General features: G+C 47.9%; 2 protein-coding genes and 3 long non-coding RNA genes across 6 annotated transcripts in view; 2 read left to right on the forward strand and 3 right to left on the reverse strand.

Annotated features, from left to right (window-relative positions):
• The window catches only part of LOC137216581 (uncharacterized), a 5646-nt gene extending 4838 nt beyond the window's left edge, over positions 1-808 (reverse strand). Inside the window, exon 1 of the long non-coding RNA XR_010939830.1 lies at positions 163-808. This is a non-coding gene — a long non-coding RNA (uncharacterized lncRNA). The remainder of the gene's footprint in view (positions 1-162) is intronic.
• An 11436-nt stretch (positions 809-12244) lies between these two features.
• MUL1 (mitochondrial E3 ubiquitin protein ligase 1) lies at positions 12245-19983 on the reverse strand. The gene is made up of 4 exons (XM_067722685.1): positions 19637-19983; positions 15969-16056; positions 15437-15557; positions 12245-14160 (listed from the first exon to the last, which is right to left on the reverse strand). Exons 1-4 carry the CDS (start codon positions 19754-19756, stop codon positions 13431-13433), a joined length of 1059 nt encoding a protein of 352 aa, XP_067578786.1. The 5' UTR covers positions 19757-19983; the 3' UTR covers positions 12245-13430.
• On the forward strand, positions 19934-48268 carry LOC137216617 (uncharacterized). 2 transcript variants are annotated; one of them, XR_010939832.1, is made up of 4 exons: positions 19934-20132; positions 26354-26549; positions 29208-29398; positions 47865-48268. It is a non-coding gene; the product is annotated as an uncharacterized lncRNA (long non-coding RNA). The 2 variants fall into 2 exon arrangements; XR_010939833.1 differs by lacking the exons at positions 29208-29398; positions 47865-48268 and adding an exon at positions 26806-27672.
• On the reverse strand, positions 35515-55590 carry LOC137216610 (uncharacterized). The gene is made up of 3 exons (XR_010939831.1): positions 55477-55590; positions 36869-36983; positions 35515-35923 (listed from the first exon to the last, which is right to left on the reverse strand). It is a non-coding gene; the product is annotated as an uncharacterized lncRNA (long non-coding RNA).
• On the forward strand, positions 54224-57125 carry FAM43B (family with sequence similarity 43 member B). The gene is made up of 2 exons (XM_067722690.1): positions 54224-56696; positions 56816-57125. The coding sequence occupies exon 1, from the start codon at positions 55054-55056 to the stop codon at positions 56038-56040; it is 987 nt and encodes a 328-aa protein (XP_067578791.1). The 5' UTR covers positions 54224-55053; the 3' UTR covers positions 56041-56696; positions 56816-57125.
• The last annotated feature ends 4963 nt before the right edge of the window (positions 57126-62088 follow it).

The raw sequence follows: 62088 nt of genomic DNA on the forward strand, positions 1-62088 counted from the left end.
AGGGTAGAAGCTGGGGGAGCGGCCACCGCAGGGCACAGAGGCCCTCCGCGCCCTGCCCCGCCAGAAGCTGGGCTGAGCAGGGGATCCGGAAGGAGGAGAGAGCCGTCTGGGAGGGTAGGAGCCAGGTGCAGGGGAGACAGATGTGAGGAGAGACAGACTCACAGACAGCATCCAACAGAAGGAGAGAAGCTAAAACAGCCTCAGAGAGGAAGACAGATCCACACGCAGAGGAAGAAACTTTCGCACACTCAAAGGCAAGAGGCAAACAGCGGCAGATGAGAGGCAGAACTGCCAAGCAAAGCAGTTCCCGGTTCTCTTTCCTTGCCGAGAAGGGGACAGAGAAACTTGACACATAGGAGGGAGGGAGGAAGGCAAAGACAGGGCAGAGGAGAGGACAGCAAGGGAAGCGGGCCGGGCTGGGAGAAGCAGGATTTCTCCACTAAGAAAGCTTCTGGGGAGAAAATCAAAATCTATGCCGTACAATTTTTTTAAGCCTCCTTTACCAGTGTGAAGTCATCTGGGTATTTTAAGAACATGCGATGCATTATGCATGTCTCATTTTTTGTTGAAAGAAATCATGGTTAGTATATTTAAAGATGTGAATGCCTGGAAAATTATAGGGAGAGAAATGCAGGATTCTTTTCCCCTGAGTTTTCTGGGTTTCTCAGAATTTTCACATCTGCACCTGGCTTCCTGGTGTGTTGGGCAGAGAAAGGAAGGAACCAGAGAGAACGTTCCTGCTTCTCCCCTTCCCAGCCTGTGCGCGGAACCTGGGATCAGCAGCCCAGGGTCCTTCTCAGGCTCTTCTCTCAGGCCTGTGCCCCATGCCTCAGGAGAGAGAAAATTGCACCCGCCCTCGGAAGCGCCACCTCAGTTTCTCCCGCAAGGCCTCCAGCGGCCTCAACCATAGGAGTACAGCGCCACCTGGAGGTCGTGGTAGAGATTGCAGCATGAGCGGGCTCCCATCACAAGCCCTGGGGTGGGGAAGGGCAGGAAGAAATGCAGACTGTGAGCCAACTTACTGCAAGCATGAATGAAGCCCCATCCTATGAAGCACCTTAAACACCAGGGAAGACCATGGAAGGGGGAGGCTGAAGTTATGGCAATTCGGACGTTAATATTAGTATGACTTCATATGTACCCCGCTCTCCCCAGCCTAGAGACCACTCAGGTTCAAGACCCAAGGTGCCTGGTGCACTAGGTGCTTAATAAGTGCTTGTTGAGTTCAGCTGTGGCCCTCCAGGGTCACAGCCCAATCCTAGAGGAATCTGGATTTGAGGCACCTAATGTGAGGCAGTGGCTCTGGCAGGGACACAGGGTAAAGGTCGAGAGCTGAGGGCCCTCCCCCAGGCCTGGGCAGCCCCTCTGACCAGTGCCAGTGTCCCTGGCTTGGCCTCACGTGCCCCATTCTAGGGGAAGGGAAATGCCAGGTCCCTCGGCTGGCATCTGAAGAACAATAAGGCAGCAGCTGCAAGAGAAATGACTAATGAGCACCCCGGGGAGCGATTCAGGACATCGTACATGGAAACTTAGCTCATTCAAAATTGATAAGTTAACACTATCTAATTAGAGAGAAAATGTGCTGATCTCCCGGGCTTTCCGGGAACGTGGCTCTGAGTCTGCAGCAGGCAGCTCGCCTGAAGAGGGTCTTCATCTCAGGGCTTCGAAACTGCTCTCCCTCCTTCCTCATCCACTCGCTGTGTCACAGACATGCAAAATGGCAGAGCTGAGTGGAGCCTTGGGGAGCGTCTAATCCAATCTGCTCCTTTCACAAACAGAAGTGAAGCCTAGAGTGGTTACATCACTCCATTAAGATCACACAGCAACAGAGCCAGGACCCGAGAGAAAGGCAGCCTCTGGGCTCCCAGTCCGGACCATTTACCACCACGCAATGACGTTGTCCTGACTTTCCTGTGTAGAGCCCTCAAAGCTCTGGGCAGGTCATTGGACGTGATGTTTCTCTTACACAATCCATCTTGGATCTGGGCCCTCAGAGAGGCCCTTCCCTTGTTCCTTACAACCAAGCCATGGCCCTCATCTCCGGTCCAAAAACCAACTCCCACAGGCAGCCTCCCAGGATTGCTGGCCCCGCATCCACTATCTCATTCGTTGGTTTTCTCATTCATTCCATGTACTTTCAGTGGTTAAGGGCTCGGGCTCTGGAGTCAGACTGCCTGGACTTAAATCCTGTCTTTCTTGGGTGCTCGAGCAACTTGACCTCTCTGGGCCTTGACTTCTTTTTCCTTAAAGTAAGAATAATACAAACACATAGCTCACAGTGAGGATTAAATGACATTGATCGCGTCCAGTCTTTCGCCGGTACCTAGCAAAGAGCAAGCCCTTATGTTAGCTCTAACGAGTATAGAGTGATGACCTAAAAAAATTGTGCTGGAGCAGAAATAAGATACAGCTCCTGCCCGAGACATGGGTTCAGAGCAGGAACAGGACTGGATTATGGAATCTCAGGGGAGGGGCACCTAACCCCGCCTGCGTGGGGAAAGTCAGGGAAGGGTTTTCTGGAGAGGACACCTAAAGCTGAGTTTTGAAGGGTGAGGAGATGTTAGCAAGGTCAAGAAAGGACCAGAATGCCAGGGGCAGGACTCGGCAATAGCAAAGGCTAGGAGGCAGGAACAGCAACGTGTTTAAGGAAGCTCATCGGCTCGGTGTGGCTGGAGCCACAAGTGTGAGAGAGACAGATGTGGAGAGGCTTGGAGAGGTGGCCAAGGGCTGGGTCACATGCCTTCATACGCCTTGCAGGAACCAGGGCTGGACCCTGGAGGTGACAGGGAGCCAGGGGAAGGACTTCAAGCAGAAGAGGGACGTGGTCACATTGGTGTTTTAAATAGATCATTCTAGGCTCTGTGGGGTAGGTGTTCTCTGTTTGGCTCCCCTTCGGCAAGGATACCCTGCCCTTGGTTGCTTTATTTTGAATGGTCAGGGAATCTGCTCTAACCAGGCTAATCTCAAAGGCCATCCCAGCTGCGACATTCTGTGAACCACAAACACTCCAACAGCCGAGAGGCACCCATCCGACCCGTGGGGCTTAGTCGTTTTCAAACAATAAGGACACCGTAAAAGACAATTCTCAGGGCTTCCCTGGTGGCCCAGTGGTTGAGAGTGCGCCTGCCTATGCAGGGGACACGGGTTCGTGCCCCGGTCCGGGAAGATGCCACATGTCGCGGAGTGGCTGGGCCCCTGAGCCATGGCCGCTGAGCCTGCGCTTCCGGAGCCTGTGCTCCGCAACGGGAGAGGCCACAACAGCGAGAGGCCCGCGTACCGCGGAAAAAAAAAAAAAAAAATTCTGAGCGAGGGCAGGGACTGCATCATTTGTTTCCGCACCCCAGGCACAGAGCACACAGTTAGCCAATGGCTCTGAGGTGAACAATTGCCCGGCAAGGATACCAACCTGACAGCCGCTGCCTCTGAGCGTTCACGAGGCCCTGCGGGACCATCCCCATCAGATCTGTCCACACCCAGCCTAGGACCAGGGCTGCAAAGGGTGTCAGAGACTGGCCTGGTTTGTCACGTTGTTTGCTGTTTGAATTTCCCATCACCGTTCTGAATGACTTAGGATTCCAGAGAGCTGCCTCCTGGCTTCTGCTCCACCAGGATAAGCCTCAGCCTGCGGTCTACAGAACCAGGGGATGTGACTCGTGACTGTCAAGGTGCTGACTGGCTTCAGTTGTTGCTTGAACAATTTCCCCTCTTAGCCTCTCAGCTTCAATGTGACTAAAGGCAAAGGGCTTTATAGTCAGACCTTGATAGCCTTGAGCAAATCACATAAGCTGTAAAAAGGGGTGATATAGCCTCCCCTGCTTGTTCGCCCTAAATCTTAGAAACATACTTGATACCTGGAGAGTCTAACATTGCCAGGCTCATGACTATGCATGGCTGTAGGCAAAACGTAACGCTGCTGGACCTCGCTGTTCTCACTTGTAAAACAGGGGGAACAATACCCACTTTGCAGGACTGCAAGCATTCATGCTTATCAAGTGCCTCGCACAGAATTTCAAAACACCAGGAGCAATTACTCAAGACGATCTCTGCCTAATGCTGTCTGCCTACGATTAGAGGCTGAGCATAAGGGTTGAGTCAAAATTCACAACAACCCCACGGTCAGTTCCTTGTCTCCAAGTCACCTCCAACCCCCAGCCTCAGTCCCACGGATCGGTTTAAGCCCCTTCAACCCTGCTGGTGATGAGGCTCCTTAAATGGAAGGTGGGAACTGGCACGGGTGATGGAGAGCATGGGGCAGTCTCAGTCCAGCCAGGCTAGGACCGAGTGTGGACCTCAGATCCGGAATCTGGGTACGTGTGTGTTCGTGTTCCCAACCAGATGCCACTTCCTGAGGCAGAGACGGTGTGCTGCTCCTGTGTCTCCCACGATGGGTAACTCAACTCCACTTGGAGGAACACTCCACACAGAATTGGTCTGCCCAGGATTTGAGTCAGACCGGGGTAAGGGCAGGCTGCCTTTGCTGCTTTTCCATCACGTGATCAGATCTACTCATGGAATCTGTGTACGGCCCCGGGCGTCCCCGGGAGTCCCGACCAGCAGGACAAATCCTTGTGAGTCTGAGGAGGAACCTGTGGGGGTTGAAAAAAGGGGGAAGGGCAGGAGACGCGAAAGAATGGAGGCAAGACAGAATCCTGATCAAGCCTCAAACTTTTATTGCTGCGGTAGCTGTATTTATACACTGCAGAGAAAGGGGGGCGGGATTCAGAATGAGGGAAGTACTTGGCTAATCATCATTGGTGCTGCGTGCGCGGGCTTTCATTTTAGGCGCGAACTTCTATCTCATAAATCAGGAAGAGAAGCAGGGTGTCGGCCATCTTCTAATGGCGAAAACTTCTTGGCTCCCAACATTTCCTCCCTTTTTATTTCTTTTAAGGAGGTGGGCATTAACCGAGTGAGGGAGTAGTGACCTGAATCCTCCCGTGGACAAGGTATGTGTGTCCACACTCATCGGCTCTTGGTATCTTTTGGGGAGGAGAGGCAGAGCCAAAGATAATCTTAGCTACTAAAAGCCAAAAACAATGTTTAGATACCAACCTCTATCATAATTCAGGTATACTCACAGGGAATAACAGAGATTACCTTGTATATACATATATACACGTTTTCCCTTGTGCATGCTTTGCTGCCACACTCAACTCGGTACCCATACCCTCCATCAAAGAGGGGGGTAGGCATGTCTCTGTTTCATGCCGCTCCAGTGGAGGGGCAGCCAGAATCATCCTTTGGTTCTGCGTCTGTAATGGCGAGGCGATGGTAATGTATCAGGTTAAATTTTGAGGCAAGTGGGGAGTGCTTTCAGCCTGTCCAACAACCAGCAAAGATGACAGGATCAGGGTCACAACGGATAACTCATGTCGTCTCTGCCGCTCTTTCAATATTAGGAGGGTCTCCATCTTTTTCTGAAAAAGAAAAAGAAATACAATCTCAGGGAAAAGGGCCCTGGATAAAATTTATTACTTTATAGAACTTATAGGTTTAATAAGGCGCTCAGGCAACCAGCGCGCTCCACCTTCTTTGGTATTATATACACATGCGGATCCCCTCCCCCAGATGAGGAGTGGATCGGGTCCATGCCATTTAAAGGTCAAAGGGTCTTTCCACATAACTTGTGCATATTGATTTTTAGTTTCTTGATGCCAAAGGCGATCGGCGGCAGATCTACCATTATTATCTAATTGTAAAAAATTAATTACAAACAGGGCATGACTAAGAATATTTTTGGGGGAATTTTTTGTAGCAGTTAAATCATTATTTTTAAGCTTGGAAATGGTATTTTTAAGGGTTTGATGGGCTCTTTCTACTATGCCTTGACCCTGGGGATTATATGGAATTCCCGTAAGATGTTTTATTTGAAGCCGGGTGCAAAACTCTTGGAAAGCCTGGGAGGTATACCCAGGCCCATTATCTGTTTTAATTATTTGAGGCTTGCCTAAAACTGTAAAACATTGGAGCACATGTGAAATAATGTTTTTTGTGGCTTCTCCTCCCTGAAGGGAGGCATATATAAAGCCGCTAAAGGTATCAATGGACACATGAATAAATTTTAATTTTCCAAATTCAGCAAGATGGGTAACATCCATCTGCCAGATTTCATTAGGTAATAGACCTCTTGGGTTTACCCCAAGATGTGGAAGAGGTAAAAATGTAACGCACCCTGGACAATTTTTTACAATTTGTCTTGATTGTTCTCGAGTAAGCTTAAACATTAAGCGAAGAGTATGTGCATTAACATGATGTAGCTGATGAAATTGAGTAGCTTGAGAAACAGAATCAGAGGTTACGGTGCACATCAGGCGGGCATTTTTATCAGCTAAATCATTGCCCTGAGAGAGGGGTCCAGGAAGATCTGTATGAGCCCTAAGATGATCAATAAAAAAAGGCGCTTGTCTTCGAAGTATAAGACTTTGAAGTTGTTGAAAAAGGGGAACAGCATTGGAAGAGGGTTTAATATATGGAACAGTTTCTAAAAGGGGGACGGACAAAGCTATATATGAGCTGTCCGTATATAAATTAAAGGGGATATTCTGTAACATCTCAAAAACCTGAAGAATGGCAAAAAGCTCAACAAGTTGTGCTGATAAAAAGGGGGACTGTACCCTATAGGGCTGATTATTTATAACAAATACAGCAACACCGGATGATGATCCATCAGTGAATACTAGGGCAGCATCTCCCAGAGGAACAGCAGAAGTGATTTTGGGAAATATAAACAGATGTTTTCTAGCAAACTGAAGGAGCTTATCAGGTGGATAATGATTATCAATATTACCCTGAAAGGAGGATAAGGAAACAAGCCATTTATCATCAGTTTGTAATAACCAACTAAGCTCTTCTTTGGTATAGGGGAGAATCAAATGATCAGGATCTCTGCCAAAAAATTGACGGCTTTTTTCTCTGCCCAAAGTAAGAACCTGTGCTACTAAGGAAGGGTAGGTCTTAAGCACTTTATTAGGAGATACGGACAAATGTATCCACAAGAGGGGATGATCTTGCCATAGGACTCCAGTGGGTGTATGTGCGGTGGCACAAATAATCAAACTAAAGGGACGACCATAATCTAAAAAGGTAATCTGTTGACATCTAATGGCCTTTTCTATTAATTGAAGAGAATTTTTAGCCTCCTTAGTCAGCCTACGGGGTGACAAGGGATCTGATGGCCCTTGTAAAATTTCGAATAAGGGTTTTAACTCTCCCGTAGTAAGTTTAAGATACGGTCGTAGCCAATTAATATCTCCCAAAAATTTTTGAAAATCATTGAGGGTTTGCAAATGTGATACTTGTATGTGTATCTTTTGAGTGGTAATTATTTTTTTGTTTAATTCGAAACCAAGATAATAGTATGGATCTTTTAATTGTACCTTATTTGAAGCAATTTGAAGGCCAGAGGAAGCAAGATTATCTTTTAAATCTTGATAACACTTAAGGAGTTCATCAGTTGATTTTCCAGCCAAAAGAATATCATCCATATAATGAATGATATAGATACCAGGCCAACGAGCCCTAAGAGGGTCTACAGCTTGTGCAACAAATTTTTGACATAAGGTGGGGCTATTGGCCATACCCTGCGGGAGGACCTTCCATTGAAAACGTGGCATTGGGCCTTTAAAATTAATTACTGGGAGACTAAATGCAAAACGCTCTCTATCCTGAGGATGGAGAGGGATAGTAAAAAAGCAATCTTTAAGATCAATAATGATTTTAAAATAGCCAGCTGGAATGGCAATAGGAGAAGGCAAGCCAGGCTGTAAAGCTCCCATAGTAAACATTGTTTTATTAATTTCCCTAAGATCTTGGAGAAGTCGCCATGAGCCAGATCTCTTTTTTATCACAAATATAGGGGTATTCCATGGCGAAGTAGTGGCTTCTAAATGTCCAGCGGCCAATTGTTCCTGCACTAACTTTGTGGCAGCTGTAAGTTTTTCTTCTGTTAGAGGCCATTGGTCCACCCAAACGGGATCATTAGTTTTCCATCGTATTTTGTCCGCATGGGGCACAGGAAGGTCAATGGCCGCTAAGAAAAAGGCGAACTGCCTAGGCCCTGGCGATTTATGTTAGATGCCAGGGAAATAGGTCGTGTAATACCCTGATTATTTTTTCCTAAGCCTAAGCCTGGTAGAAACCCTTGGTTTAGCATTTGTTGGGTCACCACCTCATTGGGGCTGGCCATGATTAACTTTAATTGTGACGGGATGTCACGTCCCCAAAGATTCAACGGGATATGTGGCAAAATATAAGGTTGTACCTGTCCAGTATTACCTTCAGTATCTATCCATGTAAGAACTTTAGAGCTCCGTTTAGGATTGGCAGAATGTCCTATGCCTTGTAAATGAGTTATAGACACTGTACAAGGCCAAGAGGAGGGCCAATATTTTTCCGAAATAACTGTTGCATCGGCTCCTGTATCGACTAAACCCTCAAATTTCTTTCCATCTAACCACAGGGTTAGGAGTGGCCTTTCAGGAGTAATTTGTTGGACCCAATAAACATCTGAGGAGCCAAAAGCAGCATCTGCTCTAGGACAATTAGTATGGCTCTTATTTAAAGAATTTAGGGGCAACAATACTAACTGTGCTATCCTTTGACCTTTAGGGATTGATATAGGGCCTTGTAAAGCAGATGCCAAAAGGGTAATTTGACCTGAATAATCATTATCAATAACACCAGGTATAATTTGGAGGCCAGCCAAAGCGGAACTACCTCTTCCTAAAATTAAACCAAAAGTATTTGGGGGCAGGGGGCCATAAACTTCTGTGGGAATTGGTTGTACTCCTTGTTCTGGGACTAATATTGAGTCGGTGGAGGCACAGAGGTCCAATCCTGCGCTTCCGGGTGTGGCTCGACAGAGGGAGCCAACATCTGGGTGCAGGGAACTTGTCCAGATTTTTGAGGAACAAACCGAATTGCCCCTTGGTTTGGTTCCAAGGAAGGGGCCAGGGGCTGGCCCCGTGAAAAGTTTCCCTGTTTTTTGGGGAGCAATTGGCCATTTATATCCGTTTTTGAAAAACATTCTGAAGACCAATGTTTGCCTCTTTTACAACGAGGGCAAACGGTGGTGGGAGGAGCCCGGGATTGATATCGGGGTTGTTGTGGGTTAGCCTTTAATGACTGTCCTTGTCTATGTAATGAACAATCCCGGGCAAAATGTCCAGGTTGTTTGCAATTATAGCAAGTTTTTTGTTGTTTATCTAGGACAGCTTGGCAGGCCGGATTGGCATTTTCATAAGCTAAATGTTTAACAAAGGCATTATCAGTTTCACTATCACCCACTACACGCTCTGCGGCGTCCGTGAGGCGGCTAATAAACTCACAATAAGGCTCTTCTGGTCCCTGGCGAATTTTTGCCAAGGAAGTTGTGGGCGAACCCTTAGGCGGAAGACGGCGCCAGGCCTTAAGGCCAGCATTTTGTATTTGAGCCAACAAACCAGGGGGAAAAGCAGCCTGAGACTCATTGGATTCATAGGGGGGACGGCCAAGTAATTTATCTCGGGTCCATGATCGGGAAGTTCTGTTTTCAGCATTTCTTTGGGCAGTTTCTCTACAATTTTCTGCAAATTCAGTGCGCCATAAAACAAAATCTCCCCCAGAAAGGGTGGCCCGAGCCAGGGTAAGCCAATCATTTGGGGTCAGCCAGCGATCGCTTAATCCCTCCAAGATTGCCAATGTATAAGGGGCTGTGGGCCCATAATTATTGACAGCAGATTTTAAATCTTTTATATGTTTTAAATTGAGGCGGCGATATTTATGTTCAAAAGGGCCGCCCCCAGAAGAATTATGAATATCTGGTCCCTCATCAGGTTCAGGAGATTCTTCTCCCTCTTCCTCTTCCCCTTCCTCACTATCTTCAGCTTGAATTTCACCTTGAGTGGGTAAATTTTGACTGCGAGTAACAGGGAAGGCTAACTTAATGGATCCTGGTTTTTGTCGAAGCGGGGGTTTATTGGGACCGTTCGAGACATTAAAAGAAGTAAGCTCCACCTCAAGGGCCTTAAGCTCCTTTAGGAGATCCAAGCGTTCCCGTTTTTGTTGTAAAACATCTCTCAAAGAGGAAATTTCCTGGGTTAAGGCCATCTTAGCCTGTCGAAGGGGATCAATCAGGGGGGCAATGGGAGCAGGGGCGCTAAAGGCAGGCATCTGATGAGGAGTATTATAAGATGGTGGAGGCTTCAAAAGGGGGAATCCCCAGGGATCATCATTGCGATGATAACGAGCAGCCTGCTCATCGAGAGTTTCCTGATCTTGGGGGGAAAGCTGGTCATCATTGGGATCACCCTTAATAGCAGTAAGGGAAGGATAAATCTTTGGGATAACTTTATCATCTGTGGGATAATGATGACCGGTTTCTGGAATTTTGGGGAACTCTTCATTTGAACCCATATCAATGGTAACGGATGGACAAGCTGAATGGAGACGAGAGGCTGCTTTAAGAATTGTTTCCCCGGTCTCTACAACCTTTTGGACATCGGGGTCAAAAAAACGACCCATGAGAATCTCCCTAATTAAATTCCAATACGAAAATGCAGTCACAGGCACTTTAGAAGGCCCAAAGGTTTGATAATAATCATTTAAACAATTTCCTACACGATTCCAGCATTTTTTATCTATTGTCCCTTCCTGTGGGAACCATGGGCAAACATCAGACAAGAACATAAAAAATTCACGCAAATCTTTTTTTCTAGCCTTAATCTTCCGCATCTTGAGGGAATCCTCGATCCCCTGAAGAAAGAGTTCATGGGAACTCAATTCCTGTCCCATATTTATAGCTCCGCTTACCTTATCCTCAGGTCACGACTGCCGAAGGGCGGCCAGTCCTCCGGGGACCTAATCAAGCTGCACTTTCGAGTAAGTCTCGCGGCGGCTCAGTGGGTGCCTGGCCAGGCGTTCGTAAGCGTGCTACCTCCGTCAGGATCCGTTCCTCATGCCCCACGTTGGGCGCCAATTGTGTACGGCCCCGGGCGTCCCCGGGAGTCCCGACCAGCAGGACAAATCCTTGTGAGTCTAAGGAGGAACCTGTGGGGGTTGAAAAAAGGGGGAAGGGCAGGAGACGCGAAAGAATGGAGGCAAGACAGAATCCTGATCAAGCCTCAAACTTTTATTGCTGCGGTAGCTGTATTTATACACTGCAGAGAAAGGGGGGCGGGATTCAGAATGAGGGAAGTACTTGGCTAATCATCATTGGTGCTGCGTGCGCGGGCTTTCATTTTAGGCGCGAACTTCTATCTCATAAATCAGGAAGAGAAGCAGGGTGTCGGCCATCTTCTAATGGCGAAAACTTCTTGGCTCCCAACAGAATCTAATGCCAAGGGCTGAACTCTGACAGATTAGCACACAAGCCCCCCACGTCCCCACACACAGGCAGCTCATTCATCCTCTAAAACCTGGACCCTCGTTCAAAGTGTCTGCTGAAAGGACACAGGAAAACGGCAGACATTTTGACATGCTCAGAGGTCAGCCCCATCAGTCCCCCCTCTCCCTGCCTGCTCCCTGCCACCTATGTGTAAAGCCAGGGTCTTACCGCCTCCCTGGACAGGACTCACTATGGGCAAGTGGGTTCGCACGTCCGCCTCCTCCTCCAGTGTGGCCTCGTCCACTGACGTGGGGCACCAGCACCTTGTGGGGCGTTCCCGTGAGCACTGAGGGACCCGTTAGCCCCACCGCCGTGAGGAGGGTCAGGGGTCTGAAGCAGCTGGGAGTTTAAATGTGGACCCCACCCCACCCCCACCCTTACTTGCTGTGTGTCCTTGAGCCAGTGAACATCCCCCCTCGGACCTTGCTTCCTCATCTGTAGGATGAGATGCCATGAGAGCCTGCAGGGTCTTGTGAGCATCGACTTACAATGAAATTAAAGTCTGAAAGAGCATCCGGTACATATGTTAGTGTCCTCCCTGCTGTCCCCAACACCCGTCCCATTCTCCCAGCAGGTGAAATCCCACTGCCTGTGTTCAGGACGTCAGCACAGATGTCTTCAAAGACGACTCTCAGCGAGGCCAGGCGTGACCTGCGGGCACGTCTCCGGGGTGGCCCTCTCTCAGGCTGACCGGAGACCCCCCAGCACCCCCCAGCATCCCCCGCGCTTCAGCATCACCAAGCTGCACCACCTTGCAGCCAAGGAAGGATGCACAGAGGCCTCCAGGTCCCCAGCTCATTCCACCATAACAGGATTCAATGCCATCCCGGGGCAGCTTCAGCCTAGCTGCTGAACTCTCGTTCCAAGCAAGAGGCTGACACGTGGCTATAACGTCTTTTATTTGTGCCGTCCATGCTGGACGCGCAGAGAACCGACGTCAGCCCCCTGAGAGCACCCCCATCTCCCCCGCACAAAGGAGGATCGGGCATGGATATTCAAAGCCAGGGAAGCGAGAGAGGAAAGCGCCGTGCACGTGGCCTTGGACACTCAGAGGTGGTGAGAGAGGCTTCCCCACTTCTCCACACTCACAAACTCGAGCGGGACAGCTGAGGGGTGAGCAGGCCTGTGAGAAGGGCGGTGTGATTACACCCACGGGATGTGAACTTTCCAGGGATGGGCCGGGGGGCCGGGAGAGGCTCTGCGCTCAGGATGCCGGCTGCTTCTTTTCTGTGGGGCCAGCCTTGGAGTGGAGCTGGGAAAGCCCGAGGCTGGGGCAGCAGTGCCCTTACTGCTTCCTCTGGGAAAAGCAGAGCCCTCAGCCCGCTCAGGCCTCGGGAGTTCCAAGCCAGGGCGGACGCGTGCTCCGGTGGCCCTCTCGTTAGGTCCGTAGTGGCCCCAGCAGGGCTGCAGCTAAGCGGCCCCATCCGCACTGCCACGGGGATCACTGAATGGGCACCGGTCCAAGTGCCCCCGCAAATGACCTCTCTGCATTCTCTGACCAGAGTCCCGCCCTGTCAGGCAGGGGGCAGATGCAGGATTTCACTTCCTTTTGTCCTGACACACGTGTGCGCACGTGTAGGAGGCCAGCACGTGAGGGAAAGGGACTCGAGTGACGCGTCCAGCCTGACAACTTTTTTCCGGGCTGTAAGCAAGGGGGAAGGAGACTGCGCAGTCTCTTCAGAAGCGGCTCCGCAAGGCAACTTTGCCCCACCTCTGGCCGAGTCATTCAAGGCTCAAGTCCACAGGGACCGACACCTCACCAGAAAGGACGAGAAGACACCAGAACAGAAAAGCTGGAGGCCACTGACTTTGGCACTTGAGCGGTGAGCTGTCCTCAGCCACGCACGCTCAGGGCCTCCAGGGAAGGGACGCGGCGCCACGGCGCCTGCCCCGGGATGCAGCTGTGAGTCTGTGCTCAGTGCCGGAAAAGGTCCCCTGCACGTTGGAAAGGCCGCCCTCTGCTGCTGGGGCTGTGAGATGACAGCCGCCCACCACTGCTCTTCTAGAGGCCTGGAGATAAACAGCCCTGAAGCGGGGCGGGGGGTCTCACCGTGGGGCCTCGAGACCATTAGCTGTTGTACAAGGGGATCACCCGGGTGATCGCCTGCCTGCAGATGGGGCACCTCTTGGGCTCCGGCAAGGCCTGGTGGCACTCGGCGCAGGAACACACGTGCCCGCACTCCAGGAAGACGCAAGACCGGAAGTTGCTCAGGCACATGACGCAGGCGTTCTTCAGACTCTCCCGGTCCTCGGGGTTGGCTCGGCTCAGCAGCTGGGCCTCGTGCTCCCGGAACGCCTCCTCCATCTGCTGGAGGCGCAGTCGCTCTCGACGCTGCACATACTGCTTCCGGAGGATGAAGAAGAGGGTAGCGCACGTGGCAAAGCCGAACACCAGCGTCAGGACCTTCCAGAGCCTGACGCTGGACTCCTGCCTCTGCAGCAGGCTGTCGAAGTCCTGGCTGCTCAGGTAGTACTGCATGCCCTGCTTGGGGGGCTGCAGACGGATGGAGCTGCTGTCCAGGACCAGCTCGCCCACCCCCGTGAGGGCGGCCCCCACCTTCAGCATCTCCTCGGTCTCCTGGACGCCCTTGGGCTGCTCCCCACTGATGTAGTGGCCGATGACGTCCGTGAAGGACTGGACGGAGGGGTGGAACTTCTCGTACACCGTCTCCAGGCCCAGATCCAGCGAGTCCAGGGGCTTCAGCACCCGCACGGCCACATCCATGCCATCCTCGTGGGGCACCAGGTCAAAGGGCACCACGTTGGTCCTCTGGTGAATGATCTTGGAACAGTCATTCCTACAAGAGAACTCAAGATAAAACAAAGGATGGCAGATACCTCGCACCCGGGCAGGGGTGGAGAGCACCTCGATGCCAGGAGGACAGTTTGAAGTCTGAAGCAAGTGGAAGAGTACAACAGAAATCACAATTGTCCAGAGCCTCAGAAGAGGGAAGCTCGGTTTTTTAGGTTCTCAGGCGATCTCAGTGGGCAACAAATATTGTCACAGATCACCGCTAATCTTTATTTCCCTTTGCCCCTGTAAGACAGACTGATTTTTTTAATCTTAAATAAATGCCTCAAAAAAATTAAAAATAGAACTACCACACGACCCAGCAATCCCACTTCAGAGGACATATCTAAAAGAACTAAAATCAGGATCTAGAAGAGGCATCTGTGCTCCCGTGTTCACTGCAAGGTTATTCACAACAGCCAAGAAAGGGAAACAACCTAAATGTCTGTCGACAGATGAATAAAGAAAATGTGGTATATACGTAACAAGGGAATACTATTCAGCCTTTATAAAAATAAAAATTAAAAAAAAAAAAGGAAATCCTGCCGCATGTGACAACATGCATGAACCTGGAGGACATTAAGCAAAGCAAACTGAGGCAGACGGAAGGAAGGACAGGTACTGCACGATTCCATTTACATGAGGTATCTGAAGTAGCCAAACTCATGGAAACAGTAAAACAGTGGTTGCCAGGGGCTGAGGGAAAAAGAAAATGGGGAGTTGCTGTTCACCGGGTGTAAAGTTTCACTTCTACAAGATGAGTAGTTCAAAATTCCCTGTACAACCTTGTGCCTGGAGTTAACAGGACTGTACTGTTGTACTTAAAATTTGGTTAAAAGGGAAGATCTCAGGTTAAGTATTCTTACCACAATAAAAATTAAAATAAAATAGAAATCCAAAACAAAACCCTCCTACGATCAGCTGGAAAAATGGAACTCCATGTAATAGCATGAAATTATCTTAACAGGTACTTTCATTAACCCATGCCATAAATCAGTGTTTCTCAAACCTTAGTATGCATATCCACAGACTCCAGGTCCCCTATCCTGGAAATTCTGGCTCAGTAGGTCTGGAACAGAGCCCAGGAATATGCATTTGGACAGGACGCCTAGGTGACGGCAGTGGAAGAAGTGCTCAGACCACGCACAAGAATATAAGCAGCACTGAGAGACCGGTCTCCGCCCTGTCTCGGGAGAAGCTTGAAGACATGGAAACAGGGCCAGGACACCGACACCTGAACCGACCACCTGTGCGGTTTGGGCCCGTGGAGCAAGGCTACGCACCAGAGGCGAGTTGTCCGGTTCCACACCATCTTGTGCTCCTGAAGCGTCAGCCGCTGGATCACCCCCTTGCAATTTTCTACAAACTGGCTGTTAAGCGTTTCTTTAACAGACCGAACGGCTCCTGAATGGAAACAAATTATTTTATTTCTGAAGAACTGTTCCGCCCTTTCCTTTAAAGTAATTTAAATTTTGTCTTTCGTTTGAGTGAGTTTAATTAATCAACATGATGAAAACATCATCACCATAAGTTATGCTTTGGGGCACTCTGCTAAGCAGTTTACACGGATCACATCATTTCAGTTTTACAGCAACCCTGTAACGTATATTTTAGAGATGGAGCGATGATGGTTTGAAAAGGTTGCATAATTTTGCCAAGATCACACAGCAGTAACACAGGTCTTTCTGACCCCAAAGTCCAAGTTCTGAACCACTGCCCCAAGGCTACAAAAGGCCCTCAATGTCAGCCAAGAAGATCTTTACCAAACTTTCAGAAGAGGGAGTTATTCTTCATTTTACCAATAAATAAACATACCTTCAATAACAGCGTAAGGCACACATTTTCCTGGAGCTTCTGAAAGAATGCTCTTTAAGTCTTCACCCAAGTGGATTCTTTTAGCTCCCTAAATGGAAACAACACATTGAACTGACTGCTGAACACTGATATGCTCAAACAAGTGAAAAAAGAAAAAAAGACTATTTACGTTTTTCACGTTGAGAGACTAAGGACATCAGGCAGGAAGGAGACTACGGAGAATCTGATTCCGAAGCTGTGTCCCAGAACCATATAAACAGGCTTGGGGCAGCGCCTCATCTCTGCCATCTGCAGAATGGGGGTGCCACTTACACTCTTCCTCCAGTTAACCAAACATTCACTCCTTTTCATTTTAACTTTTTAAGACAAAAATATAAAAGATACTACTCAATTTGCATCCCATAGATCTGAATGTAATTTGATCTCTTCCTGACAACACAGAACCATGCAGCCAAAGGGCTTATGCGTAAAAGCACCTCAAGTAGTGACCAGTACATGGTCGGGGCTCGGGCCATGGTAGGTACAATTATCACCGGGCCCTTGTCAGTTCATGCTCTGCATGAGACATTATAATAAAGGGCTGCCTTTGCATTACAGGGCAAGGCTTCAAGAACTGGTGCCAAACACTATTCTTCTACTTTTCAGTTTGCCTCTCTTCCCTCATAATCAGGCAAGCACAGTTACCTCTGCTGCTACCCTCCTCTCACAATCCCCAGTTCTCCATCCCTTCCAATTCAGTTTCCAACCTGCCGTGCTTGGGAACCAACCAAGCCTGTTACTGCTACACCAAAAGAAAGATAAAATTAATAAAACCACTGAACATTTCCTGAGCCAGGCACTGTGCTGGGCGCTAGGGATTCAGGGATGAATGAAGGACAGTTCCTGCTTTCAGGTATTTCCATCAACAAATCTTACAGACGCCAGATGAGTAACCTCTAAAGAGGTGAGGAGGTACTGGATACATACTAAGGTCACTCTAAGTTTAAGCTGCTGCTACGCAGTAAAACACAGGAGCAAGGTCAATAAAAACTTATTAACCATGTACACTGGGAAGATAACAAAAACAATGGCAATAACAACAACTAACCCTCGGTTTATTTACTCCTTTATTATCTGTCTCTCCCTCCACTGGACTATTGAACTTAGGAGGGCTAGGACCTTGTTGGTCTTGTTCACTGCTGTCCCCCTAGTGCTGAGAGAGTGCCTGACACATAGCAGGCACTAAATACATATTTGATGAATAAATTAGCAAATAAATAAGCACTTAGATATACTACATTCCAGGCACTCTGCTAAGCACTTTAAATGCATAACCCCATTTAATGCTCATACCATCCCTATACGGCAGACATTATTATCCCCAATTACAGATAAGGAAACTGAGGCTCAGAGAAGTGAAATAATTTGCCCAAAGTCACACAGCTAGTAAAGTATCCACCATAGGACAGTTGGTTAAATTTTTTTAAAAAGGGAGGGGGAATTCAGTCAGAAAGACCTGGGATTGAATCAAGCTTCAATGCATCTACTGTGACTTTGGGCAACTTAATTCATCTGAGTCTCAGTTTCAAAACCTGTAAGAGGTGGGGGAAACAATCTCACAGGATTTTCATGTGGATTAAATGAAACTTAAGTGTGAAAGAATCCAGACCAGGGGCTGGCACATAGTAGGCATGCGATAAATATGCATTCCCGTCACTATGAGAGATGCAAAAGGATAAGACAGAAGCCCTACTCTATAAGTTTTATGATCTGATCAAGAAATTCGAACCTAAAATATAAGAAGTCCCAACTGTTTTTCCAAGAAGGGGCTATTTCTTTCATCCTCATTTAGGAACTAATCAGCAAAGCTTTTAAGGTCACCCAAAGGTGGGTCACTGCTTCAGAGGATCCCACCTCCCACCAACTTGATACCAATGTGATTTCTGATTCGGAGTCAGAAAGTAAGGTATCAGTTACAATCACAGCCAATCACTTCAGGAGTGACTTATTTAATTAAGCAAACAAGGCAGCTGGAATCTCACCAGGATGTCATTCACACCACAAATTCAATTCCTTGGTAACTAGGTGCATTCCAGGCAGATTCCAAAACTTCCTTCATGGCAGCCAATCACTTCAGGAGTGACTTATTTAATTAAGCAAACAAGAAGGCATCTCACCAGGATGTCATTCACACCACAAATTCAATTCCTTGGTAACTAGGTGCATTCCAGGCAGATTCCAAAACTTCCTTCATGGCAGCCAATCACTTCAGGAGTGACTTATTTAATTAAGCAAACAAGAAGGCATCTCACCAGGATGTCATTCACACCACAAATTCAATTCCTTGGTAACTAGGTGCATTCCAGGCAGATTCCAAAACTTCCTTCATGGCAGCCAATCACTTCAGGAGTGACTTATTTAATTAAGCAAACAAGAAGGCATCTCACCAGGATGTCATTCACACCACAAATTCAATTCCTTGGTAACTAGGTGCATTCCAGGCAGATTCCAAAACTCCCTTCATGGCAGGGATTTCGCACATTTGTTTCTAAGCTCTTAATGTAAACAATCTGATGATAATGAAGTTAGGTCTAGGAATCCGTCTTTCAAATAAATGTCAAATTAAGCCCTAACTGTTGTATTATGAAATTGCAGCTAAAACAAATCCACAAATATTTACTGAGCATCTACTCTTTGTTAAGCACTGGATTAGAACCTAGAAGGAAAGAAGAGTAAATAAGATCCTGTCTCTGACCTAATGAGGTCCATCTCTCATGAGCTGCTCACACATTCACAACTGAGCAATGTGGTCAACAAGAAAAAATCCTATACTTGGAATCAAAAGACCTAAGTTTAAGTTCCAAGCTGACTAGCTGTATAGACCTTTCCTCGGAGTCTCGATTTCTTGATCTGCAATCCGGAGGTCATTTTAACTACCCCAAGAAATTACTGTGAAGAGAAACTAAAACCAAGATGGAAACGTGTTGTGTAAGTTGTAAAGTGCAGCTCAGGAAACGGAGTGGCATTTTCTAAAGGGCTATTAATATAAAAAGGAAGTCTTTTAGAAGCAAGGAGCTGAGTGGTTATGTAGTGGGTAAATCTAGGGCTTCTGTATTTGCAGTTCCCTCTGTCTGAATTACTCTTCCCCAGGCACCTGCACTGCCCCCCTCAAGTCTTCCTGGGCTCTGCTCAAATGTCACCCTATTTAAATGTCACTTTATTTAAATGTCACCCTTTCTCCAGCACTCCATTTCCTCTCTTCCTTGCATTACTCTGTAGTATTTATCCCCATGTGTCACGCCATCTGATTGACTCGTTTATTGTCTGTCTGGTTGGACTAGAATGGAATCTCTATGAGGTCAGGGGCTTCTGTCTGTTCCACCCACGCGGTACCCTCAGCGCCTGGCGCATAGCAGGTGTTCAATAAATATTTGTCGAATAAAATAATTAAGTCAAGATTCATTCTGAATAATGAGAGGGACTTAGGAGAAAGGGGGCGGTAAAGCAGTTATCACAAGACCGGAGTTCTGATCCTAGTTCCTTCGTCTACCGGCCGGGCGACACCCTCTCAGAACCTGTTTCCTTCTCTTGGATCTTTTCCGAGGGTGGAACGGCCCACGGCGAATCGGGGGCTCACCATTACCCCGGGCAGGATGACCGGCTGAGGTCAGACGGGTGCCAGCACTGACCTTGAGCTCTTGGGCGACCTGGGCCTTCTGCCGGTACAAAGAGTACAGGACAGCGGTGACGACAGAGCTGGTGCCCAGGAGGATGAACTGGCCCAGCGAGGGCCGCCCTCCGCTCTCCATGGCTGCGCCGAGCCCTGGGCGCGGACTGGGACGCCGCCGAGGTCAGGCCCCACGACGCGCGACCCCCGCCCTCCGCCTCGCGCCACCTCCCTTCACCCGGAATCGCACCGCCAGCACTGTCTCTCCCGGAAACGCGCAACCGGTCGCCCAGCGATGACGCAAGACCTGGAACTAGAAGTGGGGCAGGGCAGAGCAGACCGGAAGGCGCTCCGTGACCCTTTCGACACTTGGTGCGTTGGCCGCAACTGTATGGCACGCATCGCCACGGTCTCAGTCCTTCAGGTTTCCTGGGGTTATCGTGTTGTTTGATGGGTCGTTTGATGACTCCGCCATTGGATTGGGAGGAAAGAAGAGAATTAATGTTTAGTAAGCACTTGTGAGTATTACACATTTAAGCTTCAGGGCAAACCTTGAGTCTTGGCTTTTATTCTTCCTTTTTACAGGTGACAAAACTGAGGCCGGAGAGGTTAGGGGGTGTGCTCCAAGTCACACTGCTAATGAGTGCTGGAGAGGAATTTACCAGACAACAGAGCTTATTACCTCCAAGAAGGCAGGTTATATCACCAAGATATTGACAACTACTTCATCTGCCGTCAAAACATAACAACATATTTTATTAACTAATAATTACAGCTACAGGGACTTCCCTGGCGGTCCAGTGGTTAAGACGCCTCGCTTCCATTGCAAGGGGCATGGGTTCAATCTCTGGTCCCGCATGCTGCGCCGCAGCGCAGCCAAAAAACAGGGAGGGAGGGAGGCAGCTCTTGAGTGCCTATTATGCGTCAGGCACTGTGACAAAAAGTTTTACGAACATCATACCACTTAATCCTCACAACACATCTATAGAGCAGATTTCAAACTGTTTTCTGATCTCCTTCATAAAATAATCAAGAGATACTTCAAAATTTTATCCAAAACATCAACCTGCAAAGCATGTGTTCATTCAGCTGTGTCCAGGTTCTGCTTTAAATTGAAAATACAGGAATGTACCCAATGGCCAAAATCAATGTATGTAAAATGCGTCTAAAAGCTGTAAATTGCTCTAAAAAAGTAAAATCTCTTTATTAAAGCAGCTGGCTATCCATGACGTTTTCCTACCCCATTCCTTAATTATGCTAGGAGTCAAATAAGAATTACACTCTATGAACATAGGGTTAGAATCTCCAGATTGTCAAGACCACCACATGCCTTTGATGATTTTCAACCCAAGGGATGATCATGAATTTGTTACACACACACACACACACACACACACACACACACACTTACAATAAGATCTAACTTTATTTTTTTTAATAAAATTTGTCAAAAGTTTGATAACACATTGTGTTGGCAAAGGTGTGGGGACAGAGACTCCTTTATGGAGAACCATTAGGCAATGCTGATCAAGATTAAAAGTGCCCACACCCACTGACTGAACATTTCCACTCTAGAAATTCTTCCTGTGTAAATACTCACACATGTGAACATAACAAATATACAGTATAAATTGCAGCATTGTTTTGGGGGGGGTTGTGGGTTTTTTTGTTTTTGTTTTTTTTGTGGTACGCGGGCCTCTCACTCTTGTGGCCTCTCCCTTACGGAGCACAGGCTCTGGACGCGCAGGCTCAGTGGCCATGGCTCACGGGCCTAGCCGCTCTGCTGCATGTGGGATCTTCCTGGACCGGGGCACGAACCCGTGTCCCCTGCATCGGCAGGCGGACTCTCAACCACTGTGCCACTGTTCTTAATAACAACAGAATGAAAACAAACTAAATATTTTCAATAGTCAGTTGGTTAAACAAAATTTTAATACATGTGTATATGAGTATAGCAAAGTGAAATAGCAAACTGTAAACTGTTTGAGCGTGATCTCATTGATTCCAGAAAGGAAGGAGAATATATACGTACAAATAAAATAATATTGGTTGTTTCCATAAGAAGGAATTAGGTGGCTAGAGAACAGAGTGACTCTTCACTCTTTTGTACTTTTTTAATGTGAATGCATGGCATGTTTCAAATTAATAAAACTTGAATTTTAAAAAGAGGAAGATGAACACACCAGTCACTCCATAACCAACGACCTCCTGCATCCAAGGCTCTGGGCTGGACACTAGGAGACACAACCGTATACAGCCAGGCTCTGCCCCTTGGCTGTTTAGGGTCTGTAGAGAAACAGACCCAGGCAGAGTTATCTATTATCCCAGGTCCAATGGAATTAGGGCAACAAAGGCCTCCGGTAGAGGGATGCAGCTTACTCTCCTCATGAGGGAAGGAATTTGAGTTCTGTAAACAGAATGGTGGGTAGAGTGACAGGATGGGAGTGGGAAAGACTTTTCATGGAGAGGGAGCAAGATGAGCAAAGTGCAAAGCTATCAAGAGTTGGCTGATACAGTCTGAGCCAAGGGCATATGACAGAGAGCATGGAGCAAGTAATTGAAAAGGAAGTTGGGACCACATCCTGTAGGTCGCTAATTGCCAAACCATTTTAACTTCATCATTTTGAGGATGGGATCTAGTAAAGCTGTTTGAGAACCCGCAGGGCATGATCTAACCTGTTTGTTTGTTTTTTAATCATCGAAATTCTTTTTTTTATATACAGCAGGTTCTTATTAGTTATCCATTTTATACATATTAGTGTACCTATGTCAGTCCCAATCTTCGAAATTCTTGTATTCTTAGATCACAGCAAAGAAAAGCGCACACACAAAAAAAGGCTGTAAAATTGAAAACCAATGGAGAGTCTCCACTGCTAGGGGTCCTTGTTTACAGGTTTCTGACTATTTGGGGACTTTTGTTATATTCTCCAGGGGGTTCCTTGGGAGCTCATTTTTTAAAAGTCATTCTTAAATGAAACATTGTTTCTTTTTTTTAATAATTGAAGTGTGGTTGATTTACAATATTATGTTAGTTTCAGGTGTACAGTATAGTGATTCAGTATTTTTGCAGATTTTACTCCATTATAGGTTATTGCAAGGGATTGCTAGGGATTAAGTATATCCATTGCAAGATAATGGTTATAATTCCCTGTGCTTACAGTATATCCTTGTTGCTTTTCTATTTCATACATAGTGGTTTGTATCAGTTAATCACATACCCCTATTTTGTCCCTCCCGACTTCCCTCTCCCCTTTGGTAACCACAAGTTTATTTTGTATGTCTGTGAGTCTGTTTCTGTTTTGTATGTACATTAATTTGTATTATTTTTTAGATTCCACATATAAATGATATCATACAGTATTTTTCTTTCTCTGACTTATTTCACTAAGAGTAATATTCTCTAGATCTATCCACCTTGCTGCAAATGGCAGTATTAATTCTTTTTTATGGCTGCATAATATTCATATATATATATATATATATATATATATATATGTATCTCAGCTTCTTAATCCAATTGTCTGTTGATAGGCACTTGGGTTGCTTCCATGTCTTGGCCATTGTAAATAGTGCTGCTATGAACACTGAGGTGCATGTATCTTTTCAAATTAGTGTTTTTGTTTTTCTGGATATATACCCAGGAGTGGAATTGCTGGATCATATGGTAAGTTTATTTTTAGTTTTCTGAAGAATTTCCATATTGTTTTCCACAGTGGCTGCACCAGTTTACATTCCCACCAACAGTGTACAAGAGTTCCCTTTTCTCCACACCCTCTCCAACATTTGTTATTTGTAGACTTTTTAATGATAGTCATTCTGACAGGTGTGAGGTGATATCTCATTGTTGTTTTGAGTTGCATTTCTCTAATAATTAGTGATGTTAAGCATCTTTTCCTGTGCCTGTTAGCCATCTGTATGTCTTCTTCAGAAAAATGCCTATGCAGGTCTTCTATTCATTTTTTTGATTGGGTTATTTGTTATTTTGATATTGTTGTATGAGCTGTTTGTATATTTTGGATATTAGCCCCTTGTCAGTCACATCATCTGAAAATATTTTTTCCTATTCCATAGTTTGTCTTTTCGTTTTGTCAGTGATTTTCTTTGTTGTGCAAAAGCTTTTAAGTTTAATTAGGTCCCATCTGTTAATTTTTGCTTTTATTTCTGTTGCCTTAGGAGACTGATCCAAGAAAATATTGCCACAATTTATGTCATAGAGTGTTCTGCCTTTGTTCTCTTCTAAGGGTTTTATGGTTCTTGTTCTTATATTTAGGTCTTTAAACCATTTTGAGTTTATTTTTGTATATGGTATTGGGGAATGTTCTAATGTAATTGTTTTATATTTGGCTGTCCAGTTTTCCCATTTGTTAAAGAGACCATCTATTCTTCATTGTATATTCTTGCCTCCTTTGTGGTAGATTAATTGACCATAGGTGCATGGGTTTATTTCTGGGCTCTCTATTCTGTTCCAATGGTCTATGTGTCTGTTTTTGTGCCAGTGCCACACTGTTTTGATTACTGTAGCTTTGTAGTATAGTCTGAAGCCTGTAAGGGCTATAACTCCAACTTTGTTTTTTTTTTCTAAAGATTGCTTTGGCAATTTGGGGTCTTTTATGGTTCTATATGAATTTTAGGATTATATGTTCTGTGAAAAATGTCATGGGTATTTTGATAGGGATTGCATTAAATCTATAGATTGTTTCGAGTAGTATGACCATTTTAACAATATTAATTCTTTCAATCCAAGAGCACAGATATCTTTCCATGTCTTTGTATCATCTTCAATTTCCTTCATCAGTGTTTCATAGTTTCCAGAGTGTAGGTCTTTCACCTCCTCTGTTAAGTTTATTCCTAGGTATTTTATTCTTTTCCATGTGATTTTAAACAGAATTTTTTTTTACTTTCTCCTTCTGATTTTCATTATTTATTAGTGTGTAGAAATGAAACATATTTCTGTATGTTAATCTTGTATCCTGAACCTTGCTTCATTTATTAGTTCTAATAGCTTTTGGGTGAAGGCTTTAGACTTATCTATATAAAGTATCATGTCATCTGCAAATAGTGACAGTTTTACCTCTTCCCCTCCAGTTTGGATACCTTTAATTTCTTTTCCTTCTCTGATTGCTGTGGCTAGGACTTCCAATACTGTGTTAAATAGAAGTGGCAAGAGTAGGCATCCTTGTCTTGTTCCTGAATTTAGCAGGAAAGCTTTCAGCTTTTCCCCATTGAGTATTGCGTTGCTGTGCGTTTGTCTTAAATGGCTTTTATTATGTTGAGATATGTTCCCTCTGTACCCACTTTGATGAGAGTTTTTATCATGAATGAACGTTGAATTTTGTCAGATGCTTTTTCTGCGTCTATTGAGATGATCATGTGATTTTTATCCTTCCTTTTGTTAATGTGGTGTATCACATTGATTGATTTGCGAATGTTGAACCATCCTTGTGACCCTAGAATAAATCCAGCTTGATCATGGTGTATGACCCTTTTTAAGTATTGTTGGATTTGTTTTGCTAAGATTCTGTTGAGGATTTCTGCATCTATATTCATCAAAGTTATTGGCCTGTAATTTTCTTTTTTGGTGGTGTCTTTGTCTGGTTTTGGTATCAGGGTGATTGTGGCCTTGTAAAATGAATTTGAGAGTGTTCCCTTCTCTTCAGTTTTTTGGAATAGTTTAAAAAGGATAGATGTTAGTTCTTTATATGTTTGGTAGAATTCCCCTGTGAAGCCATCTGGTCCTGGACTTTTGTTTGCTGGGAGTTATTAAAATTACAAATTCAATTTCACTTCTAGTGATCAGTCTGTCCAGTTGTCTATTTCTTCTTGACTCAGTCTTGGCAGGTTGTATGTTTCTAGAAATTTTTCCATTTCTTCTAGGTTGTCCAATTTGTTGGTATATAACTGTTCATAGTATTCTCTTATGATTTTTTGTATATCTGTGGTATCAGTGGTATTTCTTGTTTTATTCTTCAGACCCTTTTACAAGTTCCTTGGGAGCTCATTAAAAGACCATCATTATGATATGGGGATATATATATATGTATAGCTGATTCACTTTGTGATACAGCAAAAACTAACACAACATTATAAAGCAATTACACCCCAATAAAGATGTTTAAAAAAAAAAAGACCGGGCTTCCCTGGTGGCGCAGTGGTTGAGAGTCCGCCTGCCGATGCAGGGGACATGGGTTCGTGCCCCAGTCCGGGAAGATCCCACATGCCACAGAGCGGCTGGGCCCGTGAGCCATGGCCGCTGAGCCTGCGCGTCCGGAGCCTGTGCTCCGCAGTGGGAGAGGCCACAGCAGTGAGAGGCCCGCGTACCGCAAAAAAAAAAGACCATCATTCTTTTTGGGGGGAGGGGTTTCCAACATCAGATTTTTTAAATTGAATTGTAGTTGGTTTACAATGTTTCAGGTGTACAGCAAAGTGATTCAGTTATACATATATATCTATTCTTATATCTATTCAGTTACATATGTATCGATACTTTTTCAGATTCGTTGCCATTATAGGTTATTACAAGATATTGAATGTAGTTCCCTGGGCTATGCAGTAGGTCCTCGTTGTTTATCTATTTTATATATAGTAGTGTGTATCTGTTAATACTAAATTCCTAATTTATCCCTCCCCCTCCTTTCCCCTTTGCTAACCATAAGTTTGTTTTCCATAAAAGATTGTCATTCTTAAAGCAGTTTGGTTTTAAATAACCCTGCCTTTTTTTTTTTTTTTTTTCTGGCCAAAGGCTGAAATCCTTCATCAGCCAGGCTGAGCTTGATCCTATTGGGATATTTTGAAATTTACATCACGTGGACCTTGGTAGGAGTGATGAAAGATGGGCAATTTCGGCCACAGCCAGATATCCCTAGGGAACCATTCTCAGCTCCGAATGGCTCTCCTCACTTAATCACAAGTTAAGCCTCTGACTTAGAGAAAGTGAGGTAAGTTCCTAAGGTACCAGGCAGAGAATCTAGGGGGAGCAGTCCTGGGAGAGATGGGGTTACTAAGGACATCACCACTGGAAGCACTGAGTTCCAAACTTAGGCTGTTGGTTTCCCTATGAGTCACTGGGTAAATGCCCTCATAGGCTGTCCATTCCAGTGAGACACTTGGCAGGGTCCAGGCACCTGATAGATTTGAAAGCAGGCTGGGACTTCCCTGGTGGTCCAGTGGTAAAGAATCCGCCTTCAAATGCAGGGGATGCGGGTTCGACCCCTGGTCGCGGAACTAAGATCCCACATGCCGGGGGCAACTAAGCCCGTGCGCTGCAACTACTGAGCTCGCGTGCCTCAACGAGAGAGCCCCCAAGCTGCAATGAAAGATTCCGCATGCCTCAACGAAGACCCCGCGTGCCGCAACTAAGACTCAACACAGCCAAAAATAAATAAATAAAATGAATAAATATGAAAGCAGGCATCCTGCGCTGATGTTGTCACACAGGTGTGCCAAAGGAAATAAAAAATAGAAAAAGTGTTGACAATCACATCAGGTTATCACTCACTTTCCTTACAGAGCTTTCCCTTGGGAGAGCCCCTAACATAATAATTATTAGGAATTATCGAATGTCAGCATATTTTTAATGAGCATTTAACCCATCCAATGTACTCTCCCAGATATGGTAGGACCCAGGGATACTATGCTGGACATGCCCCCTGACATCATGCAGGGTATCAGGGAGACCTTTTTCTTTTTATAATGATTTAAACTCCACCTCATCCCCAGGTGACCACAGATCTGCTTTCTATCACTGTAAGTTAGTTTTCATTTTCTAAAAGTTCATATAAATAGAATCACATGGTATGTACTCTCTCTTCTCTGGCTTCTTTCACTCAGAATAATTATTTTGACATTTATCCATATAGTTGTGTGTATCACTAATAGTTCATTCCTTTTTTATTGCTGAGTAATGTTCCATTATATGAATGCATCACAATTTGTTTATTCATTGACCTGTTAATGGACATTTGGGTTGTTTCCAGGTTTTAACTATTACAAATAAAGCTGCTTTGAACATGCATGTTTAAGTCTTTGTATGGACAAATGCTCTCACTTCTCTTGGGTAAATTCCTAGGACAGGAATGGCTGGGCCATATGGCAGATGTGTAACTTCTTAAGAAACTGCCCAGAAGTTCCCCAAATGGTTGCACTGTTTTACGTTCCCACCAGTATATGAGAATCCCAAGCCCTTCACATCCTCAGCAACATTTGGTATAATCACTCTTTTGATTTTAAACATTTCTCTAATGACTAATGATGTCAAACATCTTTTATGTGCTTACTTGCCACCCACATATCTTTGTGAGTGAAGTATCTGCTCAAATCTTTTTCCCACTATTTTTTTTTAAAGGTTAGACTTTATTTCATTGCTCAGATTCTATTTTTATCTCCCAGGAATTTTTTTTTTTTTTTTTTTTTTTTTCGCCGTACACGGGCCTCTCACTACTGTGGCCTCTCCCACCGCGGAGTACAGGCTCCGGACGCGCAGGCTCAGCGGCCATGGCTCACGGGCCCAGCCGCTCCGCGGCACGTGGGATCTTCCCGGACCGGGGCACGAACCCGTGTCTCCTGCATCGGCAGGCGGACTCTCAACCACTGCGCCACCAGGGAAGCCCTCCCCACTTTTTAATTGAGTTGTTTTCTAATTATTGAGGGTTCTTTGTATATTTTGGATACAAGTCCTTTACAAAATATGTGATTTGCAAATATTTTCTTCAATATCGTGGCTTGACTTCTCATTCTCTTTAATTGTCTTTTGAATAGCAGAAGTTATTGATTCTTATGAAGTCCAATTTATCGGGGTTTTTCTTTTATGGATCATGCTTTTGGTGTTGCATTTAAGAAATCTTTGCTTAACCTAAAATCACAATGATTTTTCACCTATGTTTTCTCCTAAAAGTTTGATAGTTTTATGTTTTATATTTAGGTCTGTGGTCCATTTTGAGTTAAGTTTTTTCAGTTTTATTGAGAAATAATTGACATCCATCAGTGTGTAAGTTTAAGATGTACAGCATGATGATTTTATTTACATATATTGTGAAATGATTACCACAATATGTTTAGTTAACATCCATCATCTCATATAGATACTAAAAATAGAAGAAAAAAATTCTCCATGTGATGAGATCTCTTAGGATCTGGTATCTTAACCACTTTCCTATATATCACACAAGTTAATTTTTGTATATGGTGTTCCAGGCACTGTGCTTTCCATGCCATTCTCCCATCTCCCTACGAAGTAGTTAGGTATTATTTTTATCCCCATTTTACAGATGCGGAAACTGAGGTTCGGTGAGGTGAAGTGGCAGAGTTTACCCAGCTTCATCTTTCTCCAGAGCTACATGCTTACGCACTAAAACTACCGCCTTTTATCTCGTTCAGGTTGTTTGGCGCTACAAACAACTTGGTGATTGATGGGAGTCATTTCCTACCCTGAACCACACACGTTATTCCTATTCAGAGAGTTAGTCAATAACAATACATTTGGGAAACTAGTCTGGAAGGCAGGATTCCACCAAGAAAAATGGAAACAATTTGTAAAATTATCTCTAAGGGCCCTTCATCTCCACATTTCATGATCTCTCGGATTTTCCCGGGAACAGGTGCAGTCAAGGCGGCAGTGGATACTTTTAGCCACAAGGGGGCGCCAAGAGCACAGGATGTAGAAGGCAAACAGCAAGGGAGAAGGGCCCAGGGCCTAGGGAAGGGAGATGAAGGAACGGCGCGGGCTGGAGATGTAAGCGGAGCCCTGAGGCTGACTGTGGCTCCACACTGAGCTGTATCAGGGACCCAGGTAAGCCTCAAGCCCTGTGACTACCTTTACCTCCAGCCTCACCTGGGAAATGCGGGACCCCCTCCCTCCCCCTCCCCTCACTCCCACCCCTCTCCCCACCCCCATCCCCCATCCCCCACCCACCCTTAATTATTATTATTTTTTTAACATCTTTATTGGAGTATAATTGCTTTACAATGAAGTGTTAGTTTCTGCTTTATAACAAAATGAATCAGTTATACATACACATATGTTCCCATATCTGTTCCCTCTTGCGCCTCCCTCCCTCCCACCCCACCCTTAATTATTAACAGCACCTGTTGGTCAGTGGGAAGGACCAGCACGCTGTGTATTAGGAAAGGGTGAATTAGGACAGGCTTGGCAGTCAGCTGTCCTGAGTCCTACATCAGCTCTGCCATTTACTAGCCACGTGATTACTGTCAAGTCCCAGCACCTTCCTGAGTCTCAGTTTCTCATCTGTAAAGTGGGAAGAGAGAAGTAGATGATTCCCCAGGTGTCTTTTAGCAGGGATTCTATTCAAGCTGCTTGAGAACTGGAAGAAGCAGCACTCTCCTCCCCAGGTACCGGAAAACTGATATTCTAAGCCTTAGTTTTCTCAGCTGGAAGGGGGGGATAATATTCCTGCTCTCTGCACAGGACTGCTGTCGGCCCAGATAAGCTGATGTGCCGGAAAGTGCTGTAGATATATTAGGAATTCTTCTCCTTTTAATTATTATTTGTGTTCTTGGCTTGCAAAAGATAGGCAAGGAAGTGGATGAATGTGAACAATTCTTGTTTTTTAACCAGTTGAATCTGTTCAGCATCATTTAGTAGGTTAATATTATAGTTTCTGGGGGAAAAAATGTTTACTGTAGTCACCAGATAAACAAATTCAAAGTTTAATAATAAAAGTATGTCTGAATGGCAAATGAGTACCACTCAGACATAAATAATACAGAGGTTCAGAGGAGGAAACATTGCCGTAGGCTCCAAGGTTAGGGAATACCTACAGTAGTTAACACTTACTGAACACCTACTATGTGCCAGGCACTGAGCTAAGCATTATACGTAAAAATCATAAATCTTTGATTCGAAGGGACTTTGAGGGTCATCCTACAATACCTGTAACTATATTTTTATGTGTATAATTATTCACTTAAGGTCCATCTCCCCTGCTAACCCCTAAGCTCAGTGACCCCAGGAGTGTTTCTGTCTTGTTAACTGCTGCATCCTCAGTATTTAGCCCAGTACCTGGCATACAGTATGTGCTCAATAAATATTTGTTGAATAAATAAATAAATGAATGAATGAACAGACTCAATCCAAACTCACTCCCAATAGGAGAAGCTCTCTACATTGACCCAGAGAGGGTCATCCAGCCTTTGCTTGAATAGTTCCCCTGGTGGAGAAGTCATCACCTCACAGGGAGTCTACTGCCATCTTGTATCTCTGACACTCCACCTCCTCGGCCCTGGTTCTACCTTCTTGAGCCTCTGTCCATTTTGAGGAAGACGCTGAATATAGAGCCCTTCTGTACACCTCAGTAACTTCCTTTGAGTTCTGTCAACCATGAGCCCACCTAATTTTCATGGAAGTCAGGAGAGAAACATGGTGGCTAGAAAGGGTGCAAGGTCGAATGAAGAGCTTTTCCTTAAGATGGGAGGGAGTTGTCTCTGTGTGGACAGATAGGGTGGAACTCGAAAAGAAAACAGACTGTAGATGCTGGAGAGGAAGGGGTAAATGTAGGACCTGCTGTGGGACCCTGTGCTGCAGGGAGGCGAACCTTTGGCCTCAGCCCCAGCCAATCATGGTGGTCCCATTGCCCTTGCCAGGGATTGGCTTGGGAATGAGCATGTGATCCAGTTCTGACCAATGAGCTGGATGGAAGGTCTGCTGAGGGACTTCGGGGAAGTCCTCTCTTTTTTTTTTCTTTTTTTTTTTGCGGTACGCGGACCTCTCACTGTTGTGGCCTCTCCCGTTGCGAAGCACAGGCTCCGGATGCGCAGGCTCAGCGGCCATGGCTCACGGGCCCAGCCGCTCCGCGGCATGTGGGATCCTCCCGGACCGGGGCATGAACCCGTGTGCCCTGCATTGGCAGGCGGACTCTCAACCACTGCACCACCAGGGAAGCCCCCGGGGAAATCCTCTCTTAAGAAGCAAAGACATGGTCCCTTTTCTTCCTCTGACAAATACATCTGGAGGTAATGCAACTGTCAAAGCCATCTTGCTGCCACCAAGACCAATACGTGGAGAAGGGCAAGGCTAAGAGAATCATAGAGAAGTGGAGCCAGGGCTTTAATCAAACTGTGCCTGAAGGCACTCCGTCCCTGAACTTCTTGTCACTGAGATAGTAAACCTCATTGTGTAATCCCAGTGAACTGGCATTGGTAAGTACCACCACCAAGGGCATCTTAAAAACGAACAGATTTTAAAAACTAACTGCATTAATGAGGGCTCTTTCAGAGACAAGTGCAAAAGCCCAAATCTAATACAGTTAAGAAGAAATAGAATATGTTTGTTCAAATGAGTGAAAAGCTCAGGGTTGCCTGGATGCAGGGACTCAAATCACTTTAAAGATGTTGTCCCACTCCCTCTGGCCTGCAGAATTTCTGAAAGTCAGCTGATAGTCTTATGGGAGTTCCCTTGTATGTTATTCATTGCTTTTTCTTTGCTGCTTTTAATAGTCTCTCTTTATCTTTAACTTTTGTCATTTTTATTACAGTGTGTCTTGGTGTGTGCTCCTTTTGGGGTTAATCCTGTATGGAACTCTCTGTGCTTCCTGGACTTGGGTGACTGTTTCCTTTCCCAGGTTAGGGAAGTTTTCCACTGTTATATCTTCAAATATGTTCTCAGGCCCTTTCTCTCTCTCTTCTTCTGGGATCCCTATAATGCAAATATTAGTGCATTTGATGTCCCAGAGGTCTCTTAAACTGTCCTCATTTCATTCTTTTTTCTTTTTTCTGTTCAGTGACAGTGATTTCCCCAACTCTGTCTTCCAGCTCACTGACCTGTTCCTCTATATCATTTAGTCTGTCGATTCCTTCTAGTGTAATCTTCAGTTACTATATTCTTCATTTCTGGTTGTTCTGTATATTTTCTAACTCTTTGTTTAAAACTTCTAACTTCTCGCTTTGTGCATCCATTGTCCTCCCAAGTTCTTTGACCATCTTTATGATCATTACTCTGAACTCTTTCTCAGGTAGGTTGCCTATCTCCACTTCACTTAGTCCTTCTTCTGGGGTTTTATCTTGTTCCTTTGTCTGGAACATACTCCTCTGTCACCTCATTTTGTCTAAGTTGCTATTTGTATTTTTACGTATGTGGTAGGTTAGTTATGTCTCTCGACTTTGGAGAAGTGGCCCTTTGTAGGAGATGTCCTGTGTGTCCCTCTCATCACCCAAGCTACATGCTCTAGGGGTTCCCCCTGAGAGGGCTGCATGGGTCCTTCTTTTGTGGAGGGCTGACTGTGTGGACAGTCTGGTAGGCTTGGTTGGCCCGTAGCCCTGCTGGTTGCCAAGCCCTGCCTTGTACAGATGCTGCTGGCTGCCGGTTAGTGGGGCCTGGTCATGAGGAACCTGGCTGCAGGACCCTGGAGGACCCCAGGGCTAGTGCTGCCTCACCGGTGGGTGGAGTCAGGGTTCCAAAGATTCCGGGGCTGTTGCCCACACACTGGTGGGTGAAGCCAGGTCCCAGGGTTAGTGCTAAACTACTGGCAGGCAGAGCTGGGTCCTGGAGTCTGGCCGCAGGGCCCAGGGATCCCAGAGATTGTGTCAGATCACTGGCGGGAGGGGGACCAGTTCCTGACACAACTGAGTATGGGTTCCGGGGTGTCCCAAAGCTTGCGTTGGCCTGCTGGTGGGCAGGGCTGGGGCCCAACTAGTCCCAGGGTAGGTATCACGGGCTGTGGGATCATGGTTTTCTACTGTCCAGTGTCTGCCCCCTGGTGGGTGAGGCTGGTCTAGAGGCTAGTGCAGGCTTCCTGGAGGGCAGGGCCTGTGCCTGCCCACTGGTGGGTGGAGCTGGGTCTTGGCCCTCTGGGGGGCAGAGTGTCTGGCGGGCAGACTGTCTAGGGGGCGGTGTCTAGAGGTGACTGTTGGCTCAGGAGGTCTTTAGGCAGCCTGTCTGCTGATGGGAGGGACTGTGTCCCTGCCCAGTTAGTTGTTTGGCCTGAGGAGCCTCAGCATTGGTGCCCACAGGCTGTTGGGTGGGGTCAGGTCTTGGCACTAAAGAACTAGAGGGAGGATCCTAAGATGTGGGCAGCAGTGACCAAAGCTCTCAAATATGGCTGCTGCCAGTGTCTATGTCCCCAGAGTGAGCCACAGCTGCCCCCCCCATCCCACAGGGACTCAAATCAATGTAATTAGTACTCACCTTTCTCTGTCTCATTCCTCTGTTAGTTCCATTCTTTGACAGTCATTCCCCAGGTCATAAAATGGCCACTGGGATCCCCAGAACCACATCCTCATAGCTTTGCAACCCCAGTGGAAGAGGACTTTTCGTTCCCACTAGTTTCAAGAAAAGTCCAGGAATCTGAGTCTCATGGACTGCCTTGGGTCACGTATCCATCCCTGAGCTAATCACTGAAGCCAGGGGAGGAAAAACACTGACTAGCCTAGAAGTGACATACCCGCTATTAGACGTGTATGAGGAGAGACGTGTCCAGAGATCAGGTGCTGTTCAGTTCAATCCAACAAATACCAGTTGAGTGCCTTCCGTGCAACAAGCACTGTTCTAGGCACTGTTACCCGAGGAGTGAGGAATGAATTCTCAGCGTCCATTCTACCAGCCATAAGACAAGTCAGAGTGACAGGAGCTCTGAGAAGGTTACAAATGATATATGACCGAGTTATAACCAATACGATCATGTTTTCTAATTCACAGCTTCTGTTATAACCAAGCCAGTGGTTGGCAGTTGTGAAATGGGCTACAGATTACTTTCTTAGCCTAGAAATCCACTGGCTTTGACCCAGTTGTCTGTGTTCTTCAGGATATTCTCATTAATATTTAAATGTATTTGGCTAATTTGATCAACTCATACGTTGATCAAATAGAAACTAATATGTTTCTAACTTGCAATTACAAAATATAAGCAGAGTTTTTATTAGCCAAGAATTCATTCAGTTACAAGTCATTGAAACTTAACTCAGGCCAAGACTAGGCAGTGAGGAGTCTAGGGTACAAATTTAAGGACACTCATTCTCTGGAGCATACAAGCAAGCTTGCCTTGCTGTAGTCCTAGCCAGACCCAACGCAAACTAGCTTAAGCCAAAATGGAAGAATTATAGACCCAATATTCTAAGTAGGAAAAGCATAGTGGTGAAGCTGGCCTCTAGGACACATGGACCCAGGGCTCAAATTCATCAGTATTTATTCATTCTCTTCTTTTCTCCCCTTCCCCTCTCCCTCCTCCCCTCCTTTGCTTTCCTCTGCCGGTTTGCTTCAGTCTCTCCTAGCACCATTAGTCTTTCTCCTTTCAATTAGATCATAGTTGCAAGAAGTCAGGTTAAGCTCTTCATCGTGCAAAAAGAACTAGGGCAGGGTGGGGAGGCAGGTGGACGACAAGGGAAAAATCTCAGGGAAGACCTCACATTGGCTGTCTTGGGTCATATGTCTTTGCCTGGACCAATCACTGTGGCCAAGAGATAGGATAATATGGTTGCCCAATCTGGGACGTGTGCTCACCCTTGTGGTCTAGAGGCTGGAGATTGGGACTGGAAGAGAGGAGGGTCTGATGAGCAGCCAAAGACAGCTCTCAGTGTTTAAAAACTGAAACATTCTTGGGACTTCCCTGGTGGCACAGTGGTTAAGAATCCACCTGCCAATGCAGGGGACACTGGTTCAAGCCCTGGTCCAGGAAGATCCCACATGCTGCGGAGCAACTAAGCCCATGCACCACAACTACTGAGCCTGCGCTCTACAGCCTGTGAGCCACAGCTACTGAGCCCGCGTACCACAACTACTGAAGCCCACGCGCCTAGAGCCTGTGATCCACCACAAGAGAAGCCACTGCAATGAGAAGCCCGCACACCGCAATGAAGAGTAGCCCTCACTCGCTGCAACTAGAGAAGGCCCGCGCACAGCAACGAAGACCCAAAGCAGCCAATAAATTAATTAATTAACAAAAAAAAACCCCAAAACTGAAACACTCTAGCCTTTATTATTTTTCTATTGAAACAATTATTATTAAACAACACAGTTTGATAACGTGAGGTTCCTAAAAAATGCACCAGTTGAGTTACAGAAAAATAGATTCCACCAGGGTCAGGGAGAGGTAGTGGGGAAAAAGGCTGAAAAGACACATTAGAGCAAGATCATGGCGGTCCTTTCAATATTTCAATAAATTTGTATCAAAAAACTTAGGTTCCAGGAACTGTGGAGTCCGGACTCTCTTCTGTAAGCAGCACGGAGCTTTTGAGCAGAGGCATGTCAGAGTAAAAGAAACTGCTGAAAAGTCCCCAAACCGTGTGACCATCACCTGTCAGGACTGGAAGAGAGATAACAAACCCATGTGCTAGAGAGGACTGCAGATGAATTTCAGGCTCAAATCTGAGAGAGACAAGGAAAAACAGACCACTAAGGCAACCAGTCAGCTGAAAAAGCCAAGTATCTTCAGCATTTGCCCCCCCAGAAATCCCTTAATCTGTGAGCAACTTGGAACTCACTGCTCCTGTGGCCCTGAGTTTCCAACTCGCAGGTTGAAAGCCTCGCAGTAAACTGATCTTTCTGCTTTGTTGTATTCAGTGTACAGAGTTTGGTGTGTCCGGAACGGACAAACCGAAGGGTCACCAGCCCTAACAGTGTGTAGTAGGACAGCCTTGCTGATGAGGGAGCCGAGGCTCCGAGGGGGCCACACAGCTAGAAAGTGATGGAGCCTTGATGTGACGTGAACCCAGGTCGTGTGGCTCCAGAACCCACCCTCTTAAACACTAGCTAAGGTGCCGCCCAGTGCAGAGACACCCCTCGAAATGCTCCTAACTTGAACCACACCCCGTGTCTAATGGGAAAGGCTGCACTTCTTCAGAGAAGAAACGTGAAGAGTCCAAGCCCAAGGAGATCCTCTGAGGTCTCAGGCTCAGTTACTAATGAATATTGGGAATGAAGAAAAGGGAAATCTCATGTTTCTTTGATTCTAAGGCACACCATCCATTTAATTGGGATGAGGGAAAGGAACATTTCATCGAATATATACTTGATCGTAAAACACATGCTGATTTCAGAAACATAATGGGGGAAAATGTGCGTCTTCAGTTGAGGCAATGGAGTATGTAGTGAAAAATACCTTTGAGAAACCTGTTAGAGATCTTTTCTTACATCTTCCTCAAATGTATATAGTTTGGCCAGTCTTTTCTGTAAAAGAACTTAAAACAAGGCTGGGTTCTTTGTCTTCCACTCCCACCTACATCTCCGCCAGAGTTAATCGCTCCCTTCCTTTCTGTGCCTTATGTACGCCTTTTTCTTTCAAGCTTCAGAGTAATTTGTGTGTTTACTTACCTCCTCTGTAAGGTTCTGGATTGGAGAATGAGGATCACATCCTGAATCACGTCCTGTTTGCCTCAGAGGCCCCAGCACAGGGCCTGGCACGTAGTGGGCTCTTAGTGACTATTCACTGAGGGAACACATGAATGAATCAATGAGCGAATACACGCGAGAATGAGGGAAGAGTGATGCCTACACCTTTCAGATCCTCAGCCCACAGGGTTGTGCGTGTGTGTGTGTGCGTGTGTGTGTGTGTGTTACCGTGTATCTCCCTGGTAGAACCCAAGCAAGCCTCCAGAGGTTTGAACATCAAAGACAGGAGAGGCAGAAGACAGATCTCCTTTCGAGCATGGGGGGTGGGGTGGAAGGCACTGGTTATGCGACCTCGTAGAAAACAGCTGCTTTTACACTAGAGGAGGTGTCCAGCCTCTGACCCTGCTATTGCCCCAAACCTCAACGTCTCATCAATTCTGGAAGGAAACCTTGTGCTGCTAAGCTCACCTTCCCCCTCCTCAACTCAGGCAGGAAGAAGGCAAGACACATTTGCTCCCCAAAATATGCAGAATGGTGGTTGCCATGAGCACTGGGATCCGCATGTTACTTGACATCGTTTTTTTAGAAGTCTGGTTGCCATGGTAACAAAATACCATTTGCGAGACTGAAGATGAATCTCTGGCTCAAATCTGAGAGAGACGAGGTTCTTTCTAGACATCTCCTGGAGTGGCGGGGCGGGACCAAGCCTTCCACATCGGGACTCTGATAAGCATCAAAGCATTCAATCAAATTGCACTGAAGCAGCCTGAAAAAAAATGGCTGAGGGAAGGAAAATGCAGCCTCCCATCAGGCTGCCCGGATTGGGGGGCTGCCCAACGCATTCCTCAAAGCTCCCCCAGGCACTGTTGACGCCGCCTGGCACATAGGGGGTACGTGCTTTCAAACAGAGTCGCTGTTGCTGGTGGTACATATCTCAAGAACAGTCAAACACAGCCATGGCCAAAACAACAGATGTTCATTCAAAATATAGTTATTGAGCATTTACTACTAGCCATGGATAGTCCTAGGTACTGGGGATACAGACCAAAATCCTCCTTGAGGAGTCCAAACCCTCGAGGAGCTAGATGATAAACAAAGAAGTAACATATGGTTTATCAGAAGGCGGGGTAGGTGGAATAATACTGCCCTCCAAAGATGCCCACATCCTAATCTCTGTGAATTTGTGAATGTGTCACCTTACGTGGCAAAAGGGATTTTGCGTATGTGATCAAGCTACGGATCCTGAGGTGAGGGTGTTATCCTGGAGTATCCAGGTGGGCCCAAGGTGATCACAAGGGTGTTTGTGGGAGGGAGGCAGGAGGTCAGAGCGAGAAGATTCTATGCTGCTGGCTTTAAAGGTGGAGGAGGGGGCCACGAGCCTAGGAATGTGGGCAGCTCTAGAAGGTAGAAAAGGCAAAGAAATAGATTCTGCCCTAGAGCTTCCAAGAGGAACACAGCTCTGTGGACCTGTCTTGGGCTTCTCACCTCCAGAAGTGTAAGAGGGTAAATTTGTGTTGTTTTAAGCTTGCAGTCATTTGTTACAGGGACAACAGGAAACGAACGCAGATGGTGACAAGGGTCAGTGGGGAAAAATACAGCAGAGGATGAGGGCAGAGAGTGCTGGCAAAGGGTCAGGGTCAGGGAGTCACAGTTTTAAATGGAATGGTCAGCACGCTGGTCTGAGAAGGTGGCATTTGAGCAAAGATGTGAAGGCAGAGATAAGGGGATCTGTGGGTGTCTGAAAACTCCCAGGTGGAGGTGTGCCTGGCCTGTTAGAGGACCAGCAAGGAGGCCAGTGGGGAGTGATCACATCAAGGAAAAGGAGAGCAGGGGACAAGTTCAGCTAGGCTGCTCATCTGAAGCCTGGTAGCCCATGGGGAGTGCTATAGACCAAATATTTGTCTCCCGCCAAAATTCATGCGTTCAAACGTATTCTTCAATGTGATGATATTAGGAGGTGGAGCCTTTGGAAAGTGGCTAGGTCATGAGAGTGGAGCCCTCATGGATGGGATCAGTGCCCCTATGAAGGAGACCCCAGAGAGCTCCCTCACCCCTTCCACCACGTGAGGACACAACGAGATGACGTCTATGAACCAGGAAGTGGGCCCTCACCAGGCGTCGAATCTACCCGTGCCTCGACCTTGGACCTCCCAGCCTCCAGAACTGTGAGAAAAGAATTTCTGTTATTCATAAGCCACCCAATCTATGGTATTTTGTTACAGCAGCCCAAACAGACTATGACAGGGAGCCACTGAAGGGTTTTGAGTAGGGGAGGGACCTCATTGGATTTACCTTCTAGAAGGGTCCCTGCGTTGAGCATAGACTGAGTAGGGCCCAGGGCAGAGGCAGGACAGCCGTGACGAGGCTGCTGCATCTCTCTCCAGGCAGGAGGTGAAAGTGGGTGGACCCGGCTGGGAGGAGTGGAGGTGGCAGGAAGGGGTCACATCCTGGATGTACTGGGAGTGGACCTGACATGAACTGGTTCAGACTGGTTGAGGGTATGAGGGAAAGAAAAGAGTCAAGATCGATGCTAAAATTCTTGGCCTGAGTAACTAACTGAGAGGCTGGCATGGCCATCCCTGGTTTTGGTCATTTTAATTTTGAGAAGTTTATTTGACCTCCAAGTGGAGGGAAGGAAAGAGTCTGGATTCAGGAGTGGTCCAGGCTATAGATAGAATTTGGAGGTGGTTAGCTTGTAAGATGGTATTTCAAGCTAAGAGCCTGGATGAGATCACCAAGGGAGCATGGGGCACTCCAACATCTCAAGGTCAGGGAGATATGGAGAACTCAGCAGAGGAGGCTGAGACGAGTGGCCATGGAGAGCAGAGGACACCAAGTGAGGACACAAAGGCAGTATGTTCAGGAGGAAGGGGTGAGCTGTATCAAACGCTGCTGAGAGCCCAGGAAGGTCAGCACGGAGAATCCACCACTGGATCTAGCAGCTTGGCAGTTGTTGGTGACCTTGAGAAGCTCAGTGGCAGCCAAGGCTGGATGTGAGCAGATCCAAGAAAGTGAGAGGCAAGAAATTGGACCCAAGAAGCAAGAGAGCACTTTTTCTAGTTTTGCTGTAAAGAAAAGCAGAGAAATAGGCATTGGCTGGAGAGAGGATGTCAGATCGAGACAGGGTTTTATTTCGGTTTGGTTTTGTGTGATGGGAGAAATGATAGCATGCTTGTGTGCTGACGGGAAAATGATCCAAAAGAGTGGGGGTGGGTACTGATACCACAGAAGGAAGTGCAGGGGCTCTCTGGAGTGACGACCTTGAGGACATGAGCAGGGACAGCCTCCAAGCTCCAGTGGAGGGGCTGGCTTTGGGCTGTTGGTCTAAAGTGGTGAGAGGGAGGCAGGATATGAGTACAGGTGCAGGTGGGCGGGTGGATGCACTGCTGAGTCTGTTTTCTTCTTATTGCCCCAATTTTCTCGGGGAAGCAAGAGCTTCAGCTGAGAGTAGGGACAAGGGAGGAAGTGTGGGGATTTGAAGAGTGAGGAGGAGGTATGAGATTATCATGCAGGAGAGGGAGCGTGAATGGACTAGGGAAATGTAGTAGAATTGCCTGGTGGTCTAAGAGTCTACCCAAGCCCAGTGGTCATGAATGTGGAGCGAGCTGTGGTTTCTGTCTTTCTCCAGCCAGGCTGAGCTGCATGGGTACAGACATGGAATAAGTAGACAGTTGGATGAAACGAGATTTGGGATTTTGCTCAGGTTAGTAAAATAACCCTGGGGAAGGGAAAAGCATTTGAGGGGTTTGTGGGAGGCAAATTAATGGTCCCCCCCCCCAAATGCCCACATCCTCATCCTTGGAATCTCGGAATATAGCAGACTACATGGCAGAAGGGAATTAGAAATAAGGCTGCAGATAGAACTAAGGTTGCCGATCAGTTGACCATGAAATGCAGAGGTTATCCTGTGTGGTCCAGATAGGCCCAAAGTAATCGCAGGGGTCCTTATAAGCAGAAGAGGAAGGAAGGAAAGAGAGAACCAGAGAAATGGCAGCATGAGAAGGACTCAGCCCAACGTTGCTGGCTTTGAAAATTGAGGCAAGGGCAGTGAACCAAAGGATACGCATGGCCTATAGGAGCTGGAAAAGGCAAGGAAGCAGATTCTTCCCTAGAGCCTCTAGAAGGAGCGTGGCCCTAGTGACACCCTGATGTTAGCCCAGTGAGACCTACTTCAGACTTCTAACCTCTAGAACTATAAGAGAATAAATTTCTGTTGTTGTAAGCCATTAAGTTTGTGACAGCTTGTTACAGCAGCAACAGGAAACTAATACAGGGATAGGCAAGGAAGTTGTGGGATTTAAGCTGAGGGAGGAGGGAAATGAGCTATGAGAAGGATGGAAAGGTAGCAAGATTGGAGGCCCAGGTGGGGTCAAAGCAGTGCTGGAGATGAGACACTAGAAGGTAAGTTCTTATACTGTGGGATGCTTTAAACTGACATTATGTAGGGGTTGCAGTTTTTGATAATGGAAAGGTCAAGGGTATGACAGTGGGGATGAGTACTAAGATGGGAAGACAGGATCCTCAGAGGAGGGACCGGGAGGTGGGAATGTTAGAGGATCACTTTGTGGATATTGAAGTCACTAAGGATTAAACAGGAGCGGCAGAGCAGAGAACACTGAGCCAGGAGCTCAGACGTTAGGAATGAAGGCCCCCCGGGCTGGTAGATAACCGTAGCAAAGAGGAGTACTGGAGGGCATGGTCTAGTGACCTGGGAGATTTTAGGGAGGAAAAGGGGATTTTGATTTGGGAGCAACAAGGACGTCTGTCCCACTGCTGGTCCAGTGGTTAGAGGTGTGGGACAGAAGCCACCCTTCCTGGAGGGGGCTGCAGGAAAGCATCGCATGGGAGCACCATCATTTAACCCCGACTGATGTGTCCTTCTTAACCCACCTCCAAAATGCCTCCCAGTGATCCAGTTTCCCAGCACTCACCCTGATGTAGTCCCCTCCCCCACTGGATCAGGGCTGGCCCTGTGTGACCAATAGACTATGGCAGAGAAACACTCTGCAGCTTCCATTTTGGCCTCCTGGCTCATTCACTCCGGGGCAAATCAGCCACCAGGCTTTGAGGGCACACAAGCAGAGCTATGAAGAGAAACTGAGGCCTCAACCAATGGCCAACAGCATCTCGCCAGGCACACGGGTGAGCCGTGTCTGAGAGGACCCTCCAGCCCCGGTCGACCCTTTGGATGACCACAGCCCCAGCCAACATCTGACTGAAACCTCATGAGAGACCTCAACAACTGCCCTGCTGAGCTGCTCCCAAATTCCTGAGCCACAGAAACCGGGAGAGGTAATGAAATGATTCTTACTGTTGTAAGCCACTATGTTTTTGGGGTGATTTATTACCCATAGATAATGAAGACACTAATTCTTTATTACTTAATAGTCCCTCCCCCAACAACTCCTCTGTTTCTGAAGAAATGACTTCCTCAAGTAAGTGGCCTCTGATCCCCTTGACTAAGTTAGGAGCCCCTTTCAGAGCGCTCCATCCTTCTCGCCACATAACTACATCATTATTTGCATAATAGTTCATACTGTATATTCCTGTGACACACAGCCCTCTCCCAAGCAGGACTGTAAGCTCCAGAGGAGAGGGCCCACGTATTCCTTGCTCTCCTCTGTACCCTGTGCCTACATATCAAGTGGTCAGAAATCGTTTGTTGAATGGCTGATTGAGTGAATGAAGATATAACATAGATAAACAAGGACCTACTGTATAGCACAGGAAACTATATTCAGTATCTTGTAACAACCTCTAATGGAAAAGAATCTGAAATATATATATATATATATCTCTGAATCACCTGAAACTAACACAACATTGTAAATCAACTATACTTCAATTTTTAAAAATTTTAAAATTAAAAAAGAGTGACTATATGTGGTTAGAAGAGGGGGTCGAGTAGAGGGATTCACAGTGAGATCAGCATTAGTACAAAATGAAGCTGACCTCTAAATCCCCTCCTCTGACCCTGTCTTTGCTCCCATCTCGCTCAGGGCCTCTGGGGCTGCAGGAGTCTCCTCTTGCCTGCACTCCTGAGATCCAGCTGTATTCAAATACCAGCCTTTATTTAGGCTGTTCTGTTTGTTATGCAAACATGATTTTGCTTTGCACTGGACTCTAATTGGATGGATGCACGAGCTTATCTCATGAATACAGGTGCGCTGAAGGTAACATTTTCATCCATCACCTTTGCTCACCTCCTACATTCATACCACTCAGTACTGGGGCATCTGATTACAGACTAATGCTATTGTGAAGGCTCCTTTATGCTTAAAATCCTTCAGAACGAATAGTAATTTTGGTCACCTTCCTCTTTTTCTTTATTTCTTAGTAACAAATACACATGCATGATCCTTCCAAAGGGTAAGAACACGCCAAACAGATTTTAGTTACTGCTCTGTCAGTTACTAGCTGTGTGGCCTTAGGGAAGTTATTTTACCTCTCTGAGCCTCTGTTCCCTCATCTGTAAAATGGGAATTATAATAGTTCCTATCTTGCAAAAGTAATCATGAGGATTGGCTCTGATAAAGGAAAAGGTTTTGCGTAATTCTGGACACATAAGTAAATATTGGTTTGTTACTGTTAGAAATGAATACAGCTTTGAGCAAAGTCAAACAGTGACAGCTTCCAATAAATCTGCAGCAGAAGTTGGATGTTCATGAGCATTCTAGAGCAAACGCTTCTTTAAAAAGAAATATGCACACACAGATGTTTACCAATTTAGCACCAAAAGGCATGCATACACACACATACACACACACACACACACACACACACACATACATCCTTATAACTGAAATATATCCACATGGTAAATCATAGTTCATTTATATTCATCACTTATATAATCATTTACAATCACCTGGATATTAAGATAATTGTACTTTAAGAGCATTGAAAACCTTGCCCAAATCTCTCTAAATGAAATAGTTCCTGGCCTCCAAGAGAAGCACTTTACCAATTGCTATCTACCTTTTTCAGGGAGGAAAGTTAAGCAGCGCAAGGTCACAAAATGAGTCATTTTCAGAAGTGAGACTTTTTTTTTTTTTAAATAAAAGTGTATGTGCTGTCCTTTAAGAATAATGTACTGGGCTTCCCTGGTGGCACAGTGGTTGAGAGTCTGCCTGCCGATGCAGGGGACACGGGTTCGTGCCCTGGTCCGGGAGGATCCCACATGCCGCGGAGCGGCTGGGCCCGTGAGCCATGGCTGCTGGGCCTGCGTGTACAGAGCCTGGGCTCTGCAGCGGGAGAGGCCACGGCAGTGAGAGGTCCGTGTACCGCAAAAAAAAAAAAAAAAAGAATAATGTACTGACCTGCCATCAACTAGGAATTTGCTCTAAGCTGTTTTTCTCATAGTGGAGAGAATGAAAACTGAGTCAAACTCACTCAGCTATTCAGCAACTATCTTTTGAGTACCTACTATGTTCCTGATGCCATCCAGGGCAGTGTGAAGTTAGCAGTGGGAAAGACAGATGCATTCCCTGCCCTCAGAGTACCTGCAGCCTTAGGAGTAAAGGAAGGCAGTCATTAAATAGATGATGACACAAATAATGAATTGAGGGACTTCTGGTGGCACAGTGGTTAAGAATCCTCCTGCCAATGCAGGGGACACGGATTTGAGCCCTGGTCTGGGAAGATCCCACGTGCCGCGGAGCAACTAAGCCCGCGCGCCACAACTACTGAGCCTGCACTCTAGAGCCTGTGAGCCACAACGACTGAAGCCTGCGCGCCCCAGAGCCCACGCGCCACAACTACTGAAGCCCGTGCACTCTAGGGCCCACGTGCCACAACTACTGAGCCCGCGTGCTGCAGTCACTGAAGCCCGCACACCTAGAGCCCGTGCTCCACAACAAGAGAAGCCACCGCAATGAGAAGCCCACGCACCACAATGAAGAGTAGCCCCCGCTCGCCGCAACTAGAGAAAGCCCGTGTGCAGCAACAAAGACTCAACGCAGCCAAAAAAAAAGACAAAAAAAAAACAAATAATGAATTGATAACAATTCTGATAAATGCTTTGAAGGGTACTTTGAGGGACACAACCAAGGAAGTCAGGACAGTTCAGGGAACTACTTCCCTAAGAGCAGTGACTTTTAAGCAATGGCTTGAAAGATGGATAGGCTGGAAGAGGAGATGAGAAAGAAGGCTGAGGACCAGAGGGAACAGCATGTGTAAAGGACCTGGGGCAAGATGGTACTCAGAGGTTAGAGGCGCTGGGAGGAGGCTGGTAAAGCATGGCTGAGACACAGAGATGTAGGCAAGAGGGTCTTAGAGGGAAGCTGGGCAGCAGGGAGAGGGGGATGCGATCAGAGCTTTGGGGGCCTGTGTGACAGACTGGGGATTACGTTCGTTATCTTTTGCTAAAAAACAAATCCAAAGCTTAGTGATTTAAGACAAGAATAACTGTTTATTATCTCACAGTTTCTGTGGGTCAGGAATTTGGGAGCTGCATGGTTCTGGCTCAGGGTCTCTCATGAGGTCGCAGCCTAGATGTCAGCTGGGGCTACAGTCATCTGAAGGCTTGACTGGGGTGGAGGGTCCACTTCCAAGATGGCTTCCTCACACGGGTGGTGAACTGGCAGGAGGCCTTAGTTCCTTGCCATGAGGACTTCTCCGCAGGGCTGCTTGAGCGTCCTCATGACATGGCAGCTGGTACCTTCCAGCAACAGTGATCCAGGAGAGAACAAGGCAGTAGCCACAATGTCCTTCAAGTTCTAGCCTCAGAAATCACTGGGTGCTGGGGACTTCCCTGGTGGTCCAGTGGCTAAGACTCCACACTCCCAATACCGGGGTCCCACCGGGTTCCATCCCTGGTTGGGGAGCTAGAGCCTGCATGCTGCAGCTAAAAGATCCCGCACGCCACAACTAAGACCCGGCACAGCCAAATAAATAAATAAATCCTTTTTTTTTTTTTTTTTTTTTTTTTTTTGGTACGCGGGCCTCTCACTGTTGTGGCCTCTCCCGCTGCAGAGCACAGGCTCCGGACACGCAGGCCCAGCGGCCATGGCTCACGGGCCCAGCTGCTCCGCGGCATGTGGGATCCTCCCGGACTGGGGCACGAACCTGCGTCCCCTGCATTGGCAGGCAGACTCTCAACCACTGCGCCACCAGGGAAGCCCAATAAATATTTTTTAAAAAAATAAAAAAGAAGAAAAAGAAATCACCCAATGTCATATCCACAGTATCTTTTTCATTACTCAGGTCAGCCCTATTCAGGGTGGAGGGGGCCACACACAGGCACGAATACCAGGAGGTGAGCCTCACCGGGAGCCGTCGTGGAGGCTGGCTCCAACAGGAACGTCTTACACATCTCCACCTATCTCTAGGTGCCCCACGGTGTCCAGTTTTGAACTCAGCACCCACGTAGTACAATGACTCCTATGATGGCAGAATGTCCAAACCAGAAGGGACTGTGGTGATTAGTCCAACTTCCGCATTTGTCAGAACAAAGCTGCTGAATAAATGCATAAATAAATATGAATTAATTAATCGATTGGTATGCACTGAGGTGCGTTCACATTGCCAGGGACAAATGATAATGAGACCAAGGGAATGCGACACACGAATCTTGAGCACAGTAATGAACCATCAGAAAAACTGAGGAGAGATTTTCCTTAGACATGGAGCATTGAGATGAAGTCCCCATTCCTTCCCCAAGCCTCACTAAAATGACAATAAAGGAACAAAAGTGGCATAAACTGACAAAAGAAAAAGGAGGCGATGACAGCCGCTGAGAGGCATTAACAACATGTTGGAGGATGTTGACAAGGGATAGCAAGCTCAGTGGAGCGCAAAGGATGGAAACCCAGAAAGAATCAAGTCGTGTCATGCTGAGGAGCCCCAGAAACCCAGGAACCCCACGCACCAGACATCTCTGGTGACAGCAGGTCAGATGTAACAACCGAGGATCAGTGAGAGCCCTAGGTACCTTCCCCTCTCCGGAGCAGCGTGGAGATCCCACCCCACCCCTGCACCAGAAGACTGGGGCTTTCCTCTCTGGGGAGACGGACCCAACGCGCCTCTGGACTGAGGACCCCAGGCGTGGCCAAGGGCAGGGAGGCACCATCCCGAACACGGATGAAGTGGCGGCCCGCCTACTGATCAGTGAGACCTCCAGGAGGCCCTGTCTCTACTCCACCCCCAGAATGCTGGCAGCTGGGTTTATACATCCCCTCCCCCATGGCCAGGAGGCTCTAGGAGTTCTCCCTGGGGACCCTGGCCAGCCCAAAAGAAAAGACCTACAGACCTCAACATTGGAGGGCTGTTAAAAAAAAAAAAAAAAAAACAGAGCTGGATGGTGGTTAAAGTGGTAAAAACAGATTTGGGGGGGAGGGGTGAAGAAAAGTGGGTAAAAACAGATTTTATTCAGGAACGACTGCAATAGAGAAACCTCAGGATGGAACTGGGGTCAATTCCAAATACAACAAGAACAAGGCGGTATTTAGAGCCAAGAAGCAGGGAGGAGGGTCAGTGGAGGGCAAATTACTAAGAGGAAAAGTCAGAGCTAAGAAGGGATTCTGCCTAAACCCACTTGACAGGATCTTTGCTGAGGGCAGACCCAGGTGATCAGCTATCAACAGAGGGGATGATGGGAGGGTGAGGAATGTGATCAGATATCCAGGGTGGGGGATTCTGTCTAAACTGACTTAACAAGATTCTTGCTAAAACTGGGTGATGCCGGAGGGAGCCTAGTCGAGAAAAGGATTCAGAGGAGCCTGAGCCAAGTTTGGTCAAGGAGAGAGTCTTTGCCAGGGTTTCTTTGTAACCTGGCTGTGTGTGTCATCAGATAAGGAGGCCCATATATGACAAGTCCTGTTCATCCCCCTGCACCTCCCATACACAGAGTTTCCAATCAGTGTTTGTGCCTTTCAGATAGGGCTAGACGATAGTGATTACCAGACATTAGAGGAAAGCTGTAAGCATGACAGTCAGAGATGTACATCTTTTAATTTTTTTTTTGTTTGTTTTTAAACAGGGAGAAAGAACTCAGGGAGAAGAGCAATGCATGAAACTGAAAAAAAAACTTTCAAAAACAACTGTCATGGACTTTTCTGGTGGCGCAGTGGTTGAGAGTCCGCCTGCCAATGCAGGGGACACGGGTTCAAGCCCTGGTCCTGGAAGGTCCCACATGCCATGGAGCAAATGGGCCCGTGCGCCACAGCTGCTGAGCCTGCGCTCTGGAGCCTGTGAGCCACAACTACTGAGCTCGCATGCCAAGAGCCCGTGCTCTGCAACAAGAGAGGCCACCACAGTGAGAAGCCCACACACTGCAGCGAAGGGTAGCCCCCGCCCACCACAACTAAAGCCCACGCGCAGCAACAAGACCAAATGCAAAAAAAAAAAAACCACCAAAGAAATAAAAACAACAACAAAAAACAACTATCATTAGAAAACCCTAAAGATTCCACAAAAACCTTAGAATAAGTAAATTCAGCAAAATGACCAGATACAAAATCAACGCACAAAACTACAAAACTCAGTTGCATTTTATTGACTAGGCATGAACAATTTCTGAAAAGGAAATTAAGAAAAAAATTCCATTTACAATAGCATCAAAAAGAATAAAATACTTAGGAATAAACTTCACCAAGGAGGGGAAAGACTTGAACACTGAAAACTACAAAATGTTCCTGACAAAAATTAAAGACAACACAAATAAGTGGCAAGACATTCGTGTTCATGGATTGGAAGACTTCATATTGTTAAGATGCCAATGCTACCCAAAGCAATTTACAGATTTAATGCAAACCCTACCAAAATCCCAATGGTATTTTTTTTTCAGAAAAAGAAAACTCAATCCTAAAATTCATATGGAATCTCAGAGGACCCTGAAAAAGAATAAAGTTGGAGGTCTCACACTTCCTGATTTCAAAACTTATTACAAAGCTATAGTAATCAAAACAGTGTGGTACTGTCATAAAGACAGACATATAGACCAATGGACTAGAATAGAGATGGAAGCAAATGCTTGCATATATGGTCAAATGATTTTCAACAAGGGTGCCAAAACCAATCAATGGGGAAAGAACAGTCGTTTCAACAAATGGTGTTAGGAAAACTAGATATCAACGTGCAAAAGAATGATGTTGGGCCCTTGCCTTACATCATATACCAAAACTAACTCAAAAATGGATCAAAGACTTAAAAATAAGACCTAAAACTATAAACTCTTAGAAGAAGACATGAGGGAAAGCTGCATGACATTGGATTTGGCAGTGATTTCTTGGATATGACACCAACACGGGCAACAAAAGTAAAAAGAGACAAAGTGGACTACATCAGAATTTAAAATTTCTGTGCATCAAAGAGCGTGATCAACAGAATTAAAAAGCAACCTAAGGAACAGGACAAAATATCTGCAAATCATATATCTGATAAGGGGTTAATATCCAGAATCTATAAAGACCTCCTACGATACAACAACAAAAAAATAAATTTGGATAGCCATCTCTCTAAAGAAAATATACAAATAGCCAACAAGCACATGAAGAAATACTCAACATCACTAATTAGGGAAATGCAAATCAAAACCACAATGAGAGGGACTTCCCTGGTGGCACAGTGGTTAAGAATCTGCCTGCCAATGCAGGGAACACGGGTTCTAGCCCTGGTCTGGGAAGATCCCACATGCTGCAGAGCAACTAAGCCCACGTGCCACAACTACTGAGCCTGTGCTCTAGAGCCTGCAAGCCACAACTACTGAGCCCACGTGCCACAACTACGGAAGCCCACATGCCTAGAGCCCATGCTCCGCAACATAAGAAGCCATTGCAATGAGAAGCCCCCCCCCACCGCCACGAAGAGTAGCCCCCACTTGCCACAGCTGGAGAAAGCCCACGCACAGCAACGAAGACCCAACGCAGACCCACCCCAAGATAAATAAATAAATAAATTTATTTTTTTAAAAATAGAATTACCATATGATCCAGCAATTCCACTTCTGGTTATACACCCAAAAGAATTGAAAGCAGGGTCTCCAAGAAATACTTATACACCCATGTCCATGGCAACATTATTCACAATAGCCAAAAGGTGGAAGCAACCCAAGTGTCCATCAGTGGCTGAATGGCTAACAAAATATGCTATATACATACAGTGGATTATTGTTCAGCCTTAAAAATGATGGAAATACTGACACATGCTACAACATGGATGAACACTGAAGACATTACGCTAACTGAAATAAACCAGTCACAAAAAGACAAATACTGTGAGATTCCACTTATATAATGTACCTAGAGTACTCAGATTCATAGAGACAGAGGGTTGAATGATGGTTGCCAGGGGCTGGGGGTGGGGGGGGTGGGGACCGGGGGAGAAATGGAGAGTTGTTTTGTTAGTACAAAGTTTTGATTTTGCAAGATGAAAAGTTCTAAAGATCGGTTGCCCAACAACGTGAATATACTTAACAATACTGAACTGTACGCTTAAGAATGGTTAAGATCGTTAAGTGTTATGTGTATTTCACCACAATTAAAATTTTAAAAAAATTTGAAGCAACTATAATTAATATTTTGAGAGGAACAGGAGATAATATGTCCATGAACAAGAATAGGATGCTATAAAAAAGAACAAGAAATTGCTCTTAGAAGTGAAAAATTATGAGAAGAGACATACCAAAAAAAATCCAAATAGAAAAGTTGGAAGATAAAGTTGAGGTAATGTCCCAGAAAACAGAACAAACATTTTTTAAAATGGAAAATTGGAAAGAACATTTTGAAAAATTAGAGAATCAATCCAAGAGGCCCAACATCCAACTAAACTAGAAAAAAACAAAAACAGAAATGAAATGGAGGGAATCAGCAAAAAGAAGTGTCCCCAAAATTGATTTTCAGATTAGGAGACTGACTTCCAGATTGAAAGGTTCACCAAGAGGTGCCCGTAGTGAATGCACATCGTTTGGAACTTTAGACCTCCGAGAGATCCTGAAAACGTTCAGAGAAAACTCAAGTCACACGCACAGGATCGGGTATCAGAATGTCGCTTGACTTTTCAACAGCAACCATGGGTCAACTCCTCAAAATGCTGAGGGAAATTTATTTCCAATCTAGAACTCTACACCCAGGAGAACCAGCAATCAAAGCTACTGGAATACATGCTCTACCAAAGCAAGGAAATAAACCCTGTTTGGGAGCGGGGGTGGGGGGGAAGGCAGAAAGCAAGGGAACCAGAAAACAGGATCCAACACAGGAAAGAATCAAAGGAAATTTCCAGGGTGGTAGTAAAACAAGGTCCCAGGACAATGGCTCTACAGGTCTGTAGGGTAAGCAGTCCAGGTTGGAGCCCAGGGAGGACGCCTCAGGAGGGGTGTCTCTAAGGACCACCTGGTGTGTTCAACCAGGTAGAGGGACATTTTACAGTACCGCTGGACAGTTGGGGGATGAATTAGTGATGGGTACATAAGGAAGTTTTTTTTGTTTTGTTTTGTTTTTGTTTTTTAATAAGGTGATTAAATACCTCTAGAAAAGAAAAATGTTGTCCAGTAAGGAAAAATGAAATCATAACACACTTCAAGGCTCAGCTATGAACAATAGTTACATAGACATAATACTTGAACACTGAATACTGATGCCACAGTAACAAAATGATATAACTAAACTGAGAGGAAGGAAGAGAAAATAATGTGTGGGATGCGGGTAGATGAAAGGGCATTAAATCTTCACCTTCCATAGAAGAGAGGCAATAGATAAAGTTTCAAAAAGTGGGAAATCTGAATTAGGTGTGTTATTTAAAAATAAGGAGGGGGCTTCCCTGGTGGCGCAGTGGGTTCGTGCCTCTGTCTCGAAAGATCCCACATGCCACGGAGCGGCTGGGCTCGTGAGCCATGGCTGCTGAGCCTGCGCGTCCGGAGCCTGTGCTCTGCAACGGGAGAGGCCACAACAGTGAGAGGCCCGCGTACAGAAAAATAAATAAATAAATAAGGAGGCATATGACAGAAGTTCCATCTAAAATGCATGAAAGAGGGGTTGTCTTTGGAAGTGAGACTTGAGACTGGGGAAAGGATGGAGTAGGGGACTGATTTTTTAATTACACGTCTACTATAAGGCAGTTATATGACTTTTTCAACTAATACCAGTATAAATATGCTAGAGCTAAAAATTAAATTGAAAAAAGAAAAAAAAAGTCCAACTACATGCCAGTCTGTGAAGCAGTGATGATACTGCTCTGGTACAAAGCCGGGAGCTCCTACCATGGATGGGAGAGAAGGGAAGGAAGACTTAAGGGAGGGGACAGCCTTGAGCTCTGCCTGGATGAATGGGACCAGGCCAGCCTCTCCAGTCTTCTGAATAGAAAGGACAGTGGGAGCTCTAGGGCAGCTGAACCCTTCCAAGGAACAAGTTTAGAGGAAGAGGAGCCGAAGGCAGGACACCAGGCCCGAGGGTGTCAGGAGGAGCCCCTGAAGGGAGGAGTGGCCCAGAGCCGGTGCCAGAGGGAGGAAGTCCCTGCAACGGAGGCCAAGGTGAGTTGTCCACAAGGTAACAAAATGGCTAACAATGTCAAATGCTGCTTTGTGGTCCAGAGGACTTAACATAAACACACCCTTGCAGGACTTCCCTGGTGGTCCGGTGGTTAAGACTCTGCACTTCCACTGCAGGGGTACAGGTACCCCTTAGTCAGGGAACTAAGATCCCATATGCCGCGTGGCCAAAAATAAAAATTAAAAACAAACAAACAAACAAAACATACCCTTGCACACTGTGATCTCAACGCAGTCCCGGGTAACCCTCCCCACACCCACCCCCCGCCAGGATATTCCCAAAGCAGTGGGAACAGAACAGAAGCAGGACTAGGTGAGCGAGCCTACACTAGGCTCCCAAGTGCAGCGCCCCACCCCTTCCTGTTCTCTGAGAGGCAGGAGGCTTAGTTACGGGGTCGAATGCAGGCAATGCTTGGGACACGCTTATACTAAAGAAATGGTCATTTAGCTGAAATTCAAGCTTAACTGGGCTTCCCGTGTCATGATACATTAACTCTAGCAACCCCAGGAGGCTACGCCTTCCCAAAAGCTTGGAGATATCTCAGGCTTGCAAGCGGAAACTTTGCTACTGGCTGCTCCCACCAGCCTCCTGATGCTTGTGGGGAAGAGGACCCCGAGGCAGTGAGGTCCAGTGGGTGGATCCTTGTGCCTCTCAGGGCCTGTCCTCTTATGGAGAAATAAGGCCATGGCTATGGCGTGGGGACAGTAGGAGACCTCCATGTCCTTCTGGAGTGATTTTTTTTTTACCACAAGCATGTATTACTTTTATAATCAGCAACAAGCCATAAAGACATTTCCACCTTAAAAATAAAATAAAATGAGGCTGCAGTGGACCAGGTAATCTCTGAGGCCCCACTGAAGCTAAGATTCTGCAGTTCCAAGTCATTTCCTAGTCTTTATTTGCATGTCATTTTAGGAGCGTTCAGTGAGGCAGCCTTGTGAGGGGGAGGGTTGCTTTTATCCCCCCACCAGGGATTCTGAGCCCAACCGGCTGGCCTGGGGCGAATGTGGCCAGGCTGTCCCCACTCTGGGAGGTCACCTGGCTTGGCCTGGCCTAGCCCAAGCCTCTGGGCTCATTCCTGACCTGGAAGCCTCCTCGAATGACCTGTTCTGAAGCCACCGAAAGGGCTTGGGTGTTGGCTCTGTAGGAGACTCCTGGGCCCCAATCAGAGCAGTCCTGAGATTCTAGGGAGCTTGTGATTTAACAGATCCTGAAAGGGGCAGATGTGTCCCCATACCCAGGGACAAGTATCTCTTTGCCAGTACACTAGGACCGCTCCCTAGTAAGAGGCCCCACTGGAAGGTCTCAGGGGAGGGTGGAAAACGCCCCATCCATATGCAGCATACGGTGGACTCACAGAAGAGTGAGGGTCCTGTCGTGGGTCACCCGAGCCTGAGTGGCGCCCCAGTTCCACCTCCTGTCAGCTTTGTGACCTTGGGCAAGTTGCTTAACTGAGAGCCTGGGTAGTCCTGCGATAATGACATAATGAATGCAAACCCCCCGGAGGTGGCGGCCGGGAGGAGGAGAGGTGATCACAAACAGTAGTGGGATCTATTTAATCCCGGGAGAGTCAGAGGCTGCCCTTTGGCCAAAGGAGCTTTTGATCTGCAATTCCCACAGACCCAGGACCACTCTGGAAGGTTCCCCACCCTCCGAGAGTACCCTCCCGGCTTTAGTCCAGGCGAGAGCCACTACCGGCTGCTGGAGCTGTGACTGGTCTCCCAGCTCAGGCGCAGGAGCCTGGCCCACGACCTTGGAAGAATCTGGGAGAACGCTTCACCAAGCGACAGTACTTTTCCATTGCACTGCTCGGCCGCCTCATCTGGCTTTCTGCTGCGCAGACAAGAGGCCAAGTGAGCCAGGCCGGCCCATCAGGAACCCACCCGAACTCACCCTCAGAGATGCGGGTAGGGATGTGAGGGGCAATGGGAATCCTAGAAAGAGGAGGGGGATACCGAACGCTCCAGGAGGAGCTTAGAGACCACCAGTGAGACCTGAGAAACTTGCGTTGGCAAAGCCCTCCGGTGGATTTCAGGAGATTCCTACCTCCACCCCTTCCCCTCCGACGATAATGATTAAACCCGATCCACCGCGCCTGTGCTGGGTCTCGGGCGAAGAGCATTGCTAGCCTGCGCGGGGGAGGAGAGAGAGGAGGGCGAGAGGAGGGGACAAGAGAGCTAGCGGTCCCGCCCGGTGATGTAGGCAGCCCGGGGAGGTGGAGCCGCGACGCGTGAAGGAGTCCCCACCGCAGTCGCGCTCTCTCGGTCTACCCCTCCGAGCAGCCAGCCGCCAGCCCCGGCTCCGGCGACCTCCCTGCCGCCGCAATTTGGGCGGCGGGGGCCGTGGGATTCCCCCTATTCGTGCCTGAGGGGCGTCTCCTCCCCGCCCAGCCCCTGCCCCTCCTTGCTTCCCGGACGGCTGGAGCGACTCCCGGGGGACGCTGTTCCCGGACGCTCGGCCGCCGCCCGGGCATCTCGGCTGCCAGCCCGGCTGGGCACCGGGCATCTGCGAAGCTAGCTAGCCCTGCCTGGCACTGGACATCTCTGGGCACCGACTGTCTCCGGCGCCGCCCAGCTTCTCGAAAGCCCGGGGCCGCGGGCTTCTGCGCGCCCTCCCTTCCCCCCGGCCGCCGGGCAGGACGCCCGTGAGCTCGCGGCGTCCCCAGCCCCTCTGGCCGCCGCCGCGATGCTGCCCTGGAAACGTAACAAATTCGTGCTAGTGGAGGGCGAGGCCAAGTGCAAGGCGAAGAGCCTGAGCCCGGGGCTCGCCTACACGTCGCTGCTCTCCAGCTTCCTGCGCTCCTGCCCGGACCTGCTGCCCGACTGGCCGCTGGAGCGCCTGGGTCGCGTGTTCCGCAGCCGGCGCCAGAAAGTGGAGCTCAACAAGGAGGACCCGACCTACACCGTGTGGTACCTGGGCAACGCCGTCACCCTGCACGCCAAGGGCGACGGCTGCACCGACGACGCCGTGGGCAAGATCTGGGCGCGCTGCGGGCCGGGCGGGGGCACCAAGATGAAGCTGACGCTAGGGCCGCACGGCATCCGCATGCAGCCGTGCGAGCGCAGCGGCTCAGCGGGCTCGGGGGGCCGCAGACCGGCGCACGCCTACCTGCTGCCGCGCATCACCTACTGCACGGCGGACGGGCGCCACCCGCGCGTCTTCGCCTGGGTCTACCGCCACCAGGCGCGCCACAAGGCCGTGGTGCTGCGCTGCCACGCCGTGCTGCTGGCGCGGGCGCACAAGGCGCGCGCCCTGGCCCGCCTGCTCCGCCAGACCGCGCTGGCGGCTTTCAGCGACTTCAAGCGCCTGCAGCGCCAGAGCGACGAGCGCCACGTGCGCCAGCAGCACCTCCTCGCTGGGGGCGCCGCCGCCTCGGTGCCCCGCGCCCCGCTGCGCCGGCTGCTCAACGCCAAGTGCGCCTACCGGCCGCCGGCCGCCGAGCGCGGCCGCGGGGCGCCGCGCCTCAGCAGCATCCAGGAGGAGGACGAGGACCAGGACGAGGAGGCGGAGGAGCTCGAGGAAGGAGCACCCCAGAGCGAGCGGCCGGAGGTGCTCAGCCTGGCCCGGGAGCTGAGGACGTGCAGCCTGCGGGGCGCCCCGGCGCCTCCGCCGCCCTCGCAGCCTCGCCGCTGGAAGGCCGGCCACCGGGAGCGGGCGGGCCAGGCGCGCTGAGAGCCGAAGGGATAGGACTTGCGGCCCCAGACCCGGCCGGCCTGACTTACAGCCTCTAACCCCGGCCCTGCCCGCTACGGCTCCCCCTGGCACCCCGGCCCTTGCCTCCCTCGTGGTCTCTGTTGTCGGGGCGAGCCTCATCCTGGCTCACGGTGACCCCTGACACGCCCTTGTGTTGGGGAACCAGATGGGGGAGCAGCAGAATTCAGTGCTCACCTCTCCCCCCACCTGAGTGTCCCGGAGCCCTCCACTGTGGATTTGCCCCCTACGCTTCCCACCAAGTCTCTTTACCCATAGGCCACGCCCTCCCTCCCCAAACATCCTCTCAAGAGAAGGGGGGGAGACGTTTCCAGAAATCCAGGAGGGTGGCCTTGGATCTTGGCCAGGTGGAGGCAGTGGTCCTGCCCTTGACCAAGCTAGCCTTCCTCCCTGGGATGAGACCAACCCTGGGGAGGCATTCTTGTAGGGGGAAGAGTAAGTAGCCCTGGAGAACTGAGGCCAGGCCCAAAGTGGCAACTGAGTCTGCTGCCATACACACAAGGAAGAGTTCTCTATACCTGGCCTCTCTACCCCTTGGAGGACTTCTGGGACTTCACTGCTCTGACTCTGGAGAAGACTGGGATGTTCCCACCAACCCCAACCACAGGCTAGGCCAGGTAACAGCTCTCTGCACCAGACGGCTGTCCAAGCCTGTGCCCTGGCACCTGCCACCCCCCCACAGGACTCCTCACCCCCCCCATCTTTCTGCATACCGAAGTGTGTGGTTCCCCCCTAGGTGCCCCACAACCAGGACCAAGACGAGACCTCCAGAGGAGGGAAGGAGGACCTCTGGCAGTGCTTGAGCGCACTGACTACCCAGAAAATGGACACAGGAGGGATGCCCCCAAGTTGAGGCTTGTCAGAGCACGAGGGTCCTGACAGCAGCTGGATTCTCATAGCAGGATGAGGCAGGAGGATGCGGTAACCCAACAGAGAGAGCGGGCCCCTGCCCACGTGTCTCTCAGCAAGGCCACTAAAAGCCCAAAGATCTATGTGTCACCAAATGATCACTGTAAATAAAGTGTTCCTGCTTTTTCAGCCTGTCACCACTCCTGTGTTGTGTTTGATGCCAGGCCTGCTGGGGGTGAAAAGATTATCATCAGAACCTTAAAGGGCAGGAGAAGACCCCAGGAAGTATCCCCTTTAGCAGCTGGAGCCAACTCTCAGGATAGGGGGGGACGAAGGGGCTGCTGCCAGGAAGCTGTTCCCTTCATGTCGGGAAAGGAGACAGTAGCAGGTGCCTCGCCTGCACGTCACCTGTGCCAAGCCTGGAAGGGGTGTCAGCTGTCTTTCTCAGCATCCCGGAATGTCTCTCTGCCTGGGCACCAAACACAAGTGTCTCTGGGACATTTGGCAGGGAGGGGGCACTGGGCTGGGGCCTTCTCATCAGCCATGTATCTTTGAGAAGATTCATGTGTATGTATGTCAAAGCAGGTGGTATTTGCTGGGTCTCCTCAAGGATGTAAGGGAGAGGGGTGGGCAACCCAATTTGCTTTCAGAGGAGCTGGAGAGATCTGTCCAGACCATTATAACAGCAGGAGTCCTGAGCTTGGATATCTTCTTTATTTCTGTGCTGAGCTGGGCACTGATCCCAGAGTTGTCCGGAGCCCAGACGAGTGGCCTCTGCAATCGCCAGCAATCAGGATTGTTCTGTTTCCTGGAGCTGCTGGAACAGAGGGTACCACTGCCGCTTCACCCTGGAGGAACCCAGGCAGGATCGGGGGGGGGGGGGGGACTCTGAAGGGGAAATCTGGGCTTGACTTCACATGTTTTGGGGGTGACAGGGATGCCCTGCATGTTCATTGCTTCCCTTTTATGCATTGCCAGGGGATTTGTTGGTGTTTCTCCCCATATACAGAAGGAGAGAAGGAAGTGGGAAGATGTCAGCCCCGGGAGAGGAGGATGGGCTGCAAGGCAGCCTCTGGGGTTAGAGACAACCTCACCCAGAAACAAGGTCACAAGCACACCCTCTCTAATCAGATGCTTGCAGCAGAAATTTACTAAATGCCTGCCTTGGGACAGGCACTAAGCTAGGTCCTAGCGGTCCAGGAGTCCCTTCCCTGTGGCTCTTATATTCTCAAGTGAAATGCGTATAATTAAAGGAACACTTGCAATATAATCATTCACAAGCACGCTCCCAGCCTTAGCCTCTGCCCCTCCACTCTTCTCTGGCAGCCTCGCAAAGCATAGACACACACACACACACACACACACACACACACACACAGAACTGCCTCCTTCCTTTCCTTGCTCACAGTATGCTCGCCAGACCTGGAGTTAGAAGACCAGAGTGAAGGGACTGTCCCTGCCTCCTTACCAGCTGTATGATGTTGGGCAACTCGCTCAGCCTCTCTGAGCCTCACCTTTCTCACTGGTAAAATGGGAGGGGGCTAATATCTACCTGACAGGCTGATTATAAGAATTAAATAGAATCATGTCTGTAAAAAAGCTTTGGCAGATAATAAAATGCCCAGCACATGTGAAGAACAACCATTTTACCCATAGGATTCTTCTCTTTACATTAGGATTTTTAGTGTGCCTTCCCCCCACGTCCACTCCACTCTCCCTGGCAACGGTGATTATAAGTTGTTTTCTCTCTCTCTCTCTCTCTCTCTCTCTTCGCCATGCTGTGCAGCTTGCGGGATCTCAGCTCCCTGACCAGGGCCATGGCAGTGAAAGCCCGGAATCCTAACCACTAATCCTAACTCCCACATCTCTATTCTTGATGTGTGTGATGGAGGAAGGAGCTGGTCCACCTTCCCTCCCACAGTGGGTTGAGGATGAGGTAAACCACAGGGGAGCCAGCACAGTGCCAACTGCCACCAGGCTACAGACTGGGTGTTGAGGGCAGCCCCAGCCAGCAGGCCCCAAGCATCGTTGCTACCAAAGGAGGAAGATGCATCCTGGAAAATCAGACCCCCTCCACCTATGCACTGACTGCCTTTCTCCCCCGATCTTCGACACAAGCTCAAGAAGATCCCTGAGGCATTGGGAAGCCATCTGGCGTCCCTGTGCCTCTTTTCCAGCACCAGATTCCCCACCTGTAAAATAAAAATGGGCGAGTTCTCCCAGTCCTAGGTTTCCCAGGGGTGCCCCAGGAGCTGCTGTGGCGAGTGATGGGGAGACAGAATGGGGAGGCCACCCCCCACCTGCTTTAACTGGAGCATCTTCTCTGTTTTCCCTTTGGGGTTTATGGGATTCCAGTTGAATAATGGGACCCTACAGGTTTTTCTTTTTCGAATTTTAAACACTGGGTGAGATGCCCTTTAAACTTTCCTTCCAGCCCCCATGCTGTGTGTGTCTTAGGTCCACTGGGTCAGCTAGGCCTGAGAAGTAACGCTGGAGTGTGAATGTGTCAATGGAGGGCTTTCCGAGAGCAACAGACAGCCGGGGACAGCTCAGACAGTGTGTCTCAGCTGGGCCAGCCTCTTCCCGGGACCTCTGGGGCCTTATTTCCTGCTCTCCTGACCCCACTCCGGAGGCACTGGCTTGTGACTGCAGTGACTGCACCACGGCTCACAGCTTAGAGGATAAAGCTGGCCTGCCGATGCCGTCCTGATTCCTGGTGCACTTGTTCTGCACGTGGACATGCTCCCAGGCCCCAGGCATGGCCAGGTGCTCCCACCTCCAGGCCGTGTCCCTGCTCTTCTCACTACCGCAGATGTCCTTTCCTTCCGCTGCACGTGTCCAATCCTACCCTCTCTTCAAGGCCCAGCACAAATCCCACCTCCTCAGAGCTTTCCTTAATGCACACCCCTCCCCAACTCCTGCCAAATCTGGGGGTGATCTCTCCTCTCAAACACACAGGACGTGGCCTATCCTTTTCTCGTGGTCCTCCTCAGGTTACCCCCGGGATTCCTGTTTATATGGAAGTGTCTTGTCTCTCATACTGATCCTTCTTCATTTCCCCACCCCCTTCAGTACCCTGACCATGGCAGGGCAGACCCTGAGGCTCAATATTAACTTGTTGAATGAACACATGAATGAACGAGCCAGATGGAAGAGCCATCATGGGATAGGAAACCAAGGGGGTGGAGAAGTGTTCCTTCTGCCAGGCTTCTGCCTGGAGATGCTGAAGGAGAGCCATCCTCAGACGCCCTGCTCAGATGATGGCTATTCTCGGGGAGAAAAACAGCAGCTCAAGAGATGAGGCCAGTGGAAGAAACTGAAGCCTCCGTCCCCGGGGTCTGCTCTGAGCTCCAAATCCCCAGGACTGGGCCTTCACACTCTCTGGTCTAGCCCAGCCCCAGAAAAGGGCTGCCGCTCACAGTACAGAGCAGCTCCTGGCGGAGACCAACCACCTCCAGGTGCGCTGTCTGGGCAGCGGGAGGACCATCCAGGCAGATGCCATCTTTAATTTAACACACAGGCCATCAGACCTGGGCTTGAGCAGCAGATAGACCCGACTGCCCTTCCCAGGGCTGCCACCTGATGGGCTGCCACCTTCATAACTTGGAGCAGGTTTCTGAAGGCTTTTAGAGCCTTGATTTTCCATCTGTGAAAACAGGGGTGGGTGAGCCTAGATTTTACATGGTTGTTGGGAGAATGAAAGCTTTGCACTTGGATAATTTATTTAGCACAGCGCCCGACGCACATAATAGTTGTAGCTGCTGCTATTACGTTGATTATTATCATTTTACCTGGAGCTCCCCTTACTGACAGCTCTGGGATGAGGGGATCAGGTGCCTGGTCCCTGAGACACTAAATATGCTGCTTGTTCATGCCGTGGGGTGGCATCATCTCTAAATCACGGTAGAAGGTTCAGCTTCAGCTTGTCTTATTTTCATCTCCAGTTGTTCAACCGACATAAGCCTGATCGCCTTAACACTAGATTAGATCTAATATCTTAAGCTTTTGTGTCTCCTTTTCGCCTTAGCACCCAGCGCAATGCCAGGCAAACAGTAAGCACTTCAGAAGTAAATGAATGAATGAATGAATGAATGTTTAGCTGCTGCCGGCAGCAATGTTGACACATAGTCTTCCCAGCTGAGATGCCAGTCCTTTGTGAGTGATGGGTCAGCCTCCCTCCAGTCCCTGTCTGCCCTTAGCTACAGGCTCTGGAGAAGAGGAAGGGGCTGCTGGCTTAAGGACCAGTAAAGGACAGCCGAAAAGGATCGCGGGGTTGACACGCAGATCTGTCGAGTCTCTGAGCCAAAGCTGTCCTCTCTCTCCCTTTGCTCGACTGCCTCCTGTCCATAAAGCACATATGGGTTTGTAGCTGATCCAGAATAACTGAGCCTCCTCACCTCTCAACTTGAGAGGGAAGGAGGATGGGCAGGTGAGGCATTAAGGGGGAAGGTGGAGTTCAAGCCATCATAAAGGAGACCTCAGCCGGGAAGATTGGGCCAGTACTGTGGCATGCTGGGAACCCTTGACAAAGGCTAAAGGACTTGGAAAGCTCAGGGGGATCTTGTTTTTGTCTGCCCAGCATTCATCCATCTCCCCTTTATGGTAGAGACTGCCTCCCCATTCTCCCCTGCACTGAGACGTGGTCATGTGACTGAGTTCTGGTCAATACAATTGCTGAGTGTCACTCCCAGGGCCTGGACCAAACAAAATGTAACCTTTGCTTTATTCTCCTGCTGGCCGGCTGGATGTCATCACCCAGGGTGTCCTTGGAAGCTATATGATGAAGATGACAGAGCCTCCACCAGCCTGGGTCCCTGAATGGATATGGGAAGTAGAGCCCCAGCCCTGCTAACGATGGGAGCAAGAAATGAAATTGTACTGTGTTAGCCACTGACATGTTGGGGGTTTTTTTGCAGCACGTAGCTTACCTTGACTAACGCACTCTTCTTGAGACCCACTGCCCTGATGCTCCTGGTGAAACCACCATTCTCTGCTCTTGGTCCCTGGGCTTTGGGCAGAGCTGACTTCACACACGTGGGCTCCAGAGGAGAACGTGTGATCCAGGCCTGACCAATCAGAATATCCTGTATCCTTAGCCCCAGAGATTGGTTCTGGAACGGGCATGTGACATGGTCAGAGCCAGTGGAACTTAGTTCTGGG

Source organism: Pseudorca crassidens, chromosome 2 (genome assembly GCF_039906515.1).
Source record: "Pseudorca crassidens isolate mPseCra1 chromosome 2, mPseCra1.hap1, whole genome shotgun sequence".
In the NCBI taxonomy this organism is placed as follows: Eukaryota; Metazoa; Chordata; class Mammalia; order Artiodactyla; family Delphinidae; genus Pseudorca; species Pseudorca crassidens.

Bases quoted from the DNA above. Each gene is read 5' to 3' on its own strand.
- FAM43B (XM_067722690.1), top strand. From the start codon at position 55,054: ATGCTGCCCTGGAAACGTAACAAATTCGTGCTAGTGGAGGGCGAGGCC.
- MUL1 (XM_067722685.1), bottom strand. From the start codon at position 19,756: ATGGAGAGCGGAGGGCGGCCCTCGCTGGGCCAGTTCATCCTCCTGGGC. The intron at 16,057-19,636 runs GTCAGTGCTGGC...GTTTCCATTTAG, and splicing joins AGGTCGCCCAAGAGCTCAAG to GGAGCTAAAAGAATCCACTT. The intron at 14,161-15,436 runs GTGCGTAGCCTT...GTTCTCTTGTAG, and splicing joins AACCGGACAACTCGCCTCTG to GAATGACTGTTCCAAGATCA.